A 72,089-nucleotide genomic window follows, 5' to 3' on the forward strand; every position below is an offset into this window, starting at 1 on the left:
CTCTCCTAAGTTATTTCAACTACACAAAACACTTTTCGGTAATGGTGCATCTTAGGTCGGTATAACGCGCATACAATGCACATACAAAGCACTAGCAACGCACAAACATTGCGAATACAACGCCCATACGCTAGCATCACAACGGAAAAAAACGCGCTAAAGAGCTCAGGGTTGCCATAAACAAAGGAGTTGTAATATTTTAGATCTGTTTTAAAACTTAAAAGATAATAAGGACAATACTTTGTGTAATGTTTTAGACCTGTTTTATTAACAGACTATAAATATAAATATTTTGTTGTTAATGCGTTGTTAATTACTTGTGTCGGTGTTGTATCCACGATGCATGTGCGTTGCTAGTGCCTTGTATGTGCGTTGCTAGTGCCTTGTATGCCCGTTATATGCGCGTTTTACCGACCTAAGATGCACTGTTACCCACTTTTCTTATGATATGTAGTTTAAATGTTAGAGTAGCAAATTTTGTTATATGTTAAATAAAAGTAAATTATACTTAATTATACTAAATTATAATTATATAAAAATAAAATAGACTTTTTATTACCTTATTTATTAAATAATTTTTCATTGTAACCATAGCTAAACAAATTATATTTAGCCATTACTTGCTAATGATTTCACATTTTCAATTAAACACATTTACAATTTTATTTTTCTTCCTAATTTATTTAAACAAAAAACTACTTTCATGATATGAAATTAAAAAGTTGTAGTTGTTTGAAAAAGCTTGAAAACCTTTACAGTGGTTTTATTTTTTCTTTTCATTCATTTGAACTGCTTAAAAATATTTTCTCGTGATATGAAATTTAAAAATTAGAATGGTAAATGTTGTATATGGTATGTTATATAAAAATAAATTTTCTGTCCAAAGACTTTTTTTATTACTCAGGCAACGCCGGGTAGTACATCTAGTACTATTATATATTGATGAATTGAATCCCAATACTTAGATTGGCACTGTTAACATGATATTTCTAAGTTAGTCATCTTTATACACAGAACTTGACAAGGTCAACTACTTCTGTATGACTAGTAACCTGTTAAAGACATTTTCTCACTGAATGACTTAGCTGGCTTTTCAGCAATTCAAACCAAATTTTTTCAACAATCTGAATTACCTTCTAATTTTACAAGATGTTTCTACTGCAATCAAAAAAGCAGTCTAATAGCAGAAGCAACCAGAAAGATTCTTATTTTAAATACTTTTAGAACTTGGAACAAAAAATAGTCATAAAGACTTTTTGGTGTTGCAAACACAAATACAAGGATCACACTGAGCTTAATCAGGAGACACCTATAGACATTTGGTTAATAGCATTTTTTTGTAAATCTTAAAATTATTGCAATCTTAAAACAGACAAGAATGCAAAATCCTTACAGGAATAAATGTAAAAGTCAAAAATGTATTAAATCCAGTTGAGCAAACAGCAAAATAATTTACTGATATATCAGAGAAAAGCATGAAAGCTGAAATAACACTAACCTCACTGGCATCTAATTGACTCAGGTGAATCTTATGAAAAATAGCAGACCGAGTTTAGACACAAACCTGACAACTCACTTGATCAACTATTGTACCTGTAGCCATGCATGTCATAACAAAACATACACATGATGATCAGTTTTTTACTCTTGCATAAATATCCTTTCATATGTTTAACCTAATTTCTGAGTTGGTAATGCGTGCCAAAATCTTTGATCAACAGCATAATATCTTTGTAGATAGTAATGAGCAGACATTAACAAATTGCAGTAATTTGTGCAAGTAGCTTGACTTTAGGTTTAATTCAAGGTCCACAATAACTGTACTAGTTATTGGTGAACAAATTGAGGGCAGTTTTATATTTTTTGTGTCAATGCGAAGTTATGTAAATATTCCCATTGACACCCTTCTTTTAATAAATCATTCCTGTAAATGTGACAGGTCATATTATTTTCAATACAAATGAGATTGAGTCACCAAATTTTTTTAGCCCAAAGTAATAACAAATTATCAGCTCTTCAAAACTGTTTTTGAAATTAAAACAAAAAAATGTTAACCTGAAATACAGCTTTTTATTGCAGGTGGTGTTGGTTGATATGGTCAACACAAAAAATTGAGAATTTTGCCTTCAAAGATGACGGATTGGATTTTAAACATTACTATTTGTTGACAGTTAGGAAAATCATAGCAGCCGCACACTGCAAACATTACATTTTCATGAATGTTGGAAAGACTTGGTTTCACAAAAGCCCAAGCCAGATAGACCATTTTGTCTTTGGAAGCTCATTTTGCATTATATAAAATGCTGCATTTGTATTGAAGATGATGCGACCCGTCACAAATATTATTGATATTAGAAATTGATAATCTAAAACATCTCGACAAGTTTCGGGTTACCCATCACTCAAAATGATTAAAAATAAACCAATTGAGGCAAGGTAAGTAATTACCAAATAACTAAATACAGTACATCTGATTGAAATGGACTGTGCTGAAATTTATGCTGACTAAGATTGAGTTTATCCATACTACAGTGAAGATAGCTCAAGCAGAATATTAGCAATGATCCAGTACTTTCCTAACTTATTATAGTATATTGTTTGCAAAGCTATTTGATTCAGATGTTTGTATCCTGAGATGCCTTGCAGTCAACCTCTTAAAAACTACTTTAGATTAATCAACATAATTGTACTTGAAATTGCTATTATATTACCTACAGATGATACGCATGAAGTGAATGCTACCTTTTTAGTTACGAGGTTTTTAGTTACATCTGAATTGAGCCTACTAATCTTATAAATACAATTACATTGAAAAAAACTTAGCTCTATCAAATCAATAAAAAATATTTATAAATATTTCAAGAGAAAAGCCCTAGACTTGAGTATGTTTTCTGGTTTACTTGGTGAGGTCTTAGACAGTAGGGATGTTGTTCTTTTTTGAAGTTATTTTAAAAATAGCTTGGCATGACCTGCTCTACAAAGGGCATACGCATTGCTTGTGAGTTACATGTATAAGACGCCAAATAGCTTTAGCTTTAGTAAAATGGTCGGAAAAGAGGTAAGTATTAATACAGCTTATTTTATACAATATAATCTATATTAAGAGCTATTATCAAAGACCATGTTCAAAAGACTAAATTTTGAACAATCATAAAATAGCCATAAAAAACACTTTCCATATATTTCCTAAAGTACACCCAAGATCAAAAAAAGTCTGTTGTAAAAAGGGAGTTAGTTTTATCAGTAGTCTCAATTTTCATACCCAATCCAGTTTAGCATTTGTTGCGCCGTGATTAAACAGACTCAGTGGTTAACTAGCAAAGGTGGTCAGATTGCACATACCAGCCTTTTGGAAACCATCCTCTCCTTCTACAACTCAAGTGCAGCTGTTTGAGAGTTATTTTAAAAACTAAAATATTCATTTTTGAGCCCAAATTTTTTATGCTTTTATTAATAGAGCATGTGAATCTTTGGCCATTTGAACCGCTAACATAAAGTTGGCCATGAATGAATTAATGATTACATAGAAAAATGCTGGCCACTTCGAGGGTATGTCCTAAACATTTAATGATAAAAATTGCAAAGGAAAGTCATACAGGGAATAGGGAGCATCGAAAGGACAAGGGAGTGGTAAAGATTAAGTGGTGGAGGTTCCTCCTGAGAATGAAAATTCCTTCACCGGTGGTATTTCTTGTCAAAATTGTGGTCTCAAGTAAATGTGGAATCCATAATTTAACAACCAGTTGTGTGCTGTGGCGTTGCTTAGGAGAAACATATTCCTGATCAGCATGATGGGACCGTCCAATTTTGGGCATGGAACATACAGGAAGCTCCAAAGGATCATGGGCATAGATAAAGGTTTAAACCAACTACTTTGTCACATAAACATGTGATAGCCAAGCTTAAAACTACAATTTTTGTTCTGAATTCAAAGTTCTGAATCTGGCTACCAAGCGTTCTGCATATGAACCTGTGGTGGTATGCTTAAAAAAGGTGATGAAAAAAACAAAAACGTTGCATAACAAATTAGATTAACTGTTGCTAAATAATATGCAAGCTGTAAGCAAGAGAGGGATAGTCAAAAAAATTAAGTTAGATTGAATTAGTACAAATTATAATACAAAGTATTATGTTTTACATGTATTATGTAAAACATTTATTACATTATTACATTTTATTATGTAACTTAGGCAAACAGGGTAAAGTGCAAAAATGGATTAGTTTTACCAATTCTAGACAGAAAATCTTCATTTCTAATGTTTGTCTGGTCTGGAGGGGAAAAACAAACAAATAGTTTTTAAATGGTATTTACTAAAGAAAATTTTAATTTCACAAAATTATCTGTATTTAGCGAATGCAAGGAGCCAAAGGATGGTTAGCAGGCTAGTTCTCAAAAGCCAGATGAAGTTTCCATACAAATAGTTTTGACGCAGACGTCACTGAACACTTCAGTGGGAAGTTTAACTAAAATTGGTAAAAATAATGCTTATGCAGACCAACACATGCATTCACACATACACACATGAAGTAAGCTCTTTTATTAAACAGAATTCTTTCACAGCGAAAGCGGAAGTCTTGAGTTTTTGAAAGTTTGTTGCAGTTATTTTTATGAAGTAGATTATTATTATCATTATGCATATCAAACTAAACAGTTTGATTAGCAAGAACTATGTTAATTATAAAACCAATCCTAATAGAACACGTTTTGGCAGATGAATGCAAAAGGTGGTAACCAGAGTATTCTGTATGTAGGTATTATTTATTGGGTGTCAAGCAGCAAGTGTCAGTTTCTGAATTTAAAAAATGTCTCAAGCTGAAAAAGTGCTCCCATGACATGTTAATATTCTATGAAGCATGTATGGAACATGAGAGTAAAATTGTGATAAATAACATGTCAAAAGAATGTAACTTAAAATTCCTTTTGCTATCAGTTTCATGTCTATAAATACTCCACTTTCCTGTAATTGTAGTTGTTTCCCAGCCACAAGCTACATTATCTGTTGTACAGACAGATACACATCACTCTACATTAACCTTGCTGTTGAACATGTAAATTCCTATTGAAACTTTAGGCAAAGTCACAAATTTTTAAGTTCCAAAAACTGCTTACAAACGTTTTGGAATAGTCATGTTTATGAAATACTTACACTCATGTTGCCAGCCTAGTTTTTACAGTAGATTAGAGACATCTTCAAAATATTAGAAGCCATGTCTGCTCTTAATAAGTGGAAAAGCTAGTATTTATTTTCACTGGTTATTCTGAATAGCCATCAGTCTTTTCTTGTCCTTACTGAGTGTGACGCTGTCTTAGACTGAATTGGTTTACAACCAAATGCTAGAGATTTGTGTTAGAATAAAATAGGCTTATGTGATCCTCATGTCAAACAGTGAAGTTAGGTAGTTAGGTGAACTGAGGTAGTTTAGACAATAAAATGTGTTGTTTATCTGTCTGTTTTAGGCAAAAAATGTAAGAAATTGGAGCACTGATAAACAAATAAACGATAGAAAAATGAATTGTAAACTGCAATCTTTCAAGTTTTGAGTTTTCCCCAGTTGCAATTTCATATCTTAAGAATGTTTTATAAATTACTATAATACCGTGCAGCCAGTTGCACAACTCGTGAAAAATTTGTTTGAAGAGAATCTGATACTGGCTGCTAAACGCCCAATAAATAATACCTAAATATAGGAAAATATGATTTACATTTTTTTATTTATTCATCAGAACATAGTTACTGATAATCAAACTGTTTAGCTTGTTATGCAGGATAATAATTTACTTCTTGATAAAAACTACAATGATTGTGCAATGAACCTAGAACTTTCTCTTTTGCTGCCAAGCAATGTATAATATTATGCATCAGTGATTTGATGCCCAACACTAAGACTGGCAAGTTTGACTTAGTATTTCTAAATTACTCATTATCAGGCATAAAACATGGCAAGGCCACCTAGTTTTGTAATGAAAACCTTTCAGATCAAAATTTTTGCGAAGTTGTTTTTCTACCGCTACATCAAATCAAAACAAACTTTGAGAACACTTTGAAATAACTTTAATTTTTGCATCAATCACTTTTATTGCAATTAAACCGGCCTCTCAATAAGGTAATCAAGGTATTTGCATTCTATGTACATATAAGACTTAAAATAATGAACCGCTCTGAGGTTTAATACGCTGCAGAAAATTTATACTACCTTGAGTTAGCCAAGAGATACCTACTCACATGCATTTAGTTAATAGCACTTCATTAAGCTCCTGCAATCATTGCAGCACTATTTTCTTGATTTCGAAGAAGCCAGCAAAAAAGTTCCTATAGTTAGTTAGGTAAGAATTGACAATGTAAAAAGTCTAGCTGAGCGTGTAAGCGTTAAAGTCTTTCGTATTGGTGGGTATCATTCAAATGATATACTCTCACTGTCTAAGGCAGTATGAGGGCTGAAAGATCATCAACCTTTTCATAACTGCTTCTTATAAAATACTTTTTTAAAGACCTTCCATATAAAACTTTTAAATTAGAGGTTAATTTTTTATAAAGCATCTGATGAACTCAAAACTCAAACTTGATAAATTCATTGGCTAACTGTTACTGTTGAAACAATTTAGACAAGAAAAATATATATCGCAAAACCTCTATATGATCGCCACCTTTAATTGAGCGTCCCCTCTATTTCAGCCCCACTCTGGACAAAAGGTTGGAAAATAGATCACCACCCTTTATTTGAATGTTTATTCTATTTAAATACCACTTCTATTTGACTGCCACTATTTGACATTCGTAATCTTTATGAGCCCATAATAGCAAGTGACCAGTAGAAAAATGTTCACAAAACTGTGCTAATAACGGCTCAATTACATCAATAACAATTAATTTGTTTGTTGTTTCTGTTTGTATCGAAGTCCGTTTTCCAACTCGAAGTCTTTAAGTTGTTTTGTTAAAAGCTTTTATTTCAACATCATAGGAATCCTTGTATTAGGCTAATAGTAGTTCTTTATTTAATGTAGTCTTTTTACTTCGACGTATTGGAAAAACATTTCAGCATTTCTGATGCCTTGGACGAATTTTGCTAAGCACACATCTGGTTAAAAGTTTATCATTAATTTTGGTAAGTTTTTTTCAGATAGCAACTCCTAAAAGTTTTGCTTTGCTAAAAAATGGTTTGGATACTATTGTTGATTAGTGCAGCAGTACATAAAAAGATTTCACGTTAGCAGACACTGTGGAAGTTATTGAACTGCTTGAACATGATGACATTGTTCTGTACAAAAGCAACAATCAGAAGACAATCTGCTGGGAAATTGTTGCAAATGTTTTTGCTTAAAAAATGTTAAATTTGGTTTTTGTGTGTATGATAATTATGGATCGTTTATACCAGTTGTTTTTGAACATATATTTGTAGTATTTGTTAGACAATTATATTTTAAAACTTATGAGTTGGCAGATTTAAATCACATTATTTGGTAGGATGGCTGGGGTAAGCTAAATTAGGCTGGCAATGGATAAGCGCTTGTAACTCCTGTTTTATTGCACATAAAAAGCCAGTTTTGGGTGTGAACTGTAGCAAGCATATAGATAGTTGCAATGTTTTATTATGCAACTGTGTTAAATAGCTATAGAAATGCTTTCAAATTTAAAATAAAATACAAAACCTTAAAGCTAAAACAAATTACAACACAGGCTATAAGATCATTGAAGGTTAATTGGAAACAATGGCAATCACCTGGTAGAAACATGTATCAGCTTCCTCATGTATATTTATTTAGAGTTTTACAACAAGTTAGAGGTAAGTTAGTAGATTTATTGCATCTAAAAGAATTAATGTCCCAGAGCTCGAAAGAGTGTGCAAAATATGGGAGGCATTCAATTTCAACCTTTTTGACGAAAAGGTTGAAAATTATCTTTTCAACATTCTGAGTACATGGCACACTTTTGAGTCCCTACCCTCGTCTTCCCTATCAACGTACAATTTAGTAGTATCAGATTCTGGGTAGAGTGCTCCATGCATCGTAGCAGTTTGTAAGTTGCTATATCTGTTTCCTTGACGACTTCCACAGTTCACTTTATTATGTCTGCTGGGTATGTTATTACTGGCAGTTTGTAGGTATTTATTGCCCTGACTTCTCCGTGCGTATCTATTTAGGGTTCTAGAACAAGTTAGAGGTAACTTAGCAAATTCTTTGCATCCAAAAAGGTTAATGTCGCACGGCCTAAACAATAGTGTGCAAATAATGGGTGGCATTCGATTTCAACTTTTTTGAAGAAGTTTGAAAATGATCTTTTGAACATTCTGACGAGGTGTTTGAAAAATACAAATCGGCTCTTTATTTGAACTTCGCCCATAATAAAGTGTCATTCTACAAGAAGAGTTAAAAAATAAAGTGATATGGCATTCAAATAAAGGTTTTAAGGCATATAAATGATAAAGAGCTCCAATGTTCCCAGAAATTGTATGTATTGCGTACAATTTGATTATTGAATCTCCAATACACACAGTGTACCACAATCTTTGGTCAACAGTACAAGACCTTGGTAGAGAGTAATGAGCAAACATCCACAATTTGCTCTAATTTTTGAAATCAACTTGGCCTCTCGTCTAAAATTTACAAAATTGCAAGAAATATACTAGCTATTAGTGAGAATATTGTAAACGGTTTAATAATTGTGTGTCAATGCAGAGGTATATAGGTATTCCCATTGATACCCGTCATTTGATAACTAATTCATGTAAATATTTACTGGTATAAGAAGTCAATATTTTGAAGGAGCTGAAAATGTTTTAACTGACTATCAGTAAAATCAGTTGAGAAGAAAGTATTTAAGTCAAGGGATGCAATTACTAAATCGGTGAATGCAAATGATGCAAATGGATCATATTGATACGTGTCAGCTGGGTGAGTTCTAGTTCATCTATAGTGCAGCAATGATTGCTCAAGCCAAACTGCTCTTCATGATCATTTAATTTTTATTCTATTATAGTTCATGATGGTATATTGTTTGTAAAAGGAGTTAATTCAGACGACTGTACACTGAAATACCATTAAATAAGTATGTCAAAAATTTCTTAAGTCTGTTCATCGACATTGGAGTTGACAATGCTATTCTGTCATCTACATATGACACACATAAGCCAAATAAACCTTTTACTTTTTAGCGGTTTCTAAAAACTGTAGCCTCAGGACATCGGTTTCTATAAAAACCTTATGGGGACCAATGCATTTTTTAAGTAGTTTTCTTGACTTGATCAACTGTTTATTTACACAAAGACCAAATCATGTCAAATTTTATAAAGAAAACAATTTCCCATTAATTTCTTAAAAAAGTGAAAACCTGAAGCTGTCTCATTGCACCTCAAAAGACTGGATTCATTGAACCTGTTAAAGGTTTCAGTGCATCACAAATGATAAAACTTTAAATGCTATAAGTAGTTCAGCTGTCAGATGACTATTATAAAACAAGTGAAAAGATGCAGCATTTTTTCTCTTTATGGATATGTAAAATATTTGCTTTTTTAATATAAATTTTGTCTTTTAGAAAAGACTACATGCAACTTTATATCCCTTTATATATTAACTTTATATCAGTTTTATATATATGATAGACATATCATATATATATATATATACATATAACATATATGTATATATAAATATATACATACATAGAAAGAAGTATGTATATATGTAACATACATACTTAAGTATGTTGCCTATGTATACAGTATATATAAATATATATAAATATAGATAAATATATATATATATATATATATATATATATATATATATATATATATATATATATATATATATATATATATATATATATATATATATATATATATATATATATAGGCAACTATAGGTATATACATGTATATAAATATATATATAAATATATATAATCTATATTTATATATATACATATATATATATAATATAAATAAATATATATATAAATAAATATATATTTATATATGTACATATATATATAATATATATAATATATATATATATATATTAGACATATAACTATAGTTGCCTATGCTATAGTTATATAAATATCACTATTATAGTTGCCTATACTCACAAAAAAGTAGCTAAGCACACTTTCATCAAGCCAACAAGAATTTAAAAATGAAACAACAATATCAAGACAAAGTGGCTATAACCATGAACTCCAATGCCCAACAGAAGCATTGATATATAATAATATGTTATAAATAATATTTTATATATGTGTATAAATATGTAAATATATATGCATATAAAATATATTATTATAAATCATATGTAATAAATATATATTATATATAATATCATCGAGCATTGCCTTAGCTTAGTAAAATATTTTTTATTTTGCTGGGTTTATTAGTCTGCATGAGAGTTTTTTCAAAATTAGGTTTGTAATCTTTGAGTTGTGAATGCTTGCTTATTCCTAGTTTTTCCATTTTGTTTTGAGTTCTAAGGTGTGTGTAATGAGTTAATATTTGACTGTTATGTTTTGTATAGTTTGTTGATGAGCCCTATAGTGTGTTTTTGTGATTTTGTTAATTAGTTCTGGCATTCTCTTTGTTACCCTTTACTCTCCCTCCATCTCCTTTTTCCCTTTTTTTCACTTTCTCCTTTTTTTCGCTTTCTCCTTTTTTTCTGTGGCCATCTTTTGACTCATTCATCTCTTTTTTTATAACAAACAAAAACCCAAAATATTCTCTGAGTAGGCCACAAAGTCTCTAATGCATGGGCAATGCGAGCCCAGCCTACTTTTCAACTCAGTTATGGTGGTATCATGATAAAACACAGGTCGTAATTAAACAAATGTAAGTTTCCAATTAGCAGATGAGAGCTCAAAGTTTTTTTTGCTTTCTGAAAAGGCCAGGTCGCCGAATACAAATGGTCACCAACAGCAAATGGTCGCCACCAGGCCGGCAACTGGTCACCAACAGAAGCTTTCAGTTGAGCTTTTAGCACATGATTTCTTTTTATAGAAAAAAATGCTTTTGCAACTGTTAAAAAGTGAGACTCATCTTTAACCCTTTTACTGACATATGCGCATTGTCAGATATCAGTTCTGGAAGAAAACAGGAGGACCTATTTTGCCAAGGAAACTAGAAACTACTATGACCACAACAATACACGCAGAAAGGGAGTTTAATGACCTATTCATCTTAGATACAACACACAGACCACCCAAAGGATGTCAGTGGCTATGCTAGCTGGACAGGAAAACCACAAATCACTGTCTCTCACCATAATATATACATTTATCTACACTATATGCTTATTCAGATTCAACACAGCGCATCAAAATAGTGCATAAACATTTGAAAGAGAGACTGAGAACGGAACAGCCATCCAATCCTATAAAGAGCCTGTACAGAGTAGAGGAGAGTTTCAATGCGTACATCCACGAGCTACAACGAAAATATTGAGAATGTTACATAAACAAAAATTGCATGAGTTTACATTGTAACCTTTGTATTTTATGCTTTTTACCTTATGTTAGTTTTAAATTTTATGTTTTATGTTAATTTTTGTGTTATTATACACTGGCAATGTCAAAGCAGTCCTCAGAAACTACCAAACTTATGAAAAACAGTCCTTTCAACTATGTCTCCATGGGATTCCATTTAATCATGGAATTTCTCAAGGAGCTGGCTTCTAGCAGTAAGCAGAGCCTTTGAAAAATAAGCTTTAATAAATTTTACAGCTAGAATATATTTTTGATGAGATGTACATTTGTTATACTACAAACTATTGAACAATTTTCTTCATTCGTTTTATGCCCAAGAGAGGCTTTGTAATGATAAACATACATTATATCGAAGCCTGAGATAGACCAATCTATTATAATTGATATGACGACGATATTTGAGTTTGCAACCAGCATTTGAAATTGACACCCGAGAGAGGCTATATACTGGTAATACAACGTCAGCAAACACTCATACTACAGAGGAACACCAAATTGGTGCACAAGTGAGGCAAGACAACTACCGAACTGGCAGATAAGTATAAAACACTCAAGAGGAGACAACTTGTGTCAGAATTGCAAATATGGTATAATTGTATAACAGATCATACACAAATTCGCAAAATTGATTTGACAGTTTATTGATATAGAAAACATTTCTTTGCCTGGCAGGAAGAGCCACTTTGCCAGTTCTAACAATTTATTTGTTGCATGAGAAAATCAGACAGAAGTGCTACCTTACACAACATTATATGGAACCACACATTACACGATTGCATTTATAAGTTACATTTTATTAAATTTTAAGCATTGATTTATAGTTTAAATAACTATTTATATATTTATAAAATATTATTGATTTTTTCTAGTGACAAAGCTTTAGCTTTGCCAAAAATATATTAAATATATATATAAATATAATATATATATTACATGATATTATATATTACATTATTTTAATAAATATTTTATTTATTTATTGTAATCATTTTTCTCACGTGACAGCATTTATGCGAAAACTATGGTCGACTGCCGTATGAGCATTTTTGCGACTATTCCAGCAATTGCGTAGTAACTTAATTTTATTATTCGTTGAAAACATAACCAACAATCTTTAGGACTTTAATGGTATTGAAAATGTTGTTCAAAAAATTTGCCTTACAATCAATCAGCCTAAAATCATGAAGCAATTTTAGATTTTTGCTTTGGATTTCCCAACTCAAAGACGTACATTTCTTTTGACGTTCAAACTATTTAGTGTTATTCTGTCTTTCGTAAGCACATCCAAGTTAGAAACAAAAAATTACTTATGTTGATAACATTATAGTCAATTCACATTCAAACTTTGGTCATAACACAGACAATTAAAGTAGCATCACGGAATATGACGGTTGTGAAAGTAATAGTTTTGTAAAAGTATGGAACACTACAGAGGATCGTTTTAGCTTCATAGCAATCATAGCTTCACATAGCTTCGCATATCTTCGCTTAGTTTTAGCAATGCACATAGTATAGTTGCATTGAATTTTTGCATAACACTGTTTTTAACATGTTGGCAAAATGAAAAGTTTATTAAAAATATGCTATATAATATTTGAAGTTGAGAAAAATTGTATACATTTTATAAAACAAAATCCGCAATTTTTGGTAAAATCGCTAGCGGTAGGCCGATAGCTAAACTTGTACATGGATTGCACTGAAAGGGTTAAATAAGTGTTTAATGGGATAAGCATGCAGAAAAATGAATTAATGTTTACATTTTGGTCTAAATTGCATAAAAATTCTGTTTTATACCTAGCCGCATGAATCGAAGCAGTGAGACAATTGGTTATGTTTGTGTTAATACGAGCATGACCCACCAACGCTAAGTGCTTGTTATTTTCAATATATACCAATATAAATGATCAATAGTAAACATATGAGTATTAGCAGGCTCACAAACAACTAAATTAAAGAAAGCAGGGATAAGTAGTATTTACATTAATAAGAGTTGTGCCCTTCTGTCTGAATGCTACTGTTGGAGGCTTCAATAAAAGATTGCATCGTACTCTATTCAACTGCATGACATTCAATCTAGACCATCATTGTGATATTTATACCAATCAATTGTTATACTACAATTAACATTAATTGTGCATGTAGTTATTACACCGGATGATCTACCATGGTGTACCAGATTGCCAAGGTACTAGTATTAGTAATTGTACAGAATGATACAAATGTTTCTTTTTTAATGAAGTGAGATTTACTGAGGAAAATAGGTGCTAGACGTTTATTAATTTTAGTCAAAATTTTGTTCTTTTTACAAGCATCTACTTTCAAAAGTATTGATTAAACACAAAAAAGAAAAAAGGTGGCAAAAATGTATTTATGTTCAAAAGTATAGATTGAAAAAATAATAAGGGAAAAGGTTATGAAGGCTCATTACATAATAATATGGCTGATTGGGTGGCAAACATTTTCAGGCAGTTGGTAACTCGAGGCAGTGTGGGCACTATGACATTAAATCTTGTAGATAGTTTTAAAGACGAATTTACCAGGTATTTTACGATAAGTTTGTAAATGTTGAGCTTCCTAAAGCCTTTCTTTGACAAGAACTTTTAGCTTTAGGTTTTAGAACAAGAATTTTAGTCGTGAATACATAGACTTTATGATGACCACTAACAGTGCACAACGACTGAACAAAAACAGCTGAAATTATTCGACGTCTTTTATTTCACAAGCAATGCCTATGCGCTTTGTAGAACAAGTTCTGCCAAACTAGTTTTCACAGGCCTTTGGAAAAAGACAACATCTCTAATGTCTCAGACCTTACCAAGTAGACCAGAAAACATACACTAGTTTAAGGCTTTTTCCTCAAAAAATGTTTCTAAATTTTTTCATTGATTTCATTGAGCCAAGACTTTTCCAACGTAGTTTTATTTATAAGATGAGCAGGCTCAATGTAGACATAACTAGAAACCTTGATAGGGTTCACTTCATGCGTTTCGTCTGTAGCTAGTAATAATAGCAATTTCAAGGAAAATTTAGTTGAATACTCTAGATTAGTTTTGGAAAATTCACTGAAAGGCATCTCAAGTTACAAACATCCAAATCAAATAGCTTTGCAAACTTTATATCTTCATGTGCTATAATAAGTTAAGAAAGTACATGATCAATACTAATATTTCTGCTTGAGCTATCTTCGCTGCAGTATGGACAAACTGAATCTTAGCATACATTTCAGCACAATTCATTTCCATCATATATATTCAGTTATTGGGTAATTACTTCCCAGCCTAAATTGCTTTATTTTTCAATCATTTTGAGTGATAGGTAACCTAAAACTTGTCGAGATGTTTTAGATTATTAACTTCTAATTTCAGTAATATTTGTGACAGGACGAATCATTTTCAATACAAATGTAGCATTTTATATAGTGCACAACGGGCTCCCAATGTTAAAAAATTGGCCATTTGGCTTAGAATTTTGTCAAGCCAAGTCATTCTCAACATTCCTGAACCTGTTTTTAGCATGCAGTTGCGATGATCTTTCTAAACATAAACAAAACATACTGTTTAAAATCCAATTCATCATTTTTGAAGGCGAATTTTCTGTTTTTTTGTGTTGACTATATTGACCAACACCACCCGCAAAAAAAAACTGTATTTCAGGTTAAATTTCTTCTATTTCAATTTCAAAAACAGTTTTGAAAAGCTGATACATTTTTTTTTATTACATATAGCTAAATAGATTTTTTTACTCAATCTCATTTGTATTAAAAGGATATGACCTGTCACATTTACATGAATGATTGATCAAAAGAAGGGTGTCAATGGGAATACTTACATAACTTCACATTGGCGCAAAAATATAAAACTACTTACCATATTATCACTAGTCACTGGTAGTACAGTTATTGTGGCTCCTTGCTTTTAGACATAAATCAAGCTATACTTGCACAGATTAACACAATTTGTCAATGTCTGCTCATTACTATCTACCAAGGTCTTTTGCTGTTGACTAAAGATCGTGGAACGTATTACCAACTCAGAAGTCAGGCTAAATGCTTGGAATGCTATTTACACCAGATTAAAAATTGGTCATCTTGTGTATACCTGTTTTGGTATGATCTAGATGGCTACAGATACAATAGTTGATCAAGTGAGTTGACAGGCTTGTGTCTAAACTCGGTCTGCTATTCAACATAAGATTCACTTGAGTCTATAAGACGCGCATGAGGTTAGTGTTTTCTCAGCTTTCATGCTTTTCTCTGCTGTATCAGTAAATTATCTTGCTGCTTGCTCAACTAGACTTGGAACATTTTTGACTTTTACCTTCATCCCTATAGGAATTTTGTATTCTTGTCTGTTTTTTTTTAGATTAAACAAAGTACTCTGTCATAATTGTAGGATTTACAAAGAAAATGCTATTAACCAAATACCCATAAGTAGGTGTTTACTGACTGAGTTCAGTGGGGTATACTTGCACATGTATCTGCAACACCAAAAAACCTCATAACTATTTTTGTTCCAAGTTCTATAAGCACTTGAAATAAAAATCGTTATGGGTACTTCTGTTATTGGACTGTTTCCCTGATTGCAGTAAATAATTCTTGCAAAAATTAGAAGGTATTTCAAAGTGTTGAAAATTTGGCTTGATTTGATGAATAACCAGCTAAGACATTCAAAGAGAATACGTCTCTAACATTTTTTCAGTCATACACAAATAGTTGACCTTGCCACGTTCTATGTACAAATATGACTAATTTATAAATATCAAGTTAAGAGTGTCAGTCTGAGTATTGGGATTCAATTCATCAATATATAATATTAGCAGTAAGGTTGGTATAGCCTGAGATTTTTTTTATTCTCATTCAGATAGTCGCAGCATGATGTGTAGCTTTTCAACTCGCATCGCTAGTTGGTTTCAGAATAACAATTCATAAATGCACTCAACAAAAGCAATTGCCCTTTAGGCATACACAGGTACATTTGTGAGTTTCTTATCAGATATATCATGGCACATTTACAGAGAAAAAGACAGCTCAAAGATTGTCAACTCAGCCAGACAATGCTTGGAGTAAACCTGATTTTCTATGGCTAATAAGCCGCAGGTAATGCATGGAGCTGTGGCAGTCTACTCTTAAAACATTTCCTATTATTTTCCCCAAAGCACATTCAAGATCAAAAGTGGTCTTTTGCAGAGAAGGGTTTTAGTTTTATTAATAGTTTCATTTTTTATACCCAACCCAGTCTAGCATTTGTTGAGCCATAAATAAATGGACTCATTAGTTCACTAGCAGAAGTTATCAGGTTGCACTAACCTGCCTTGTGAACCTTCTTTGGCTATTGCCATTTGAACAGCCAACATAAAGTCGGCCATGAGTGAAACAATAATTACTTACAGGAATGCGTGCAACTGTAAGGGTATGTTCTCAAAATTTGATGACAAAAACTGTGAAAGAAAGTCTGACAGAGCATTGCAGGAAGGTAGCATTGAAAGGAAAAGAGAGTGGTGAAAATGAAGTGGTGAAGGTTCATTCCGAGAATGGGAAGGTCTTCGTCTTTACTAATTCATGGCAAAATTGTAGCTTCAAACAGTTGCGGGAGCAATACTTCAATGACTAGTTGTGTGCTGTTGTACTATTTAAGAGAAACAAATTTTTGATCAGTATAATGGCAGCCCAGTTTTGGGCATAGAGCATATGGTCAGTTCCAAAGGCTCCATTGGGCATGAGTGAAAGTTTGAACTGATGAACTTGTCAAATACACATATGATATCAACCTTGACAGTTTGATTAGCAATAACTATTGCAATAATATAACAAATCCCAATAGAACATCTTTTGACAGATAAATGACAAAGGTGTGACCCAGGTTATCCTATATATAGGTATTATTTATTGGTTTTCTAGTAGCAAGTGTCAGTTTCTGCTCTTAAAAAATGTTTTGAGTTGCACGAGCGCTTGCATGGCTAGTTAACACTCTATGAAATTTGCTTGGAACATGAGGTTATATTTAATTTGATTATTTATTATTATTTATATTTAGCGATAACTGTGTTAGTGATACAGTGAATCCTAATAGAACCTGTTTTGACAGATAAATGAAAGAGGTGCAAACCAGGTCATCCTTTATGTAGGTATTATTTATTGGTCTTTTAGCAGCAAGCGTCAGATTCTGCCTTTTAAAAATGGCACTAGCCCTTGCATGGCATGTTAATACTATGTGAAACTTTCCATGAACATGAGAGTATAATTGTAATAAACAACATGTCAACAGAATGTAATATAGAATTTCTTTTGCAATTAGTTACATGTATACTTATAAGCTTTACACTTTCCTCTAATTGTACTTGCTTCACAGCTACAAGCTATTTGTTGTACAGACAGATGACATAACCCCGCATTAGCCAATCTGGTCAACAGGTAAAATTCTATTTAAATCTCAGACTAAATCACCATTTTCTGAATTCCAAACACCTTTCAAATGCTTTGGAATAGTCATGTTTATAAAATTCTTATGCTAATTTTGCTAACATAGTTTTTAGAGTAGATTATACACATCTTTAAAATGGCAGAAGTCACGTCTGCTCTTAGTAAATGGAACAGCTAGTATTTCCTTTTACTACTTGAGACGCCTAACAGTTTTGCTCAGCTGCTTAATGGTTTGGATGCTAATATTGATTAGCGCAGGAGAAAAAGAAGATTTTAGATTAGCAGACACTGTGAAAGAAATTGAACAGCTTGAACTGTCAAAATGGATCTATATAAAAGCACTATAACCTGCCGAGCAAGCAGTGCAAATATTTTTCTGCTTGTATAATAATTATGGTTTGTTTATGTCCCTTGTTTTTGAACATCTGTAATTAGCATTAGATAAAAAAATTATTATAAAGTTTATAAGTTTATAGATTTATAGCATATATATATGCTATAAATCTACAAACTTATAAACTTTATAATAATTTTTTTTTATAGTTTGATAGCATGACTGCGGTAATTTGAACTTGACTTACAAATGTTCTATTGCACATAAAAAGCCAGTTGTGGCTGCAAACTGTAACAAACATATCAATGAGTGCAATTTTTTTATGCAACTTAAAATTTTTATGCAATGTAAATATAGTTATAAAAGCAAAATATGCCTTCAAATTTAAAATGAAATAAAAAACTTCAAACTTGCAACGAATTGCAATGCAGGCTATAAGATTATCAAAGATTAATTGGAAGCGCTGAATATCAACCGGTAAAGACATGTATCAGCTTTCTCATGCATTTTTATTTAAAGTTCTACGACAAGTTGGGGGTAAGTTAACAGATTTCCGGCATTCAAAAGGGTTAATATCGCATCTCCCAAAGAAGTGTGCAAAATATGGGCAACAATCAGTTCACCCATGAAAAAGTTAAAATTATCTTTTCAACATTCTGACGAGGTGTTTAATAAAATACAACGCCACTCTTTAGTTGAACGTAGTTTTTAATAAAGCACCACTCAAAAGGAAGGTGTAAAAATAGGAATCTCGGTGCTCGAATTAAGTTTTCCTACATATACATGTTCCTGCATTACCAGTTCTTATGTTCACAGACGTTCTATGTATTGCATACAATCTGATTATAGAATCTCCAATAAATACAGCGTACCATAATCTTTGGTCAACAGCACAAAGCCTTGGCAGATAGTGATGAGCAAGCATCTACAGTTTGCAGTAATTTGTACAAGTACCTTAACCTTAGATGTAAAATTCAAAAGGTCACAAAAACTATGCTAGCTACAGGTAGAAATATTGTAAATATGGTAAAATTGTAAATTGAAAGAGAAACATTTGAGGCAAAGGATTCCATTACTAAATCAGTGCATACAACCAATGCAAATGGATCATAGTGACACGTGTCAGCTGACCGACTTTTAGTTCATCAATGCAGCAATGATATCTCAAGCCGAACTGCCTGTTATGATTGTGTGATTTTTAGTCAATTATAGTCCATGATGGTATATTGTTTGTAAAGTAATTTGATTCAAACGACTGTAAACTGAAATGCCGTTAAAGAAATATGTTGAAAATGACTCCAGCCTATTCATCAGAATCACGCTTGAAATTGCTATTATATTACGTACAAATGAGATGAATAAGCCAAATACCCTTGCGGCATTTAATATGTCTAGACTGAGCCATCTGATTTGATAAATATAATTGACTTTAACACGTCATGGTTCAATTAAATCTATCAAATTTATGAAGGAAAATGTTTCATGTAAAGAAAGACCTTAAATTTATGTAATTTTTTTGGTTGAACCGGTAGTGTTTGAGAAACTGTTAAGTCAAGTTTTTTTGACTTAAACAACTGTTTCTTTACACAAAGACCAAATTATTTCAAACATTGTAAAAAAAGCTTTCTCATTAAACTTTTTAAAAAAGTGAAAATCTCAAGCTGCCTTATTGCACTTTTGAAAACTAGATTTATTGAACCTCTTAAAAGTTTCATTGCACTAAAAATGATAAAACTTTAGATGCTACAAGTAGTTCAGCTGCCTGATGACTATTACAATGCAAGTGAAAAGATGCAGCATTTATTCTCATTGCAGATCTGTATAATGATTGTTTCTTTTTTTAAATTTGAACTTTTATAAAAGACTACATGCAACTTTATAGCCCTAAGTCATTAAATTGTGTGCAACATGACTAGTACACATTATTTATGTAGTAACAGCATATGCTCGCCTCATATGTGTTTAGGATGTCACGTCTGTTTAGAAGTGCAGCGTTCTGACTAACGCGTCTCAGAGTTTTGATACCATTATTTGATCATAGATTAGTATAATTTTCTTATTGCAGTATTGAACAAAAGACATTTTGATTTAAACAATTAAATAACATCAGAAAAATATATTATGAATTAATAAGCGCTAAAGAAGTCACACAAAAAACAACATACCAAACATGTTTTTAACATAAGAATGATTTTATGGATGTTTTGACTAGTCTTCTCTTTGCCATAAACCTAATATTTAAGTTACAGTTTGCTTGTATTTTATTACCCTTAATGCCTGCTTATGTTGTTGGTTATAATGAAAAACATGATAATCTTTAACAATAAATTACCTGAATGTTAAGCATGTTCACCTAAGATATGTTATAAAGTTACTTGTCATTCCCTAGCAGGTCTCTCAGTTTCCGGTTGAGCGGTTCAAAGAATGCATCCATCATAATTGTTGTGTCTGAGTAAATAGGCTTATAAATAATTGGACAAAAGAGAAACAAGTGGTGCAGGTGGTTCAAAGTAATCAAGGCCAACAAAGTTGTAGACATCTTGCAAGACTGTGCCTGAGCTTGCTGAGTATTTCTCTATTTTGACAAAGTACATCCGCAAGAACAGAACGGTATGTAGCATCATTGCTCAGGAAGCGGCTGTGAGATAGTTCAAAATATCAGACAGCTTTAAGCATTAATTTTATATGTCAATCAAATAGATTGTGTTGTATTTTTGGAAAACAGGCTATAAAACATTCATATCCGACTGCAATCTCCAAGAAGTAAGTTTTGCAAGCTGTCTTAACTCGTTAGTAAACTTTCCTATTATTAGTATCAAAATGAACTAATGAGCCATAATCTCTTTGCAGTCATCAGAAGTTGCAATGGTAATAAAAAATTTCTATAAATTTCTTTTCTTTAGAAATGATTTTTTTTAAAGCTTTACCAAAAACTCTCTTATAATATTTGATGCAAAACAAATAGAAGAAGAAACATTAGCTTAGCCCCTTAGTTTACACAGTTCAAAGAGTCTGTCATAACTCAACTCAGGTAAGGTTACCCTACTAATGTAGAAATGACATTTTTGAACACTTAATTTTAGTAATTTTCATAATTCAAATGTTTTAAATTTCTCAAAATGAGATCTATGATTTCAGCGGATAGCATTTGTAGTTGCTGGTAATAATAGATAAGCACTACCAGCTGATTGAGGTAAATATTATGAGATATTGAAACCTTTTCACCAAAATTATTTAGAATTATAATAAATGTGTGACATATTTTAGGTGCTCATTTATCATTCTTTATAATAAAACACAATTTTAAACTTTTTATTCTTTGTTTTAACTACATGAAAAAAATCTGGGGTCAATTATTGATAATGTTCAATAAAGTTTTTTAAAGCTTTATTGAGTTATAAGTATACGAGTTTAAACTAACACTGTAAAAACCGTCATGTTCAAACTTGTGGCAAACAAGTCACCAAATTCTATACACCCCATTTTAATAACAGTTGCTGATAGATAGCCTCCAACATTCAAGTCCAATAACTGTCAGATTATAAGTCAAATTATGTTTGCTTTTAGCTTGAGCACGTAGAATATAATGTATAAAAGCAGTAAAATGCTTTAGTCTGCCAACCTGGGAGATGCTAGTTTGTGTAAGAACTTGGGCTAGGTGAGTCGAGTAGCTGCCATTGTAAAGCATTTGTGCCTCAGCAAGAACTGGTGTGGTAAATAGAGTATTGTGGCTATAAACACATCCAGTAGGTCCATATTCAAGCATGCAACTGTTTGCTTGATCTGTCCCAGCACTAATAGCATCATGTAGAACCTGGTTGCCCACAGTATCCAAGTATGTTTCTGCCTGTTAAAATAATGAGTTGACTTAGCATTGCAACAATAACAGTGGCTTGAAGAAGTTGTCAATGTGTCTAGATTAGTAGAACCTCAACTGGTTCCCTAGTTTTACATGGCAAGTTTTACTAGGTGAAACATTTTAATTTTTATTTATATTTGGGTGCATTATTTAACTGAAATACAAAAGTTATAAAATAGATGTCAAAACTCAATTATGAAGGAGAAGACATCAACTCGCGTATGATACTGTTATTGCATAACTAAGTTGCAGAAAAAGTGAGCTGTTTTAAGATAGGATCGCTAGACAAAAAATTTATCTTACATTAGGTAGTATATATATTTACAAATATATATAAATAAATACATTGTATATAATAATATATAAATATATATTGCATATTAAACATATACTTATTATAGATAATAGATAATAGATAATATATATATATATATATGTATATACATTTATTATATTTACATATATGTGTATATTTATATGTATACATGCATACAAGTATATGGAGACATTTATATATATGTATATTTTATGTATATGCAGATATACATAAAATATATAAGATATGTATAAGATATTTATCCTACATATACAATATATATAAATATATATATAAGATGTATATGTATACACACATGTATGTACATATATATGTAGCTAGTAGCACTCTTGGTATGACTGAAGCGGTACACCAAAGAGCAGGATAACAAGAGAATGAACAAACTTTCACTAATAATCCATCTAGAGTGTATTTCCAGTTCAAAGGTGATTTTTTGAAGGCCAATGCCAAATCCTCACAAACCCAGCACCTCAAGATTCTGGAAAGACATCGGGGAACAAAAGGCTCCTCATAAAACCACTGCAAATCAGCTGAGGAGGCTAAAAGAGAGCCACCAACACACTGTGGCTCAGCAAGGACTCACCATTGAATTGGACATTGAGTTCAGCGTATGAAAAATTGGGCAGCACCTAGACCTAACATGATTCAAGCCTTCTGGTTGCAGAAACTGACATCACTACACACTAAAATGGTAAAGCAGATAAAATGCCTAATAGAAGAAGGTGGCCATCCAGAATGGCTGACCAGAAGACAAATGATACTTCTGAGGAAAGACCTCAAGCAAGGGCTGATTCCCAAGAGCTATCGTCCAATAACATTCTTGCCCACTAACTGGAAACTGCTCTCAGGAATAGTTGCAGACAAACTGCAAGAGCACACAAGTCACCATATGACCAGTGCTCAGAAAGGAGTTGTACGCCACACCCGAGGTGCCAAACATCAGCTGCTGGTGGATCGGACGGTCTATCAAGATAGCAAGGGAAGGCACACCAATCTTGCCAGTTTTGTGAACACTTCTCTAATAGATATTTTGCTATTATAGGTTTGCAAAGATTACAAATATCAAATAGTGGCGGTCAAGTAGAAGGTGTGCTTAAATAGAAGTAGCGTACAATTAAAGGGTGGTGCTCTATCTTTTAACCCTTTGCTTATAGTGGCACTAAAATAGAGGTGACGTTCAATTAAAGGTGGTGTTCACATACAGGTTTTACGATATATGTACATATTTTTTTTGTCTAAATTGTTTCAACAGTAACAGTTAGTCCAAATAATTATCAGGTCTGAGTCTTTGGTTTGTCAGGTTTTTCATATAATATAACCTTTTGTATAAAAGTTTTTATATGTGAGGTCTTATAAAAAGTCTTTTATGAGAGGCTATAATTGTGAAGAGGTTGATGATTTTTCAGTCCTCATACTGCCCTATACAGTGAAAGTATATCGTTTGAATGCTACCCACCCTTATAAAAGACTTCAATGCTTACATGCTCATACTTCTTACATTTTCAATTCTTACCTTACCAACTATAGCAACTTTTTTGCTGTTGCTTTTAAAACTATACAAATAGTGCTGCAATTATTACAGGAGCTAAATGAAATGCTATTAACCAAGTGCACGCGAGTAGGTATCTCTTGACTAACTCAAAGTGGTATACATTTATCTGCAGCATATTAAACCTCAGAGCGGTTCATTATTTTAAGTCTCTTATGTACATAGGAAGCAAATACCTTGATTACCTTATTGAGAGGCCAGTTTAATTGCAATAAAAGTGATTAATGCAAAAACTAAAAGTTGTTCAAAAAGGTTCCAAAAGTTTGTCTTGATTTGATGGAGGACTAGCAAAGTAACATTGCGAGAATTTTTAACTAAAAGGTTTTCCACTACAAAACTAGGTGGCCTTGCCATGTTTTATGTCTGAAAATGAATGATTTAGAAGTATCAAGCAAAACTTGCTAGTCTTAGTGCTGGGCATCAAATCACTGATGCATAATATTATAGTTTGCTTCACAGTGGAAGAGAAATTTCTTGGTTCATTACGCAATGACTGTAGTCCTTCTCAAGAAATAAATTATTATCATGCATAACAAGCTAAACAGTTTGATTATCAAAAACTATGTTCTGATGGATAAATAAAAATGTAAATCATATTTTCCTATATATAATTATTATTATTATTATAAATTTATTGGGTGTTTAGCAGCCAGTATTAGATTCAGGTCAAAGAATCTGTCCCGATTTGTGCAACTGATTGGATGGTATGATAGTAGTTTATGAAACATTCTTAGAATATGAAATTACCCTTGTGGAAAATTAGAAGCTTGAAAGATTTTAGTTTACAAATTTTTTGCTATTATTCACGTGTTTATCAGTGCTATAATTACCTACGTTTTTGTCCTTTCATAACTAAAACCTAAGCCCTAAACAGACAGATCAACAACCTTTCATTGTCTAAACCAGGGATTGCCAAATAATTTTGACCATGATCCGCTACAGCCAAATCTGGCAAATTAAAATTCACAACAAGCTGAAGATGCGCATTTTTCCTTTTCACCAAACATAAACATGCAATTATTTATGTACATCTTACAACAAAGCGTTAAATACCATTTAAGAAACCTTGTTTATGTACATAATTTGACTAAAAATCCCTGAATGAATGTGACGTAATGAATATGCCTTATATCAGTGAGAAAAATGATGAGTGGACTTTGACTTCACAATACTATCAAAAAGCAGTTTCCTGCTACTGACAGCACATCTTAAAATTCATGAAGAGGATTATTTGTAAGTCGTATTCAATGATTGTTCTTTTCATAAAATTCATTGCTGAAAACAATGGATTTACAAAAATTCTAAAAAAAATTAAAAAAAGAAATTTTTTTAAACCAAATTAAAAAAATTGCATCAAAAATATTTTTTAACAGCCATCTTGGAAGATTTACAAAAAACTACAGAGATCCACATCCGGTTCTAGATCTGCCATTTGGCCACAGCTGGTCTAAACTATCTCAATTCATATGGCCCTAAACCAAAGACACACATGAACTTTACAGTTTGACATGAGGTTTACATAAGCCTATTTTATTCTAACACAAATGTCTAGCATTTGATTGTAAACTCATTCAGTGCAAGACAGTGTCACACTCAGTAAGGACAGGAAAATACTGATGACTATTTAGAATAACCAGGGAAAATAAATACTAGCTTTTCCACTTATTAAGAGCAGACATGTCTTCTAATATTTTGAAGATGTCTCTAATCTGCTGTAAAAACTAGGCTGGCAACATGAGTGTAAGTATTTCATAAACATGACTATTCCAAAACGTTTGTAAGCAGTTTTTGGAACTTAGAAATTTGTGACTTTGCCTGAAGTTTCAATATAAATTTACATGTTCAATTAACAGCAAGGCTAAAGTAGAGTGATGTGTATCTGTCTGTACAACAGATAGCTTGTGGCTGGGAAACAACTACAATTACAAGAAAGTGGAGTGTTTATAGACATGAAACTAATAGCAAAAGGAATTTTAAGTTACATTCTTTTGACATGTTATTTATCACTTGATAGACTATTAACATGTCATGTGAGCACTTGTTCAGCTTGAGACATTTTTTAAATTCAGAAACTGACACTTGCTGCTTGACACCCAATAAATAATACCTACATACAGAATAATCTGGTTACCACCTTTTGCATTCATCTGCCAAAACATGTTCTATTAGGATTGGTTTTATAATTAACATAGTTCTTGCTAATCAAACTGTTTAGTTTGATATGCATAATGATAATAATAATCTACTTCATAAAAATAACTGCAACAAACTTTCAAAAACTCAAGACTTCCGCTTTCGCTGTGAAAGAATTCTGTTTAATAAAAGAGCTTACTTCATGTGTGTATGTGTGAATGCATGTGTTGGTCTACATAAGCATTATTTTTACCAATTTTAGTTAAACTTCACACTGAAGTGTTCAGTGACGTCTGCGTCAAAACTATTTGTATTGAAACTTCATCTGGCTTTTGAGAACTAGCCTGCTAACCATCCTTTGGCTCCTTGCATTCGCTAAATACAGATAATTCCGTGAAATTAAAATTTTCCTTAGTAAATAGCATTTAAAAACTTTTTGTTTGTTTTTCTCCTCCAAACCAGACAAACATTAGGTATAAATCTATCTGCAGCATATTAAACCTCAGAGCAGTTCATTATTTTAAGTCTTATATGTACATAGAATGCAAATACCTTGATTACCTTATTGAGAGGCCGGTTTAATTGCAATAAAAGTGATTGATGCAAATATTAAAGTTATTTCAAAGTGTTCTCAAAGTTTGTCTTGATTTGATGTAGCGGTAGAAAAACAACGTCGCAAAAATTTTGATCTGAAAGGTTTTCCATTACAAAACTAGGTGGCCTTGCCATGTTTTATGTCTGATAATGAGTAACTTAGAAATACTAAGTCAAACTTGCCAGTCTTAGTGTTGGGCATCAAATAACTGATGCATAATATTATACATTGCTTGGCAGCAAAAGAGAAAGTTCTAGGTTCATTGCTCAATCATTGTAGCTTTTATCCAGAAGTAAATTATTATCATGCATAACAAGCTAAACAGTTTGATTATCAGTAACTATGTTCTGACAGATAAATAAAAAAATCCTATTTTCTTATTTTCTTTTTATTTATTGGGCGTTTAGCAGCCAGTATCAGATTCTGCTCAAACAAATTTGTCACGAGTTGTGCAACTAGCTGCACGGTATTATAGTAATTTATAGAACATTCTTAAGATATGAAATTGCAATTGGGGAAAACTCAAAACTTGAAAGATTGCAGTTTACAATTCATTTTTCTATCGTTTACGTGTTTATCAGTGCTCCAATTTCTTACTTTTTTTGCCTAAAACAGACAGATAAACAACACATTTTATTGTCTAAACTACCTCAGTTCACCTAACTACCTAACTTTACAGTTTGACATGAGGTTTACATAAGCCTATTTTATTCTAACACAAATCTCTAGCATTTGATTGTAAACTCATTCAGTCTAAGACGGTGTCACACTCAGTAAGGACAGGAAAAGACTGATGGTTATTTAGAACAACCAGTGAAAATTAATACTAGCTTTTCCACTTATTAAGAGCAGAGATGGCTTTTGCTATTTTGAAGATGTCTCTAATCTACTGTAAAAACTACGCTGGCAACCTGAGTGTATTTCATAACCATGAATATTCCAAAGTGTTTGTATGGTTTTTAGAAGGAAGTTTTCTTTTTTGTGGTGGAAGTTTAATTAAAAATTTACATTTTCAACAGATTAGCTAATGTGAGGTGATGTTTTCTGTCTGTAAAACAGATAGCTTTTAACTGGAAAACAACTAGAAAAAGGTAAAATATTTATAGACATGAAACTGATAGCAAGAGGAATTCTAAGTTACATCCTTTTGACACATTGTTTATCACAATTATAATCTCATGTTCCAAACGAGTCTTGAAAAATATTAACATGTCATGCGAGCGTATGTGCAGCTTGAGACATTTTTTAAATGCAGAATCTGGCACTTGCTGCTTTGCACCTAATAAGTAATGCCTAAATATAAGATAATCTTGTTTACACTTTTTTAACTTTACCTGTCAAAACATGTTCTATTAGAATTCATTTTATCATTAACATAGTTATTGCTAATCAAACTGTCAAATTTGATATCATTTGTGTATTTCACAAGGTAATCAGTCTAAACATTCACTCATGCTCAATGGAGCCTTTGGAACTGCCTATATATATTCTATGCCTAAAATTGGTCATACTGTTTAGTTTGATATGCATAATGATAATAATTATGTTCTTCATGAAAATAACTACAACAAGTATTCAAATAGCTTAAAAATTCCTCTTTCGTTGGTAAACAAATTATTTTTAATAACAAAGCTTGTTTTGTGTGTGTATGTGTGCAAGCATGTATGCCGGCATTGGCATTATTTTTACAAATTTTTGTTAAACTTCACACACAAGTGTTCTGTGCCGTCTGTGCCAAAATATTTGTATTAAAACTTTATCGGGTTTCTGAGAATTAGCCTGCTACACACCCTCCTACTCCTTGCATGAAGCAAGGAGTGTGTAGCACTTTGCTCCTAATACAAATTATTTCATGAAATGAAAGTCTTCCCAGTAAATGACATTCTAAAACTCTTTGTTTGTTTCTACCTTTCAAACCATACAATATATTACAAATGAAAACTTTTTACATAGACATTATTAAAACTAATCCAATTTTGCACTACTTAGCCTAGTTCATTGAGTTACGTGTGTAAAATATAACACTTTGTTTTATTATTTGTACTTATTCGGACTAACTTGATTTTTAACCTTATCTTTCTGATGCTGACTTTATGTTATACGCCCAAAATTGGGCGGTCCCATCATACTGATCAAAAATATGTTTCTGATAGGCAGTGCCACAGTAAACAACTGGATGTTAAATTATGGTTTATAGCTTTGATTATAGATTATATTGTAGAAATTAAGCTATATCAATTTTTACTCTATTTCTGGCCTTTTTACTTTTTTCATTTTATACATTTTTTAGAGAAGTGGATACTGGCACTTGTCGAGTTCTAAATCAAATTGAAATATTAATAATTCCCAAGCTCACCTTTTTCAAAAGATACAAAATGATGATCTATTTTTATTAGAAGGTAACGCTTATTAACTCAACACTGCCTCATTGCTATCTGTACATAATCTTTCGCTGCATCAACACCATGTGATGCTGACCGAATTCCATGACCAAGAGACTGTGAATGGAGTGCACATTCCATTCACAGTCTACTGTCATAATGTTCTGGTGTGCATCAAAATCAGTGATGCTGACCGAATTCTATAACCAGTAGTCTGTAAATGGAATGCACATTCCATTCACAGTCTGATGTTTCCTTTATAACTTATCAAGCTGTTTAATCCTGTACTGCTAAATGAGTGCACTCAGTTAAACTAATGCTGGCAGTTCTACATATAAAGAGTAAGTGAGATACCTACCTGCATAAAGTGTTCCTAAGGTCGGAATTAAACACGGCTATATTATGCTATGCTGGCTGCCAAAAGTTACTAGCCGCACTATATTATGCTATATTATTTTATTATTATAGTTAATATGGTATGTTATACTAATTTTTACCCTAGTTCAGGCCATTTTACTTTTTTTCATTTCGTGTTCATTTTAGAGAAGTGATGCTAGCATGTGATAAATATAAATGTTTACCTACAATGTTCAAGTAACGTTTACGCACCAGATATGCCTATGAAGAAATTTATGTAAAAAGTTTAAATGCAAAAAAATACATATTTCAAGTTTGGTTAAGATTTACACATCACTCTTCTAAGAAGTGTGTATTAGCCAGATAAGACTTCGTTTTACAAGAATATAAATGAGTGCCAAATAGGTACTTAAAGGTTGACTTGCAAAAAAATTCACATTACAGTTATTTGATATGAAAAAGATTCACCATGTCTTACTCTGTTGTGTTGTAGGTGCAAAATATGTGGAAAGGTGATTACAAGCTCTTAAAAACTCAAAAACGAACAGGAAATCGCAGCCACACGAGACCGTCGTAGTTTGGATTCTCTTTCCAAAACGGCTCAAATGTGATGTAGCTGTGAGAGATGGTTTTTGTTTACACTTTCTTGCAACCTTATTCGTCGAAATATTTTTACAAATATACTTCACGCATTTAATAAAACTATGTCTATTGTTCTTACGCGTCTGTTTTATCGTCATTGTAATGCTGTCACTTTTAGCTCTGATATCTGATAACTTACCGTAAAAACTTGTTTTGTTTTTTAACCTTAGCTCGAAGGAGTACATATCATTGTCTGATAATCATGACGAGCCTGTTGGTCACCTGTGATAATCGAAAAGTGCTGCAAAAATTATTAGCGAAGTATTGGGTCACACGATCAGATTACGACTTGATTGAATAATGTCGAAACAAAACTGTAAAGTAGCGAGCATCTATATTTAATACGGGGTCTTCGGTAAAACCCAAAGTGTTTGTCATAAACTAGTACTACGATAAGTTTTATATTGAGCTTTGTATTGGCCTTTCAATTCACGTGAGAACGTACGTGACAAGACGATAACCAAATTTCGTGGTTACGGCATCGAAATGAAGAGATTCCAATCTATGGCGGCTTTTCATTTTTGAGCTTTTAAGAGCTTGTAGTCACATTTCCACATATTTGGCACTTACAACACAACAGAGTAAAACATGGTAAATCTTTTGATACCAAATAACTGTAATGTGAATTTTGTTGCAAGTCAACCTTTAACAATCGATAACTTGCCTTGGCGTAAAGATACAGACGCAAACTTCTGTTAATAAGCGCATTGGGTTTACAAATTTTTGAGGTATGCCCTAGGCAACAAAATTAGTTGTTTACAAACTATATACATGTAAAAGGTACAATGGCTAGAAAAAAACTCAACGTTTTTTACTTGACAGAATATAACTATTTCGGAGAACAACCGCAGTTCAGTGGTAAGTACCCTGTCATAAAAGCAGAGGATCAGTAGTTTAAACCTTAGAAGGACTACTGGTGTTAGAAAGGGCATCCAGCTACAATTTCTCCTGTGCTAGCCCTCGGGAGCAAATAGTCCCAATGCATTCTGTACCAAATTACATAGTTTGCCAAAAATACACCATGTAACACACCTAAATTAGAAAGGCTGGAAAAAAACAGGATAACTAAATAACATATACATATAGGCCTACAATGTTTTTCAACAAAACATCAAGTAATAATAAGCAAACAAATAAACATATAAACATACTAACATAAACATAAACATATAAATATACTGTCTTATTGTAAATATAATATTTGTATAAGGCCTACCGGTCTACCACATAAGCCTCTGTACTGCTACATGGCTTACAAACAAAACGTCATATTCACTGTTGATGGTGGAAGGTTGACTCGACTACCTTATGACACCTCAAACGAGAAGTTATTTTTGAGTCATTTGTGCCTTTGAACTACAAGGTATGCTTTCTGAAAATCAATTTTAAATATAAATATGTTGTTAACATTATGAATATTTCTACTATAGATAGAATGGTAGTATGTTTATTTCTGCTAGGGTATCTGACAGTGATATGAGTATTATTACTATAGATGCAATAAAAGCACAAAACTGTTTATAATCATTACAATTTATCTTCAATTCCTAGCATAGAATATAATTGCATAGCTTTGTGAGAATCATTCTATTCCAACTTGGATTCTCTAAGAGGAAGTTATGACAGCTGTAATGACCCTAAAAATTGTATAGTTGAGTCTGTTCAGATTTTGTTTAGAGTAACAATAAATCTGCTTTTATAAAACTGCTTCTTTTATAGTTTCCGCTATTATGTTTAACAATGTATGGACTGCCAGTATAAGTTTGGTACTCTAACCACGTATGTAAACTACTCTGCGTTTATCTATTCAGACTGCTAATCTTAGATAAACTTACGTGCTTACATTTCAATTCTTATTTAAAGTTTATCATTTATTTTATTTTATGCTACCAATCATCACACCTCAAAAATATGCAGATATACATCAATTTGCATACATGTATAGTTACTTATCAAGATATACATAGCTCTGCATAATGATAAATACTTTCGGGCATCATGAATACATGCAATTGAAACATCATTGTTGTTAATCACTTTTTAATAAAACTAAAGGTATTTGACAAGGGGCTACACCAGATATTGATCATCTCAATCTTCTGAACTTTCTCTATTCTTTGGTCAAATCAAACTTATAGGTAATCCCGACTTTGACAGTGTAGTCATGCTTTCTTAGTTGAACTTCAGCATGTATTTTGTACCACAAGTGGTAGGATATTGTAGCTGTTAGAGATTAAATATTGGTGAAGACTTCTGGATTTTGTTTAATTAAGTGTCATAGAGATATACTTTTATGATCAATAAGTAACAATCATGTACCCAAACAATCTAACAAACCACCATTAATATTTAAATTTTCGCAAACAAGATATTATAATCTAAACATGATATACATATTTCACACTCATACCACTAGTTGATTATGTAAATATTGCTTATCAGTGACTAAATGCTAGTTTTTGGAAGCATGACTATAGCAAAGGATTCATAATTGTAGTATGCATTCTATAACTGTAGTATCTAATCTATATGTAGTATCTAATATACCACTGTAGTGTCTAATCTGTAACTGCAGATTTCAATTGACAATGGTAGTTTACAATTTATAGCTGTAGCATCTGATACATAACTTGAGTATCTAATCTACAACTAGAGTATATAACCTATGCAGTCATACTTCGACTTACGAGCTTAATGCGTCATATGTCAATTGGCTGAGCTCATATGTCAATTGACTGAGCTCATATGTCAATTGACTGAGCTCATATGTCAATTGACTGAGCTCATATGTCAATTGACTGAGCTCATATGTCAATTTACTCACATTTTTGTGCAATTTATTTATATATAAAACAATTAAATATATATTGATTGGCTTTCATACTATAAGAACAAGAAATTGTAACGGAAAGAAATGTTGGTCGTTGTCCTAACTTACCACATGCTTTCAAAAAGCAACAAATAAAAAATAATGCAAAGAAATATGATTAATTAAAATGTAAAATAAAATACATACATTTGCAGCTAACGTTAGCATTTGCCAGAAAGGGAGAGATTAGATATCTTTCATTACAACATTTGACTTTGATAAAATTGGATTCTGATGCACCAACTTTTATTTTAAACTTAGTGTAATTAAAATTTCTTAGGCATTCATAGTTTTAAATTTCTTCTCACGGCTTAGCTAATCTTACCTTTTTTTTGCCCTCACGATCAGCCGGTCGTTTTAAGAAAAACCTATCCAAAGAAGTTTGCCTTTGTTGTCCTTTCAACATGTTGCGATAAGGACGAACACAGATGTCGTCACAAAGGGCTAATGCACGAGCACTACCCAACTTGTCTGAATGTATATTTTTTATAGCCTTGATAGATAGCACTGACCTTTTCCCATAGCATCATTTCAATTATGCTGTCGCTGGCCAATCGTTTGTCTTCTATCCAAAACATGATCAGTCTCTTCATCAGAAAGCATGCAAATCGCTGCGCCGCTTAGAAACTATGGTTAGTTTGCAAACTAAATGCCCTGAATATAATCCTTTTGTTTGATAATTGTGGATGTATTTCTGTCATACTGCTGAGCTGGCTCAATCATGCATACAAATTTCATAGATTTTTCAATAATTTCACATTTTTTATCAGTTGTAATCATTCGTTTTTTCTTTGAATTATCCTTCATTGTCCCTTTCATGGTTAACTTTCAGTCTATGTACTGTACTTTTATTCACATATTTCTGCACTGAAAAGGGCGCACAAAAAACACGGTGCAAAAGAATAATCTGAGCAGTTGAAAAATACAGAGTGATGCTGTTCTCATAAAACACCTCTGAAATAATTGGCCGTTGACTCGCGTGTTTGTATTTCAAACATGGCTCGTATGTTAATGCTAAAATTTGCTTAAAAGCTTGATTGTACCTCAAGTTTCTTGTATGTTGGGGCACTCCTAAGTTGAAGTATTACTGTAGTTGTAGGTTAGCTAGTATTTATAATTGTAGTACCTACATGTGATATAAAGTTGTGGTGTTGAATCAGTAACTACATGATCTATTCTATAACTGCAGTATTTAATCTTTAAACCATTGTCTAATTTATATAATCTCTAGTTTATACACAATAAAATAAAATACAATGCCGTGCCATGCCATGTTTGCAACACATTATTCATAGCATTGATGTTAAGCTGCATTGTAGCAGTTCTACCCTTTTGCTTAAGTGTCTAACAACTTCTTAGCACCATGAAGAAACAAAGCAGCAGATAAGCTAGCTTGGTGGTTCTATTTAGGAAGTTCCTTCACTTATCTCTGGTTGGACACATTCAATTTCTCTGTTTACTTTGTTGAGCTGTTATTATTATAAAGTAGTCTAAAGAAATATGCACACGTGGATGGTCTCATCTATACAACAGCTATGCCTGACTTCATCTTAACATTGCCTATTTTTGCTCTGCAGTGTCTGTTTTAATCTCAAAGAAAAATATTAGCCATATAGCACACTGTGCAGTATATGTACTAATGTTAATATTGTTATTTATAATGACAGAATAAATTTTGTAAGAAAGAAGTTAAAATGCAGCAGTAGTTTATCATATTATTCTCTCTTAATATACTGATTGCTATATGATCATCTCTGTTGCTCCTAGCTAACGGTCAGCTTGAACAGCAACTTTATAAAAGCATTCAATCACCCTTCTGCTCAGTTTCGTTCAGCCTGGTTTGATCTCAACAATGAGAATTACATGATTGGGTGTTTGCTTTATTCGTGAACCAATCTTTTGCTCACATATGAATAAAAAATTGCAAAAGTATTTTAGACTGTTGACTAGATTGATTAGTCCACTTCTCCTCTTGAAGGCGACCTGGTAGGAGTAAAAAAGTTTCTGAAAATAGTTGACACTATTTAGCAACCCTATATCCATTTAAATTCTAGTTCACATTATTATTGGAGATTTGTTTATTTGTCGCACACACAACTGGATTCAAAAAGATCACTCGAACCTCTTCATTCAATCAATCCCGTAGTGCTAGCTAGAGCATTAGCTCAGCTTTGCAAATTTGCTTGTTGTTTTCTCATCTGCCAGGATCTTCAATAATGGGCAAGTGTACTTACTATTTTGTACTATTTTTGTTTTCATAGAGACCAATATGGAGCTGGTTGATTCAATAAACCATAGAAATGCATTTAGTTCCAGCTTGTATAAGTTGGTTAAATGATATTCTAGTAGTACTCTATACATATAAAAACTAAATCGTTATTATATTCTGCAATTCTCAGTTCGTAAATATAGTGCACGGTTTTGCTCTTGAAATTTGTTTTGTGACGAGTTCAAATTTTGTATTACACTTTAAATTGCAATTACATAGTCCTTGACTATCAGATGTTTTATCTTCCAGGCTTGAAGAGATGGTTTCTGCGTGTGAGAGCTGTTGATCTTTTGCTTTCTGTTCTTACACTGCTTTTCATCACTGGAATCCTAGTAATGAATACACGACTTTCTGCTAAAAACTCTCACAGGCAGCTGTCACCAGTTCTTCAAATGGCTAATGTCGAAGGTGTAAATGTTGCCCCGCTAGCAGGAAAAAGGGTCAGACGCAATGTTGATGATGGAACTTGGGTATATATAAAACGACTTTTATGAATTGTGCAGGCATATTTACTAAGATATATACAATTATTTGCTCGTTTATCTTTACTTTGGTGAAAAAACCATTTTCAAGGACTTATAAGTTAATCAGAGTTCAAGTTTTTTGTTGGACTCAGTGCTCAGGTCATTAAATCTTTTTGGTGTAATAAAACTTTTAAAAGTATATAACGCATATTTTTAAATCTTAAAATAAGTGCAGCAGTATTTTAATATTGGTTTCACCAAAATAGTACTACACAGTTTTAACTTGCCCTAAATTTAAAAATAGTATGATAGATTATATTGACATTACTATCATTAAAATTGTGGCAATTTAAAGTTATTATTCGCTTCAGAGAATCGGCCTGTGCTAAATAAATATTAATGTAATAACAAAAACATCAGCTGACACATGCCACAATTTGACATTTCAGCTGACACATGCCACAATTTGACATTTCAGCTGACACATGCCACAATTTGACACTTCAGCTGACACATGCCACAAGTTGACATTTCAGCTGACACATACTACAATTTGTTAAAAGACATTTAGATTCTGTAGCATATGCCAACAGATTGTAAAGATGAGTGATAAAACACGAATATAATGTTACCTTAAATGATTAATCAATATTATTAATGACACAATTGTGTAGAAAAATTTAAAAACTATGATAAAAGAATGAGCCTTAAACAACTATTAGAATAGATTTTAAAACAATGATGAGCCTTTGTGTGAAAAAAAAAACTAATTTTTAGGAGGTGCCAGCTGAGGCATATCCAATCGCGCTCAGTGTCACAGGTATATGCGAGGAAGCCATCGTTCTGTCTGAGTTTCCAAATGGCACTTGTTTCAGCTACTGCACAGCTTCATCATGTGGCAGTGATGCATTGGCCAGCATAGAAAGTGGAGAGTAAGTGCAATAAGTATAAATAAGGGTAACAATATATTTTTCCCTAGTTTTCATCATAGAGGCAGTTAAATATTCAGTCCTGGTTTTTGGCTATACTTGCTGCTACAGCATGTGGCAAATGGTTGACCTGTTATGACTTTCTACAGAGTAAATGTCTGTGCATCTTTTCAAAACTTTGGGCCCATTTCCTTAGCAAAGATTATTTCAGTTGTAAAATTGGCCCTTTCTGAAAGTCGTTAGAATTCTATTTTAAATTAAATATATCAACCAAGACCTGTGTCTTTAAGTTAGCATTCAAAATGGCAACCTAAAGGCTGCTTGTAAATAATTTGACAGTACTTAATTTATAAGTAATTATTATTTCTATGAATTGCTGTTTTATATTTATGCAGTTCGGAGCTGGTGTGCACAGCACGAATCATGCAGTTGGGATTTCAGCGAAGTGGTACAGGTGAAATCTCTCGATGGATCAAACAGCATCCTGATGTTACAGCCAGATATGCTGATATGTTTTTAAACGACGCTGGACAGCCGGAATTTGGTTAGTGGAACCTAGCTATCAGCCATACTTTAATTATTAGATTCACTTAAGATTTGGGTAAAGGTAGACATGAGCACACACTTTTTATTAATAAAAAAAGTAATAGTAATAACAGTAAAAATTGCCGGAACATTAATAGTCATAGTAACAATAATAAAGTAATAACAATAACAAGAGCAATATTAACAGAAATAACCATAATAGTAGTAGAAGTAGCAATAGTAATAATTGCTAAATATAGTAGGAGTTGCAGAAGTAGAGTGAAATATCAGAAAACATTTGGAGAACTTACACATGATTTACACTTACACTTGATTTTACATTTACACTCATTTGGTTACTTACCCATATAGAGTTGTGCACTGTTTTCCTCATTCTTCTGTACCTCAGACATATAATTTCCTCTTTCCAGCTTTTTCACTACATCCAAGACTCTAACCACACATTTCGTTCACAACTATTCCCTATAATTTGCCCATTTTCTACTATCAAGCATTGAGAGCTCTGTTTTAAATACTGATTCAAGTTTCTCATCTTCTGCTCTTGACTTCTTAACCTCTTGACTTTCTAACAAATGATTTTAGCATTTTTGCTCTTGCCTTATGACAACTACATGGTAACCACTGATTGCAGTCTTTTACAGTCAAGTGATGATAGGTAAAGACTATTGACCGACCTTTTTCTTCCCCTTTCCATTTTTGACAGTTATAATATAACTGGTGATTTTAATCTTTTACCCTCAGGTCTAATCCTTGACCCTCAGGCCTTAGCTGATGTGAAAGTCTTACAAAATATGCTCTATTTATTGTCTATTTATTGTTTATTGGTCTTATTTTACTCTCATCATCTCTGCTTCCTTTGTTTTCAGTCCAAACTATCCTGAAATCCAAAAAACTGTAATTGTCAATTTTTCATTTTTTTTTATTAAAAAAAAAAGAAAAATGCTGCTGAAAATAGTTACTTTATACCTTTTTGATTTGAGCAACTATTTTATATTTCCATAATTTTTCTTAACAATTTTGCTTTCCTCCTCTTACCGTTATTGTTTAGCACCAATTCTAGTAAGCCAATTTTTATTTTGGGAGATAAGTAAACTAATTATTTCAGCGCAATCTATTTTATGTAGTTTCAACCAATCAAAGTTGAGCAAGTCGTTCACCTTACCCGTTTTAGTCTCACCATCAAGGAAACCAAACATGGTGAACAGTAGTATTGTTAGTTAGCTTACAAATTGCTACTACAGTTTTGATGTGCAGTTGCTTGTTTTAAGCTACTCTTGGAATATCTTTATTTTCATTGATCACTTTTATCTGACTCTTGTTCTTAAAGAATTAATAAAATTCTTTTCAATTTTCTTTCTTTGGTCACTCGTGCAAGGTTGAGTCTATCATTGAGCAATTATGACTCATTTCTTCATAGTCCCTTTCAACATAGTCCCTTTCTTCATAGTCCCTTTCAACATAGTCCCTTTCTTCATAGTCCCTTTCAACATATTCATAGTTGTATGTAAAATACCTGCTCACCATTTTCCAGTGAACTAGAATTTGAATTTTGAGTATTGATGTCCATACCATAGCTGTAGCCTACGCTGGAATAGATTCAAGCTTGAAAATTTTAATCCGGTCATTGCAATGAATTCATGCGTTAACGGTTTTCAAATGCATATTTGCTAAATAGTTTTGTACTCGTTTATTGCTTATAAAATGTTTAAGTTACCAGAATATTTGACTATTGCAACAGGAAAATTAACTAAGTCTAGGATGCAGTAGAGTAACCGTGCTATTATTGACTATTAGAAATAAAAGCTAGCAATTTGTATAACGTTCTCCTCAATCTGGCGATATTGATTTACACTAATATTGTATCCACTTACATCAGCGCCACTTCTTTAGTAAGCATGGTTAAAGTGGTTTTCATGTTCCCTCATAACGAATCTATGATATCTGTAGTCTATTACACAAAAATTCTACGATGTGTACTGTCTAATTATGAATACTGTTTACAGTATGTATAGTCTATGGTAATTAGAGTCCATAATTTATGTAGCCTATGTTATGTTTGGTCTACAGTATGTATAGCCTATGATAATTAGAGTCTATAATTTATGTAGTCTATATTATGTTTAGTCTATAGTATGTATAGTTTATGATAATTAGAGTCTATAATTTATGTAGCCCATGTTATGTTTAGTCTACAGTATGTATAGCCTATGATAATTAGAGTCTATAATTTATGTAGTCTATATTATGTTTAGTCTATAGTATGTATAGTTTATGATAATTAGAGTCTATAATTTATGTAGTCTATATTATGTTTAGTCTATAGTATGTATAGTTTATGATAATTAGAGTCTATAATTTATGTAGCCCATGTTATGTTTAGTCTACAGTATGTATAGCCTATGATAATTAGAGTCTATAATTTATGTAGTCTATGTTATGTTTAGTCTATAGTATGTATAGTTTATGATAATTAGAGTCTATAATTTATGTAGCCCATGTTATGTTTAGTCTACAGTATGTATAGCTTATGATAATTAGAGTCTATAATTTATGTAGTCTATATTATGTTTAGTCTATAGTATGTATAGTTTATGATAATTAGAGTCTATAATTTATGTAGTCTATATTATGTTTGGTCTACAGCATGTATAGCCTATGATAATTAGAGTCTATAATTTATGTAGTCTATGTTATGTTTAGTCTATAGTATGTATAGCCAATGATAACTAGAGTCTATAATTTATGTAGTCTATATTATGTTTGGTCTACAGCATGTATAGCCTATGATAAATAGAGTCTATAATTTATGTAGTCTATGTTATGTTTAGTCTATAGTATGTATAGTTTATGATAACTAGAGTCTATAATTTATGTAGTCTATGTTATGTTTGGTCTACAGCATGTATAGCCTATGATAATTAGAGTCTATAATTTAGGTAGTCTATGTTATGTTTAGTCTATAGTATCTATAGTTTAGGATAGATATAGTTTATAATCTGCTTAATGTGCATTGTGTGAGATGTTCAAATATTACTAATTGTGAAATTTATTATTTTTCATTAATCTAAACATTATGTTTTGCTGTCTGTTGCAGATTTTTGTCCAATTGAACAAATACGTGACACAACATCTCCTGGATACTTTGAGTCTTACCCTTTGAGCTCTGTTGGAACTGTGGGAAGTCAAAAGAATTATTATGTGCACTGTGAGCATTGTCTCACAACTGGTTTGGTAAGCTTCAAGTATTTTGATCATGATAACATATAAACAGACCAGTGAGTTATTCATAGTATTTGATCTGCAGTACTTTACATAATTTTATGAAAATAACATAATTCTTATTCTTATTCTTCTAAGAAGTGTGTATTAGCCAGATAAGACTTCTTTTTACAAGAATATAAATGAGTGCCAAATAGGTACTTAAAGGTTGACTTGCAAAAAAATTCACATTACAGTTATTTGATATGAAAAAGATTCACCATGTCTTACTCTGTTGTGTTGTAGGTGCAAAATATGTGGAAAGGTGATTACAAGCTCTTAAAAACACAAAAACGAACAGGAAATCGCAGCCACACGAGACCGTCGTAGTTTGGATTCTCTTTCCAAAACGGCTCAAATGTGATGTAGCTGTGAGAGATGGTTTTTGTTTACACTTTCTTGCAACCTTATTCGTCGAAATATTTTTACAAATATACTTCACGCATTTAATAAAACTATGTCTATTGTTCTTACGCGTCTGTTTTATCGTCATTGTAATGCTGTCACTTTTAGCTCTGATATCTGATAACTTACCGTAAAAACTCGTTTTGTTTTTTAACCTTAGCTCGAAGGAGTACATATCATTGTCTGATAATCATGACGAGCCTGTTGGTCACCTGTGATAATCGAAAAGTGCTGCAAAAATTATTAGCGAAGTATTGGGTCACACGATCAGATTACGACTTGATTGAATAATGTCGAAACAAAACTGTAAAGTAGCGAGCATCTATATTTAATACGGGGTCTTCGGTAAAACCCAAAGTGTTTGTCATAAACTAGTACTACGATAAGTTTTATATTGAGCTTTGTATTGGCCTTTCAATTCACGTGAGAACGTACGTGACAAGACGATAACCAAATTTCGTGGTTACGGCATCGAAATGAAGAGATTCCAATCTACGGCGGCTTTTCATTTTTGAGCTTTTAAGAGCTTGTAGTCACATTTCCACATATTTGGCACTTACAACACAACAGAGTAAGACATGGTAAATCTTTTGACACCAAATAACTGTAATGTGAATTTTGTTGCAAGTCAACCTTTAACAATCGATAACTTGCCTTGGCGTAAAGATACAGACGCAAACTTCTGTTAATAAGCGCATTGGGTTTACAAATTTTTGAGGTATGCCCTAGGCAACAAAATTAGTTGTTTACAAACTATATACATGTAAAAGGTACAATGGCTAGAAAAAAACTCAACGTTTTTTACTTGACAGAATATAACTATTTCGGAGAACAACCGCAGTTCAGTGGTAAGTACCCTGTCATAAAAGCAGAGGATCAGTAGTTTAAACCTTAGAAGGACTACTGGTGTTAGAAAGGGCATCCAGCTACAATTTCTCCTGTGCTAGCCCTCGGGAGCAAATAGTCCCAATGCATTCTGTACCAAATTACATAGTTTGCCAAAAATACACCATGTAACACACCTAAATTAGAAAGGCTGGAAAAAAACAGGATAACTAAATAACATATACATATAGGCCTACAATGTTTTTCAACAAAACATCAAGTAATAATAAGCAAACAAATAAACATATAAACATACTAACATAAACATAAACATATAAATATACTGTCTTATTGTAAATATAATATTTGTATAAGGCCTACCGGTCTACCACATAAGCCTCTGTACTGCTACATGGCTTACAAACAAAACGTCATATTCACTGTTGATGGTGGAAGGTTGACTCGACTACCTTATGACACCTCAAACGAGAAGTTATTTTTGAGTCATTTGTGCCTTTGAACTACAAGGTATGCTTTCTGAAAATCAATTTTAAATATAAATATGTTGTTAACATTATGAATATTTCTACTATAGATAGAATGGTAGTATGTTTATTTCTGCTAGGGTATCTGACAGTGATATGAGTATTATTACTATAGATGCAATAAAAGCACAAAACTGTTTATAATCATTACAATTTATCTTCAATTCCTAGCATAGAATATAATTGCATAGCTTTGTGAGAATCATTCTATTCCAACTTGGATTCTCTAAGAGGAAGTTATGACAGCTGTAATGACCCTAAAAATTGTATAGTTGAGTCTGTTCAGATTTTGTTTAGAGTAACAATAAATCTGCTTTTATAAAACTGCTTCTTTTATAGTTTCCGCTATTATGTTTAACAATGTATGGACTGCCAGTATAAGTTTGGTACTCTAACCACGTATGTAAACTACTCTGCGTTTATCTATTCAGACTGCTAATCTTAGATAAACTTACGTGCTTACATTTCAATTCTTATTTAAAGTTTATCATTTATTTTATTTTATGCTACCAATCATCACACCTCAAAAATATGCAGATATACATCAATTTGCATACATGTATAGTTACTTATCAAGATATACATAGCTCTGCATAATGATAAATACTTTCGGGCATCATGAATACATGCAATTGAAACATCATTGTTGTTAATCACTTTTTAATAAAACTAAAGGTATTTGACAAGGGGCTACACCAGATATTGATCATCTCAATCTTCTGAACTTTCTCTATTCTTTGGTCAAATCAAACTTATAGGTAATCCCGACTTTGACAGTGTAGTCATGCTTTCTTAGTTGAACTTCAGCATGTATTTTGTACCACAAGTGGTAGGATATTGTAGCTGTTAGAGATTAAATATTGGTGAAGACTTCTGGATTTTGTTTAATTAAGTGTCATAGAGATATACTTTTATGATCAATAAGTAACAATCATGTACCCAAACAATCTAACAAACCACCATTAATATTTAAATTTTCGCAAACAAGATATTATAATCTAAACATGATATACATATTTCACACTCATACCACTAGTTGATTATGTAAATATTGCTTATCAGTGACTAAATGCTAGTTTTTGGAAGCATGACTATAGCAAAGGATTCATAATTGTAGTATGCATTCTATAACTGTAGTATCTAATCTATATGTAGTATCTAATATACCACTGTAGTGTCTAATCTGTAACTGCAGATTTCAATTGACAATGGTAGTTTACAATTTATAGCTGTAGCATCTGATACATAACTTGAGTATCTAATCTACAACTAGAGTATATAACCTATGCAGTCATACTTCGACTTACGAGCTTAATGCGTCATATGTCAATTGGCTGAGCTCATATGTCAATTGACTGAGCTCATATGTCAATTGACTGAGCTCATATGTCAATTGACTGAGCTCATATGTCAATTGACTGAGCTCATATGTCAATTTACTCACATTTTTGTGCAATTTATTTATATATAAAACAATTAAATATATATTGATTGGCTTTCATACTATAAGAACAAGAAATTGTAACGGAAAGAAATGTTGGTCGTTGTCCTAACTTACCACATGCTTTCAAAAAGCAACAAATAAAAAATAATGCAAAGAAATATGATTAATTAAAATGTAAAATAAAATACATACATTTGCAGCTAACGTTAGCATTTGCCAGAAAGGGAGAGATTAGATATCTTTCATTACAACATTTGACTTTGATAAAATTGGATTCTGATGCACCAACTTTTATTTTAAACTTAGTGTAATTAAAATTTCTTAGGCATTCATAGTTTTAAATTTCTTCTCACGGCTTAGCTAATCTTACCTTTTTTTTGCCCTCACGATCAGCCGGTCGTTTTAAGAAAAACCTATCCAAAGAAGTTTGCCTTTGTTGTCCTTTCAACATGTTGCGATAAGGACGAACACAGATGTCGTCACAAAGGGCTAATGCACGAGCACTACCCAACTTGTCTGAATGTATATTTTTTATAGCCTTGATAGATAGCACTGACCTTTTCCCATAGCATCATTTCAATTATGCTGTCGCTGGCCAATCGTTTGTCTTCTATCCAAAACATGATCAGTCTCTTCATCAGAAAGCATGCAAATCGCTGCGCCGCTTAGAAACTATGGTTAGTTTGCAAACTAAATGCCCTGAATATAATCCTTTTGTTTGATAATTGTGGATGTATTTCTGTCATACTGCTGAGCTGGCTCAATCATGCATACAAATTTCATAGATTTTTCAATAATTTCACATTTTTTATCAGTTGTAATCATTCGTTTTTTCTTTGAATTATCCTTCATTGTCCCTTTCATGGTTAACTTTCAGTCTATGTACTGTACTTTTATTCACATATTTCTGCACTGAAAAGGGCGCACAAAAAACACGGTGCAAAAGAATAATCTGAGCAGTTGAAAAATACAGAGTGATGCTGTTCTCATAAAACACCTCTGAAATAATTGGCCGTTGACTCGCGTGTTTGTATTTCAAACATGGCTCGTATGTTAATGCTAAAATTTGCTTAAAAGCTTGATTGTACCTCAAGTTTCTTGTATGTTGGGGCACTCCTAAGTTGAAGTATTACTGTAGTTGTAGGTTAGCTAGTATTTATAATTGTAGTACCTACATGTGATATAAAGTTGTGGTGTTGAATCAGTAACTACATGATCTATTCTATAACTGCAGTATTTAATCTTTAAACCATTGTCTAATTTATATAATCTCTAGTTTATACACAATAAAATAAAATACAATGCCGTGCCATGCCATGTTTGCAACACATTATTCATAGCATTGATGTTAAGCTGCATTGTAGCAGTTCTACCCTTTTGCTTAAGTGTCTAACAACTTCTTAGCACCATGAAGAAACAAAGCAGCAGATAAGCTAGCTTGGTGGTTCTATTTAGGAAGTTCCTTCACTTATCTCTGGTTGGACACATTCAATTTCTCTGTTTACTTTGTTGAGCTGTTATTATTATAAAGTAGTCTAAAGAAATATGCACACGTGGATGGTCTCATCTATACAACAGCTATGCCTGACTTCATCTTAACATTGCCTATTTTTGCTCTGCAGTGTCTGTTTTAATCTCAAAGAAAAATATTAGCCATATAGCACACTGTGCAGTATATGTACTAATGTTAATATTGTTATTTATAATGACAGAATAAATTTTGTAAGAAAGAAGTTAAAATGCAGCAGTAGTTTATCATATTATTCTCTCTTAATATACTGATTGCTATATGATCATCTCTGTTGCTCCTAGCTAACGGTCAGCTTGAACAGCAACTTTATAAAAGCATTCAATCACCCTTCTGCTCAGTTTCGTTCAGCCTGGTTTGATCTCAACAATGAGAATTACATGATTGGGTGTTTGCTTTATTCGTGAACCAATCTTTTGCTCACATATGAATAAAAAATTGCAAAAGTATTTTAGACTGTTGACTAGATTGATTAGTCCACTTCTCCTCTTGAAGGCGACCTGGTAGGAGTAAAAAAGTTTCTGAAAATAGTTGACACTATTTAGCAACCCTATATCCATTTAAATTCTAGTTCACATTATTATTGGAGATTTGTTTATTTGTCGCACACACAACTGGATTCAAAAAGATCACTCGAACCTCTTCATTCAATCAATCCCGTAGTGCTAGCTAGAGCATTAGCTCAGCTTTGCAAATTTGCTTGTTGTTTTCTCATCTGCCAGGATCTTCAATAATGGGCAAGTGTACTTACTATTTTGTACTATTTTTGTTTTCATAGAGACCAATATGGAGCTGGTTGATTCAATAAACCATAGAAATGCATTTAGTTCCAGCTTGTATAAGTTGGTTAAATGATATTCTAGTAGTACTCTATACATATAAAAACTAAATCGTTATTATATTCTGCAATTCTCAGTTCGTAAATATAGTGCACGGTTTTGCTCTTGAAATTTGTTTTGTGACGAGTTCAAATTTTGTATTACACTTTAAATTGCAATTACATAGTCCTTGACTATCAGATGTTTTATCTTCCAGGCTTGAAGAGATGGTTTCTGCGTGTGAGAGCTGTTGATCTTTTGCTTTCTGTTCTTACACTGCTTTTCATCACTGGAATCCTAGTAATGAATACACGACTTTCTGCTAAAAACTCTCACAGGCAGCTGTCACCAGTTCTTCAAATGGCTAATGTCGAAGGTGTAAATGTTGCCCCGCTAGCAGGAAAAAGGGTCAGACGCAATGTTGATGATGGAACTTGGGTATATATAAAACGACTTTTATGAATTGTGCAGGCATATTTACTAAGATATATACAATTATTTGCTCGTTTATCTTTACTTTGGTGAAAAAACCATTTTCAAGGACTTATAAGTTAATCAGAGTTCAAGTTTTTTGTTGGACTCAGTGCTCAGGTCATTAAATCTTTTTGGTGTAATAAAACTTTTAAAAGTATATAACGCATATTTTTAAATCTTAAAATAAGTGCAGCAGTATTTTAATATTGGTTTCACCAAAATAGTACTACACAGTTTTAACTTGCCCTAAATTTAAAAATAGTATGATAGATTATATTGACATTACTATCATTAAAATTGTGGCAATTTAAAGTTATTATTCGCTTCAGAGAATCGGCCTGTGCTAAATAAATATTAATGTAATAACAAAAACATCAGCTGACACATGCCACAATTTGACATTTCAGCTGACACATGCCACAATTTGACATTTCAGCTGACACATGCCACAATTTGACACTTCAGCTGACACATGCCACAAGTTGACATTTCAGCTGACACATACTACAATTTGTTAAAAGACATTTAGATTCTGTAGCATATGCCAACAGATTGTAAAGATGAGTGATAAAACACGAATATAATGTTACCTTAAATGATTAATCAATATTATTAATGACACAATTGTGTAGAAAAATTTAAAAACTATGATAAAAGAATGAGCCTTAAACAACTATTAGAATAGATTTTAAAACAATGATGAGCCTTTGTGTGAAAAAAAAAACTAATTTTTAGGAGGTGCCAGCTGAGGCATATCCAATCGCGCTCAGTGTCACAGGTATATGCGAGGAAGCCATCGTTCTGTCTGAGTTTCCAAATGGCACTTGTTTCAGCTACTGCACAGCTTCATCATGTGGCAGTGATGCATTGGCCAGCATAGAAAGTGGAGAGTAAGTGCAATAAGTATAAATAAGGGTAACAATATATTTTTCCCTAGTTTTCATCATAGAGGCAGTTAAATATTCAGTCCTGGTTTTTGGCTATACTTGCTGCTACAGCATGTGGCAAATGGTTGACCTGTTATGACTTTCTACAGAGTAAATGTCTGTGCATCTTTTCAAAACTTTGGGCCCATTTCCTTAGCAAAGATTATTTCAGTTGTAAAATTGGCCCTTTCTGAAAGTCGTTAGAATTCTATTTTAAATTAAATATATCAACCAAGACCTGTGTCTTTAAGTTAGCATTCAAAATGGCAACCTAAAGGCTGCTTGTAAATAATTTGACAGTACTTAATTTATAAGTAATTATTATTTCTATGAATTGCTGTTTTATATTTATGCAGTTCGGAGCTGGTGTGCACAGCACGAATCATGCAGTTGGGATTTCAGCGAAGTGGTACAGGTGAAATCTCTCGATGGATCAAACAGCATCCTGATGTTACAGCCAGATATGCTGATATGTTTTTAAACGACGCTGGACAGCCGGAATTTGGTTAGTGGAACCTAGCTATCAGCCATACTTTAATTATTAGATTCACTTAAGATTTGGGTAAAGGTAGACATGAGCACACACTTTTTATTAATAAAAAAAGTAATAGTAATAACAGTAAAAATTGCCGGAACATTAATAGTCATAGTAACAATAATAAAGTAATAACAATAACAAGAGCAATATTAACAGAAATAACCATAATAGTAGTAGAAGTAGCAATAGTAATAATTGCTAGATATAGTAGGAGTTGCGGAAGTAGAGTGAAATATCAGAAAACATTTGGAGAACTTACACACGATTTACACTTACACTTGAATTTACATTTACACTCATTTGGTTACTTACCCATATAGAGTTGTGCACTGTTTTCCTCATTCTTCTGTACCTCAGACATATAATTTCCTCTTTCCAGCTTTTTCACTACATCCAAGACTTTAACCACACATTTCGTTCACAACTATTCCCTATAATTTGCCCATTTTCTACTATCAAGCATTGAGAGCTCTGTTTTAAATACTGATTCAAGTTTCTCATCTTCTGCTCTTGACTTCTTAACCTCTTGACTTTCTAACAAATGATTTTAGCATTTTTGCTCTTGCCTTATGACAACTACATGGTAACCACTGATTGCAGTCTTTTACAGTCAAGTGATGATAGGTAAAGACTATTGACCGACCTTTTTCTTCCCCTTTCCATTTTTGACAGTTATAATATAACTGGTGATTTTAATCTTTTACCCTCAGGTCTAATCCTTGACCCTCAGGCCTTAGCTGATGTGAAAGTCTTACAAAATATGCTCTATTTATTGTCTATTTATTGTTTATTGGTCTTATTTCACTCTCATCATCTCTGCTTCCTTTGTTTTCAGTCAAAACTATCCTGAAATCCAAAAAACTATAATTGTCAATTTTTCATGTTTTTTATTAAAAAAAAAAGAAAAATGCTGCTGAAAATAGTTACTTTATACCTTTTTGATTTGAGCAACTATTTTATATTTCCATAATTTTTCTTAACAATTTTGCTTTCCTCCTCTTACCGTTATTGTTTAGCACCAATTCTAGTAAGCCAATTTTTATTTTGGGAGATAAGTGAACTAATTATTTCAGCGCAATCTATTTTATGTAGTTTCAACCAATCAAAGTTGAGCAAGTCGTTCACCTTACCCGTTTTAGTCTCACCATCAAGGAAACCAAACATGGTGAACAGTAGTATTGTTAGTTAGCTTACAAATTGCTACTACAGTTTTGATGTGCAGTTGCTTGTTTTAAGCTACTCTTGGAATATCTTTATTTTCATTGATCACTTTTATCTGACTCTTGTTCTTAAAGAATTAATAAAATTCTTTTCAATTTTCTTTCTTTGGTCACTCGTGCAAGGTTGAGTCTATCATTGAGCAATTATGACTCATTTCTTCATAGTCCCTTTCAACATAGTCCCTTTCTTCATAGTCCCTTTCAACATAGTCCCTTTCTTCATAGTCCCTTTCAACATATTCATAGTTGTATGTAAAATACCTGCTCACCATTTTCCAGTGAACTAGAATTTGAATTTTGAGTATTGATGTCCATACCATAGCTGTAGCCTACGCTGGAATAGATTCAAGCTTGAAAATTTTAATCCGGTCATTGCAATGAATTCATGCGTTAACGGTTTTCAAATGCATATTTGCTAAATAGTTTTGTACTCGTTTATTGCTTATAAAATGTTTAAGTTACCAGAATATTTGACTAATGCAACAGGAAAATTAACTAAGTCTAGGATGCAGTAGAGTAACCGTGCTATTATTGACTATTAGAAATAAAAGCTAGCAATTTGTATAACGTTCTCCTCAATCTGGCGATATTGATTTACACTAATATTGTATCCACTTACATCAGCGCCACTTCTTTAGTAAGCATGGTTAAAGTGGTTTTCATGTTCCCTCATAACGAATCTATGATATCTGTAGTCTATTACACAAAAATTCTACGATGTGTACTGTCTAATTATGAATACTGTTTACAGTATGTATAGTCTATGGTAATTAGAGTCTATAATTTATGTAGTCTATATTATGTTTAGTCTATAGTATGTATAGTTTATGATAATTAGAGTCTATAATTTATGTAGCCCATGTTATGTTTAGTCTACAGTATGTATAGCCTATGATAATTAGAGTCTATAATTTATGTAGTCTATGTTATGTTTAGTCTATAGTATGTATAGTTTATGATAATTAGAGTCTATAATTTATGTAGCCCATGTTATGTTTAGTCTACAGTATGTATAGCCTATGATAATTAGAGTCTATAATTTATGTAGTCTATATTATGTTTAGTCTATAGTATGTATAGTTTATGATAATTAGAGTCTATAATTTATGTAGTCTATATTATGTTTGGTCTACAGCATGTATAGCCTATGATAATTAGAGTCTATAATTTATGTAGTCTATGTTATGTTTAGTCTATAGTATGTATAGTTTATGATAACTAGAGTCTATAATTTATGTAGTCTATGTTATGTTTGGTCTACAGCATGTATAGCCTATGATAATTAGAGTCTATAATTTAGGTAGTCTATGTTATGTTTAGTCTATAGTATCTATATTTATGATAGATATAGTTTATAATCTGCTTAATGTGCATTGTGTGAGATGTTCAAATATTACTAATTGTGAAATTTATTATTTTTCATTAATCTAAACATTATGTTTTGCTGTCTGTTGCAGATTTTTGTCCAATTGAACAAATACGTGACACAACATCTCCTGGATACTTTGAGTCTTACCCTTTGAGCTCTGTTGGAACTGTGGGAAGTCAAAAGAATTATTATGTGCACTGTGAGCATTGTCTCACAACTGGTTTGGTAAGCTTTAAGTATTTTGATCATGATAACATATAAACAGACCAGTGAGTTATTCATAGTATTTGATCTGCAGTACTTTACATAATTTTATGAAAATAACATAATTCTCATCATATGAATCGTGTGTTTGGTAGGTATATCATTCCTCGGGCTCTTTCTTTGTGGACCTGCCAACAGCCATGCTTCCCTTCACAAACCAAAAGTTCATAATCACGATTAAAAATCCAACTGACAGAGCTATTGCAGAATACTTCTACCCATACATCGTGGTAAGACAACTACAGCCATACACAATAAATATTTTGTATTTTTATACAGGGTAAAGCAACTTCAAATATTTTAAGCTTGGCTGCGTGCTTTGAAAGTTTATCTTTCTAAATAAAGGCATAAATTTATCATATGCTGTTAAATGCTATCTAATAATAGATGGAGGTGTATCAGTATTTATTAACACATTAATGATAAAACTACTTTCTAGGTTTATCTTTCGTGATATTATTTGAAAAAAGCGTGAAGGTTTCATAAAAACAATTGCTACTAATAACAAGATGAATTTTTGGCCAACAATCATGTTTTTAAATAGCTCCCCATCTTTGCAAGCTGGTTGTGCAATTACAGTGCCATCCAAAATTATGAGAGCACTCCACATTTTAAGAGAGATTTACTGATAGCATTGATTCACTGTCTTAATTTGCTAAAAACCACCACAAACAAATAGCGTTAGGTACACAAATTTTTAATAATTAATCTAGAGTAAGTCTTTAATTGAACAGAAATTGGCCCTTAAGTTTTTCACTGAAAGTCCGTATGTCACCAATAAAAAAACAAGACATAGTTTAGTTATTTGATTATTGTAGATTATCACATACGAACTGATGACTTTACTTTTGCATCTGTGCTTTCATGTATATTTTATGAATTGTATATTTCAACAAAATAATTTAATTGCAATTCGGATAAGAATTAAGTCCCTTCACCATTATTTTTTTGTTTATAGGATTATTCTTTTGGAGTATTTTAAACCAGCTCAAACTTGCTTCAAACAATCCCTGTTTTTTTGCTAATTAATCGTGAATGATCAATTAATCGTGAATGATCAATTAATCGTGAACGATCAATTAATCGTGAATGATCAATCAAAAATATGAGATAGTACAGCTTTTCCTACTCTGATCATAGTGGCAGTGTACTCAGCCCTTTCATAGTGTTGCAGTGATAGATGAGCCCAATATTTACATAGGAAGAAACAGACTTGGATACTGTGGGTAATCAGGTTCTACATGATGCTATGAGTGCTGCAATAGATGAAGCAAAGAACTGCATGACAAATCTTGGACCTACCGGATGTGTCTACAGTCACAATCGTCTCCTTGGCACAACAGCTCTAGCTGAGACACAGATGCTTTACGATGGCTGCTACTCAACCCATCTAGCCCATGTTCTCACACAAATAAGCAACTCCCAGGTTGGTGAACTAACATATGTTACTGTTTTATATTTATTTTTCACTGTATTATAAGTATGTTCTACTTGCTCAAGCTAAAAACAAACATAATTTGACTTGTACTCTGACTATTATTGAGTTTGAATGTTGAACAGCTGCTAATATATCTATCAACAGCTGTTATTAGAATGTGGAATATAGAATTTGGTGACTTGTTCTCCACAAGTTTGAAATTAACCAGTTTTACAGTGTTGATTTAAACAAGACAAGTGGTTATCCTTATAGCCTATGCAAATTTTATCATGCAAGTTAATTTTACAACGAGTTGACTTCAGCTTTCTCCCATTTGCTTACAATAGTTCAAAATTTAAACTATTTCAAATGAATAAATGCTTAAAATATGTTCTATATTCACAAAAAATTCTAAAAAAATACGGTTAGCAGATTGTAAAACTCCATATTTCTCGCAATAAGCAGGTACTGGGTATTTACTAGCGCTAACTAAAAGTGCTACTTCCTAAAATTATGGATTACATTATAATAACTTTGAAATTTCTGAGGCTAAAAAATAACATAAAATAATTATTTGAAGATGTCTTTTTTTACATAAGCAGCGTAAGCTTACCCTAAATAGAATAGAAACAGCCTTACTGAACTGTATTAACCAAGTAGCTAGCCTAATTTTTCTTGTTCTATTCACTTTTGCATCAAATACTATGAGAGAGTTTCAATCAAGCTTTGATTTAAATCATTTCTGAACAAATATTTATTATATTTATTTTATTATTATTTATATTTATTACCAACAACTAAAAATGCTATTCAGTAAAATTATAGATGTCATTTTAAAAAGTTTTACAACATCTGAATTATAGAAATAACTAAAATCAAATATTCCAAAAAGTCTTTTCCACATAAGCAGCGTAACATTATCTGAGTCGAGTTATGACAGACTCTTTGAACTTTTATTCATTCTTCTATCAAATACTACGAAACCGTTTTTAGTCAAGCTTAAATTGAAGTAAAACCATTTGAGTAAAACTTAAATTTAGTGAAAACTTTATAATATCATTACAGTTTCTGATGACTGTAATATTTTCAATTTTATTAATTATCTGAGTTACCAAAGACTTGATTTTTAAAAATCTTTTTTCAAATATCAATGTGTTTAACTTAATTTTTATGAGCAATAATTGTTTATCAGGTTGCAATATAAAAACTAAAAGCTTGAAAGCTGCCTCATAACCTTAGCAAAAACAATTATATCACTTAAAGTTCTTTACTTGTAGACGTACTTTGTCAAAATAGAGGAATACTCAGCTAGCTCAGGCACAGTCATGCAAGAAGTCTACAACTTTGTTGGTCTTAAGTATTTTGAACCACCTGCACCACTTGTTTCTCATTCAACTGTTAAGCCTATTTACTCAGACACAATAATTATGATGGATGCATTCTTTGAACCATTCAACCGAGAGCTCAGAGACCTGCTCGGGGATGACAAGTGGCTATACACAAGATAATAGCATAAAAGGCTATACTTGACTCTCTGTTATTTTAGTGTGAACAATTATTGTACTTTTCTATTAAACCTAGTAATATGAAAAGACAGCAACACCAATAAAGTGTAAACAAACTGTTACTGAAGTATTACGCTTATGACAAAGAGAACACTACTCCAAACATTAATGAAAATGGCGGAGTATTCAAAATACGCTTTTCATGTTTTCTTTCTGTACACTATTTGGTAGACTAAATTACTCATGAGTTGCTTTCCTAATATTTTTTAACCGTTGAAATCAAAAATGTGTGTTTTCCGTTTTGTGATAATAAAAATTATTATATTACGGCAGAAGTCTACTATCTGGGACACATATTTTGCAATGACCTTCTCTAGCTATTATTAGAACATAGTTTTTCTAAGCCCGTAATTTTGAAAAATGAAAAAAATCAATATTTTACATTTCATCGAATGCTAAAAGTGCTGCACCTTCTTTCTTTGCATCGTAGTCATTGTCTGGGAGCTTAATGACTTGTAACATTTAACAGTGTATCATTTGTACTTTTTTGAAACTAATAGCAAGTTTATTGAGCCCAGTCTTTAGAGTTTAATTTGATGTCTTCAAGTTTTCACTTTTTGAAGAAGAAAAATTGGAAACTTTTTTTTAAAGTTGTAAATTAGTTGGCCTGTGTAAATAAACAGTCAATCGAGTTGAGATTATATTTTACTCCTATGGAGACCAATGTCCGCAGTGTAGAGTTTGTAGAAACTTCTCTAAACAGTGAACAGAAAAAAACAAAAAGTTTTGAATTTACAAGTTTTTCAAAGTTTGTTTTCTGTCAGTCTGTCATTCCGTCAAATCGTCATTCCGTCTATTCGTCATTCTGTCAATTCATCATTCCGTCAGTCCGTCAGTCCATCAATCCGTCAGTCAGTCAGTCTGTCAGTCAGTCTGTCAGTCAGTCAATCCGTCAGTCAGTCCGTCAGTCCGTCAGTCCGTCAGTCCGTCAGTCCGTCAGTCCGTCAGTCCGTCAGTCCGTCAGTCCGTCCTTCAGTCAGTCAGTCCGTCAGTCCGTCCATCAGTCAGTCCATCAGTCAGTCCATCAGTCAGTCAGTCCGTCAGTCAGTCAGTCCGTCTGTCCATCTGTAAACTTTTGGAATTAAATTTTTGCAATCAGCTGGATTTGAACTAACAAAGATCATAATCGCAAGTTGGTATTCCACAAGTCTATGATGACTCTTATGATGCGCAGCTCTTACTATATACTGTATACACTCTTTTTTCGATAGCACGCGTTAAATAGCGTATTAATTAAAACTTTATAATTTCTATTAACTCTATGCAACACAATTTTTTTGCGTTTTAGCAAACTTCTATTTGCAGCTTTTTGTAACGTTCAACTGCTGAACCGCGATCAAGGTCAATTTTTTTATGTGGACAACTGTATCATCTTGAGTAGATATAGCCTCTACATTTTCTTTCTGTTCTGTCAAACAAAGACAGTCCGATATCCAAGTTTTACATTTGTACCAGTGTTGAGAGGTACAGTATTGTCGTATTCAAAGTTTTGATGGATAACTTCTGCTGGAACAGCAACCTTTTTTATACACACACATTTTTATGTACAAGCTGTTATTATTAAGGCAGCAAACTCAGAACTTTTATTTTGTTTTCTCAGTTCGTATTATTTATTTCATTACCAAATCAGCTTCTATTGGGGTCGTAGCAAAACAGACTTAATTTAGATATTACTTGCTAATTGTTTCACATTTGAATTTAAACACCTTTATATTTGTTTATTTTGTTTCTTAATTTGATTGACCTGCACAAAAAGTTTTTTCGTTATATGAACTTTGAAAGTTACAGTTGTTTGACAAAGTTTGAAAACCTATACGGTTGTTTTATTTTTTTCTTAATTTATTTAAACTGCGCAGAACACTTTTTTATGCTATGAAGTTAGAAAGTTAGAATGCTCCAGTTGTCACTGCTTATCCTGATTTAGCTACTGGCAGCACATACATTGTGAGACAAAATAACATCTGAGCTTGACACTACATGAGCAAGAATCTTGCTCTGGAATCACCTAAAGCTTAGCTGGTTGGAATACAACTTTGGGTCTCATGGTCTTCATGTACATGTCCTACTGTGTTATCCATTTTATAAAACTTGTGATAACTAAAGTTTTGCGCAAGAAAGTTATCAGACTGAGTGAAAAAATACAATACATTTGGAGCATCAATATACAGAAACTACAAAGAAAAATTCTTAAAGTTTGCCAAGCAGCAGCTAAAACCACTTTCAGTATGACTGAGATGGTACACCAAAAAACATGGTAATAACAGATTGAACCAACTGTTCACTCAAAATCCATTTGGAGTGTATTTTAGGCTCAAAGGGGAACTGTACAAGCTAATGCCATATCCTCCCAATTTCAGCCCTTCCATTTTTGGAAAAGACATATAACAGATAGAGGTTACTCACAAAACCACTGCAGATTAGTTGACGAGGCTCATAGAAAGCCACCTTCAATAACTCACTATCCGCAAAACAAAGACTACATTTAAATGCAGAAAATGTTCTTATGGGAAAATATGTCCCTGCAAAAATACAGCTTATAGAGAACTGAGCTCCGCCTAGACCTGACATGATCTAAGCCAGGGTTAGGCAAAGTTTTTTTTCAAAGAGCCAAATTTCAAAGTTGCAAGATTTTTTGAAGCTGCATCATATGCGTATTGCAGTATAATACAATTTTGGTAGTTGTATTGTAACTAAATTTATTTCTTAGAATAATTTTACAATAACATTGAATAATGTTGAAGTAAGCCCTAAAGAGCTTTGCATAACTTCAAGTTTAGTGAGATACATGAAATTGTTTATAGCAGCTCATTTTCTCTTAGTAATTTGGCTCTCTACTGCAGCATGCTATTCTTAGAAGCTGACACAAGTGATCTTGGGTCAAACTGGATCTCAACTTGCTCTTGATATTATTCATGTATAAAAATTCTGAATCACATATATGTGGCAGCAAACATTGTGTGCAACCATCTTCCTAGTTGAGCAAGCTGTGGATATTCAGCCTTTGTTGAAGCTTTCAAGTAGAAGCCCTCCTCAATTTCATCTAGATCTGTAACTTAGAGGTTACGCAACTCCAGTTGCAGAGATGAGACATTAACACTTTTCAATGACAACTGAGTAATTTACTTTCCATTAGGCTATGCCTTCTGAGGTGCTTTTATGAGTTGTATGATGTGTTTCAAAGATTGAAACTGACTAAATCGATTGTTAATTAAACTCTTGTTCCAGCTTTTCTATGAAGTGAGTGTAAACAGCTGTACAAGAGGTCATTTCTTCATCCTCATCTAAAAATGCTTTCAGAGTAGGAAGGTGAAGCATATCACCTTGTTCATCCACCAAAAACAACTCCAACTTATGGGAGAAAGCTTGAACAGCTAGTAGTGTATCAATGACAGTCTTGTTCTTTCCTTGAAGCTTGAGGTTCAGATCATTCAAATGGCCACAGATGTCAACAAAGAAGGCGCGGTCACTCATATCCTTAAAAGAGCTCATCATCTTTTGAAACTGTCTCACATTCAGGCTTGTGCATGTATTTAAAAATAAGGTTAGCTCTTGACGGATACTTCACAACCTCGCCAGAGCATATCCCTTACTTAGCCATCTAATGTTATTGTATGTTAGTAAATCTTCACAAGTAGCATTGCTTTCTTTGAGAAACTTCCTTAAGTTTCTGTGTCTGAAAACTGAATGACTGGTGTGGAAGTTGATCATCTTCATAGCCTTACACATTAGTTGTTGGAAGTGATCATTTAGTTTTTCACATTAAACAGTGTGGTGGATGATGCAATGAAATGCTAGCACAGATGGAATATTCTTCTTCAATCTAGCTATGACACCTTGCCTTCTTTCAACCATGGCTGGTGCGCCATCTGTTGTTACAGATATGCATTTGTAGAGAAGTTTCTTCATATTCTCAAGTCATTTAACGAGAGCATCATAGATAGCTTTGCCAGTGGTTTCTCCTTTTAATCCAACCATATTAAGAAGCTCCCACTTCATTTTTTCACCATCAAAGAATTGCCAACACAGGGTATAGGACTAAAGCATAATACTATGATTTATAAAGAAACATGCTGATGCTTTATAAAGAACCATGTAGTATAAATTTTTTGTTTAGTCACTTTGAAACAAATATCATAAAATAAGTGCATCATTTTCCACTTGAAGTTGCGTTCTCTCTTTACTGTCTCTTAAAATGCACTTGTATGACTTCAGCTTGCAACTGCATAGTAAAAATGACATTACCAGTTGTTACTGTACACACAGTAGCCTACATACCTTACAAAGACCGCTAATTGAGCTACATACATTATATCAGTAAATTCATCAATAGCGATTGAAAAGTTATCTGCCTGGTCTACATGCGTTAGCAAAGTCATACTGAAATAATCATTAATGCTTTCAACTTTACCAGTGGCAGTTTTCTGAGAAAGTGGTATTGCCTTGACTTTACCAATCACATCACGCTTATCTGGAAAAGGTGTTTGCATAGCCTCAACCATGCATTGGTTAACAATCTCAGGATGAGAATAGGGAAGCATTGCTTTTGCTAGAATCTTTGACACTCGTAGAGAAGTTTCTGTAGCACATTTATCAGCAGCTGTAAAGAAGCTAGCATATTTTCTAAAAAAGTTAGTGATTTTTGAAGTTTATTTAGCTTTTGATGTCTGGCTACAGATTCCAGTAGAAATGTAGTAGCAAACTCTCTGTGCTTCATCTCATAATGTTGTTTGATGTTCATCTTCTTGTTAGCGAAGATCGTTTCCTGGCACAATAGACATTGCGGTTTGCCATACCTAAAGATGAACGCATATTCCGGGGCCCACCCATCTTGGAATTCTCTTGTAGATTCGTTTCTTTTTTGTTTTACTTTGTGAGGCTCCCATTTAACTCTGAAAGTGGTTCGTTTTGCTGAAAATGCCATTGCGATCCCCATTGCATTAATTGGCTTAGTTCCAAATGACATGTTCAACTAAGGCACATCATCTTATATAAGCCAGCATTATGAAATCATGATGAAATGACTTCTTGATGAACCATTCTAGAGTATTCTAATTTTGTCATCACTAGGTCAGCAAGAGACGTTATTACATCGAAAAAGCTATATGTGCATGATGTCATGAATTATGACTCATGATGCATGCGTAGGTTAAATGTAATGCGGTAATAGTGCACTTTTAAATAAGCCTAATATGTCACAATGCATGTAGTTTTGTACATTATAGTATAAGGATATTTTATATTTCGTCAAAGGAATTTGAATTTTTACAAAGTTGAAAGAGTCGCAACAAAATTTGCAAAGAACGCATGCAGCTCTGAAGCCGCACTTTGCCCAGCTCTCATCTAAGCCTTTTTGTTTGGATTGCCTACATAATCACTGATTCAATTTTCTATAGTTTGATCGTTGCGTACTTAGAATTACACAATGTCCATCTTCTCTCTGCAGGATTCATCAAGACGTTGATGACCCACTAAGACAGAACTAGATGCTAACGGTAAAATGATGGCGAATTTCAGATTCAAGCTTGGCATCTATCAAGGTGACATCTTATCACCGCTGCTTTTTTGCATATGCCTAAACCCGTTCAACAAAATGCTGGAGGAGGCTCAATAAGGATACGAGTTTAAAGTGGCACCGAGACAAACCAATTCTTCTGAATAGATGACATGAATCTGTATGCAAAAAAGGAAAGGAGCATTGATTCGCTAAAGCACCCTTTTCAAGCCTTAACCAAATATATCGGAATGAAATTTGTCATTGAAAAACTTAAAAAACTAACCCTCTAAAAAGACTTTACTGTGCTCACAAAAGGACTAGACATGCCAACTTGTAACACTGAGAATTCCGATGACTTTGTGGGCATACAAATAACAACACGTAGAGAGACTGCAGCTACTTATACTTTTCCTTTTTCATCCAGCTTGCTATATAGCCAGCACATGCAGTAGGCTCCGCCCTTTTCTGCAGTCTAGCCTTGCCGGTCCTTTATTAGCCAGATTGGTGTCTCCAGCTGGTACAACTACCCTATGAATGCGTCTCCTGCTGTGATAATAAGACTCCGTTCAGTCGTTTCATCGGTTGTGAGATCGGCTGGACAGCTGGCCCTGATCTTGGTACTCTGCAGTTACATTCTTCCTTGTCTGGTTGCCTACAACAATTCTGTGGGTTATCTATTGGGGTGAATTCTAGTGAGTTTTTGACATACACTCATTTTATTAAACCTAGAATGAAGTGAGAATGCTCATCATCTGTATAGTTATATGGCTTTTTATAGGGCAGCTGTGCTTACATGATACATTCTAAAAGATATTGACATTCATGAGCGTCACTGTAGCACAGGCTGGCTTCCAACTGGCTTCTTTTGATATATTGCATTTGCTTACTGGCTACTTTTTACACATTACTTTAAATTCTGATGAACAATTCAACCCAGTATAAGTCAAGTCTAAAGTTTAGTTTAAGATTTTTGGTTTTGACATGTACATATCATATAAGACTCCCTTATCTAGCTCAAATCGTTTAATTGCTAATAGTTTAACCGGCATCAGAGGCAGGCAATTTGTTGCTGAAGAACTGGCATTCAAAAATGCCATCAGCACAACCGCCCATGTGTTTTTGTGTTGTCGGCAATGAATACAACAATTAGCAAAATAACTATCAGACATCAAAGATAATACTTCATAATTGTATTTGCTCACCTCGCCAATAAAATGAGTTAACTGTCAGTTTGGCTCATTAAAAGAATTGGACACAGATGCATTTCGTGTAAATACAACTTGTTGTTCATGTTCGGCTGCGCAGAAAAGACGTACCTACCTCAGCTTGCCCTAAATAGGCTCAAGGGTATGTCCAGTGATGATTTTATAAACAGAGGCAAATATTTTTTGTAGAAAAGCCCTGATTGCCTCACACTTCGCCAAATCTATGATGGCTGTCTCATGATTGGTTTTCTGGCTTAGCCATATCTTCCTCAAACCTCTTTCATACTTCCTTGTGACTTCTTTTTCTCTCAATCTCATCTACCTCTCTTTCAATATCAGCTATCTCTCTTTCATTACTATTTCTGTCCAATATTCTAGCACAGCTAGTCAGTTTAGGAGCTTAATTTTACCATGAACCATTGCCATGTTTGCTAAAAACAGTGTTAGGATAATCAACTCCATCTCCGCTAATTACTCCTACTAACTTGATGTCACAAAACAATTTATTCTTCACCTTCAATTTTCCTTTAATTAATTTTCATCTTTTAACTCTCAATGAATAATGAATATATTGAAATATTTTACTTGACCAGTTATTTTTACACACACGCACGCACGCACACACACACGCGCGCACACGCGCGCACACGCGCGCACACGCGCGCACACGCGCGCACACACGCACACACGCACACACACGCACACACACGTTCACACCCACCCACACGCCTACACATGCACCCACACGCCCACACATGCACACACACGCACACGCGCACACGCGCACACACACACACGCACGCACACAGCTACTCTACCTGACCTCTTTTGCTGCTCATGCCATCTCACTTGAATGCTTGTTACTGGAAACAAGCACCATTTTTAAGCAAGCATCAATAGATACACTGTAGTTTACGATTACAAAAAATTTAAGTTTCATCAATTGTGCCATCATCCATGAATAGAAATGTATGAAGAGAAGCTACCTAAAAACTCTCAAAGAGAAGATGGCATCTCCTTTTCCTTCACTTACCAACTGTTTTGCTTATTAATCCACTACATTCATTAATTTCTTACCACAGCTGTGGCTAATCATAGCTGCCAAGACTTCAGACATCAATGTAGCCTTTGCCTAGCAACCCTGATTATACAACAATAAAATATGCATGGTAACGCTCAATAAGCAAAAAATTACAAAATAGGCAAAGATCAATTTTATGATGTCATGTGTCAAATTAAAACTAATGACAAGCAAAGTATATAAACAATTTATTAATTTTTAGTAATTTATTGTAGATTTTTATACTTTCATGCAGACAAAAATAGTGATAAATAAGCAAATATTTTTAGAATTAAACACGTAAAATTCAAAATTTTAGGTGATATGACAACAATTAGTTTGTTGTTGGCACCTACATTTATTTTATATGCAATTTTGTTTAGATAATGTTGAATATGCATAGTTATAGTTAAATGAGACCAGAAAGTAGTATTAGAGTTAAAATATTTAGCATTTTCTTCAGAAATAAGGAAGCACTTAGCATATAAATTTATTCTTGAATTTAGGTTGAAAGGATTTGAGAAAATGATTTTTTTACTAAGTCAATCAAAAAATATTTGATTTTTTTCTCAGACTGTAGCTATAAATAGTGACTTCCTTATATAATGGTAGTAATATTTTATTAGTAAATATATATTAGTAAGTATTTCAATATAAATACATAATATATATAATATTATAATATATCAATACATAAATATAAATATATAAATACTAATATTATTAAGTATGTAAAATACAAAGTAAAATGTAAAAAAAAATGCTAAAAAAACTTGTGTAAGCAGCGTACTTACCAACACAGCACTTTTAGTTATAGTTATTTGGTATTTTTGGTTGCCTTAAATTGGGACACCTGACTTCGTGTTTTCAAAGTAAGTTTAGGTTATGAATTATTTTCTGCAAGAAAATGACAATGATCCCATTCTATCGATGCTTTTTAAAAACTTTTTTAAATGTCCATAGACTAGAACTTGCTCAAGTGTTTATACTCAAAAACTGTAAATCTGGCAACCTCTACTCAATTTCTAGTACAAAAAAAACTAAAAAAATGTCTCACCAATTAATTAATATATGGAATGCAAAAGAATAAGTAAAATAATAGTTTGTCAGTGAAAAAATAATTGCATAGAATTACAAAACTAGTGACTAAACTAGAGCATAAGATTTATAAAAGAGTTTCAGCATCAAATTTCTACCAAAAATAATGCTAGTTTTCCTTTTAATTAAATAAATGTTTTTAGAGCTCAATAATCTTATCAAACTTAAGCGAGCCATACCCTACAGGATGAAAATATTCGTTGGTCATAAAAATTCGCGATTTCGCGAACAGTCAATCTCGCGAATTATTAAATTCAGTGAATAATTAGTTCTATTTTTAATCACAAGAGAGAATAACTACTGCATTAGTTGGAAAACTAGTCGCTAGCCTAGTTTTTAATGTAAATACTAAACGTAATTGAGTTCCAAAACATTTTTAAAATCATTGCTTGAGCTTTGAGCTAACACCATTGGCAATGCATCACATTTATTTACAAAATTATTCAAGGTTGTCAAAAGATATGCAGAATGGCGTCATCGCGAAAATAGCCGCGAGGCAGAAGTATTAAACGTAGCCGAGTTCCAAAACTTCTTTAAAATCATCGCCAGGCTTCGAGCTTTATTGCCATTGCGTCAAACTTTACAAAATTATTCAAGGTTATCACAAGTTATTCGGCATGGCTTCAGCATTGCAAAAAGCTCTCCTAGTCTTTTTACATTAGAATCAACTCCATCAATCTCTAATACCGAAGTCAAGGACGATCATGATTCTGATCTGGACATTATGGTATGTATTTGATTTGCAGTGCAGATACGTTTTTCCATAATCAACTGCATTAGTTAATTCTTTTGTTTAAAAACTGATCGCTTTCATCAAATACTTCAGCTATTGTTTTTGTACTTCCTCAACACTCGTTATTATTTTTTCTTTTTGTGTTTACGGCAGATTGAGAATAAAACAACGTACTCCGATTACGAAAACTAGAGACAAGTAGTAATATTCATCAAGGCAGGAATATTGGCAGAGAGGCAACCAGTCAACCTAGACCCCTTCATTGACAACAACTCCTTGATATCGCTGTAGCAAACATAATCAAATTATATATTTTATTTCATGTATAGATGTATTATAATTTATTACAAACTTTTGTGTACAAGTAAAATAGTCCATATGGCGAAAACAGTTCAGTCCATATGGCGGTTGTCTAGCAATAAAGTTAAACTGGTACTCTTGATATGTGAATACTAGCGTGTAGTGGTGCTTTCTGACTAGTTATTTTGGTAATAGCAGCTCTGTCGCTGTCACCGTCTTGGGTAGGTGTTGAAGGCAATCCTCTCGCTACTACATGGCTGGTAAGGAAGTTATCATCAGAACTCTCCTCGTGGCTTACTATTGCAAAGTTCTGCCGGTTGGCCAAAGATTTGTGCTCGTAAAGGTGTTTTTGCTCCTTTTTTAAAAACAGATATATTCTTCTCGTAAGTAGCTGCGGTCACTTCAACCTTATTTTCCAGACCCCCTGAATGATTGGTGATCTTCTAAGAATGACATCTACCACCCTTGCAATCATTGTTCTTCGGTGTATGATGAAAAATCTCTCTCACACTAAAACAAATAATGAAGCAGTAGGGATGGAAAAAATTAGTATTGCGTTTTACCGAAGAACCAAAGTAAAATTCAACTAATTTAGTAAATGTAAAAAACTCATTACTTACCACAAGTTGTTGGCTTATCAAAGGCCTCCAAAGCAATGAATATTCGTGAAAACCTCTGGACGCAGCAAAAATTGTTTACCGTAGAATAGCATGATCGCCTCGCAGTTGTAAGCTAAATATAAACCAGAACACGCGGTGTGCGCATACGTAGGAATATCTATTACTAGCCGCAATAGAGTTAACTTTTCCTAGAGAGTGGCAGTTTTCAGCCGCGAATAAATTCATCCGCGAATATGCATGAAAAGACAATTTTCGCGAAATATAACTCCGCGAATAAATTCATCCTGTAGGGTATTAAGGAGACATTGCGTTGCTCATTCAACTCATTGTCTAACTTCATGTTACTGTTTAGTTGACAAGCTGAGCATAGAATTTATTAAAATGAGTTAACGAGTGATATATTAATAAATTACAACAATTAATTAATAATTAAATTTAATAATTAATCTTTATTAACGTTTACCATAGATGATTATTCTGATCTTCTAAAACACACCATCATTAAATGCAACTAGCTTTAGAAACAACATGTTGGTTTAGATTGTGCAAACAATTGATAATTTTGAATGCTGCCAAAGAGTGCATGCTTTCTTAGCAAATAAAACTTTTGTTAAAATACTTTGGAGTTCATTAGTGATAATAGATATAGTGAATTGATTTATATGCAAGAGAATAAAAACATCTTTAAAACATTTTATGAATAATAAAAGTACTATTAATAACAATATAAAAAAATTATTAAATTAGAAAATGAAACAAAAAATTAAATAAAAAATATAAATAGCCTAAAATTAAAAGTACAAAATTTTTAATGGCAGTTGACCAGATGCCGTACAGTTGGAGAAGCATTTAAGGTAGTCACAACACAAATAGTTCTGCCTGCAAAAAGATTTCTCAGCTCACAGTTTAATGAAACTGGCCATTAGTTTATTTTGTAAAAAATTAATTATGATTTAGTATGCGTAATTTTTAATAAAAGATTTCACTATTTGGAAAATAATACATAGATTAATTGGTCTGAAAAACTATCATCAACAGTAGCGTCACCTTCAAAAATGATGATCAGCTCAATTGATTTATGGTTTTACTGCAAAAGTAAATTTTTTAAAAATGAAAACTTTTAATGCTCAATCTGAGTTGTTTTGCTTATTTTATATTATAAGCTTTTGTTGTGCAAAAAGAACATTAAAAAATTATATCTTTGACTCGACCTTCACAACAACATTAAACTTTGAGCAAAAATAAATATGTCTAAAAGTTGAAGGACACAAACCGGTAGGGCACAATATAAGCGTGTCAATGTAAGTGGGTTGGTATCGATTCTGTCAAATTTATGGTGGCTAAAACCTAATAGATTCAACTAATACAATAATCTTTCCTCGTCAACCTGAATGGTACTTCATTCGTAGTAGCGTCATCATTATTAGAAATTATTGATGAGTTGATGATCATTGCAGTTCCACCACCAATAAAATGGTCAAACAGTTGAAAGTCAAAGGACAAAAACGCTGAAAGCTGCTATTTGCTTATATCTTGAAATTCAAATTGAAATTGGTATAATCTGATTTTCACAACTGTTATATATGGCATACTAAAATGTGTGGTTGATAAAATGGCAAAAAGTAATCTGTCCTGGTTTTTATCACGTTTCTCAATACAACCATTTATAAAATGATTAAAAGCTTTTCATAATTTATAACAGGCTGGTTCTGCATCTAGTGTATGGCAGACATTTAACTCATCTCGCTTGGTTGTCACTTTCTGAAATCTTTGCTCATACTGATTTAGCAAGTTTGAATATTGTGTCATGTGTACTTATTAAGAGTTTCAGGTTGCAAACTTGCAAAATGTGTAATCTTATTTTTTTTTCTAATTGCGCTTTCTCCAGCTTTATTCCAGCTTCAGAACCTTAAACTTTACAACAAGGCACTGAGATGTTGGTTGGGGCTTCAGAACTTCTAGTGAAACTCAAACAAGTGGGTTGTAATGTCAACAATAAAGGCAAGATAACACAACTACCTGCTGTCACTTAGTTACATAATATAAGCCTGCCTTTCTTTTTTGAAATTTTCTGAGTTTTTACAACTTACCCACTTTACTTCACAACAATAAACAGCCTCACTGTACCATGAGCCAATAATATGAAAAAATCAGCAAACTGGCAGTTATTATAGCCTTTACTTACAGTATGTCAGAATTTACAAAAGGTACTTGCTCCAACATACTTACATACTGAGCTTGCTGATTATTTTAATTTATAATGCATTGGCACAATGCTACCTGAACCTTTTTGTTTTAGCTTGAAATGGTCTAGTCCTTTTTTTACATAAGTAGTTAATAATGTTTTAATCTATTTTGTTGCAATGATGGTTCTCTATCTGTGGTAATTCTACATACATAATTTTTCAAATTGGAGTTCAAATTTGTTCAACAGGTTTTTAAACAAGGGCTCATTTTTCCTAGGGCCATGCAATCCCTAAAATGAGAACAACTCTTCTGTTATTTTAAATTCATCAGAAATGCCATAAACTAAAATAGCTAATTGACCAGTATTTGTTATGCCTGTTGTCTCATTACAAACCAGAAAATAAAATTGAAGTTTTTTATCAGCTTGTCAAATGTCCTTTCAAAATTTTCTGCCATTTTAGTAATTTAATTTAAGTCTGCTATTCTGGAAATTTTTAAATGAATATATTTTGTCTGGTGTCATGCCAGCACTTTGGTAGCAGTGAAAATTAATTTTTTAGAAATTCTCTATTACTGCAAGGTCTCAGCTTCTTTGTAGCTAGTTTGGAGGCATCTTTTATTCTTAACAGTAAATCTGTTAAATTCAGCTTTTTGTGACTCTAACCCTGTAGAAGATCTCAATACAGTGTACCGTCAAATTACAATGACCTTGTTAAACAATTTTTTGCCTTTCAAAGTGGAACACAATGATTTTTGTCCTCGTCATGCAAATCCTGTTTCGCCATATAAATTCAACAAAAAAAAATTGTTTGGTGTTTAAATTTGGCTGCTGGTGTGCCTTACTACGTCAAAATAACAAAAATGCCAATATTCTGTTTGCCGAAAAACTTATCACAACGCCCAAAATAGATACGATGACCGAATTCTTTCAGTTTGACATTCTTCGTGTGAAGACAATTAGTACAAAATATTTTCCTTCAAAAGTAGTAGCAAAGTTGGAGTTGCAACCCCTTCAAACTGATGGTCAAGGATCAAGCACCCTCCTTTAATCTTCTGAAAAAAAATCCATTTCATTACGAAAACAGCATCGTTTGGGCTTTTTTGTCGAATTAGTTTGAAAAAGGTTTTAATGAAGTTGGCTAAAGGTTATAGCGAAAAGAAGCTGGAAACAAATAGGTGATAGAATATTAGCTATGAAAAGGTTGAAGCTCAGTGAGATAGCTTACCTTCAAGTGTGTGTTTAGTAAGCTAACTGCATTTAAGTAACTAATTTTTGATACCTATAGTACTTATACGTACAAAGTTTTGATGACTTTTGCCAGGGAACGTTTACATTATATACATGTAACTATTATGGGTTCCTATACCCCTCTATACGACATTTTCAATATACGAAGCCAACTCTAGAATGGATTAAAGTTGTATGGCGAGGGCGCACTGTATGTGCAAACTACATCATTCAGTTTTTAGTTACCCTGAACGAACTGTTTATCGTCAAGCGAAACAATCCAGTTACACCAGAGTGTCTGCATACATGTGTCTAGCACTATCAACTGTCTAAATGTGTTCATAGTTAGACCTAGACTTGCTATAGAATTGTCAGTTTCTTACAAACATCTAATTGCATTCAGAGATGCCAGCTGGCTTCCTAAACACTATAGTTTGGTTAGAGAATATATGGAAATACTCTGTTACTACAATTATAGTTGTCTGCTCTTGTGGGACAAATATTGCTGGTTGAAAGGTAACAGAATTTTGGGTTTTCTAATCATCAAATGTGTGCTCTAGAATATGTCACATTTTCTTTCTATTGCTTAGTATCTTTCTAAAATGTTTGGCAAGACCTCACCAAGCTCACAGCTGAATTTAAATAAGGCCATTGCCGGTGTATTGCTAGTCACCAAAACAAATAAAAATGAGTGTTGATAACAATGAAAGTTGATAATAATGTTTACTCAAGCTTGAATTTCCCACCAGCAACCCTGAAATTTCCCACCAGCAACCCTGAAATTTCCCACCAGCAACCCTGGAATTTCCCACCAGCAACCCTTGAATTTTCCACCAGCAACCCTTGAATTTCCCACCAGCAACCCTGAAATTTCCCACCAGCAACCCTGGAATTTCCCACCAGCAACCCTTGAATTTCCCACCAGCAACCCTGGAATTTCCCACCAGCAACCCTTGAATTTCCCACCAGCAACCCTCGAATTTCCCACCAGCAACCCTGAAATTTCCCACCAGCAACCCTGGAATTTCCTACCAGCAACCCTTGAATTTCCCACCAGCAACTCTAGAGTTTGAGCACACGGCTTGAGAGTATCTCAAACTCTACCAGTTTAACCAAAACATTAACAAAGTTTTAAGGTCTTTCTTTACACGAGACATTTTCCTTGATAATTTTGGTAGACTTGATTGAGCCATGACACATTAAAATCAATTATATTTATCAAATCAGATGACTCAGTCTAAGCATAATTAGCACATCTTGATAATATTTGGCTTATTCATGTCATCTGTTACAGTAGGTAACACAATAGCAATTTCAAGTCCAGTTTCTATGAATAGACTGGAGTCATTTTGGACATACTTCTTTGCCGACATCTCAGTTTACAATCGTCTGAATTAAATCTCTTTACAAACAATATACTAACATGGACTATAATAGGTAAAGAATTAATTGAACACTTAAAAAAATTGAACACAATTAAAACTCACCCAGCCAACACGTGTCAATATTATCCATTGGCAACATCTCTATTCAAAGATTCAGTAATTGAATCCTCTGCCTTCAATACTTTAATTTTAGTGATAGTCAACCAAAAACCTATTTAGCTCTTTTAGAGTATCAACTTCTAATCTTAGTGAATACTTACATGTACATGAATTAGTTATCAAATGAACGGTGCCAATAAAAAAACCTACATGCCTTTGCATTGACACACAATTATTAAACCATTTACAATATTTCTACTCGTAGCTAGAATAGGTATTGAGACCTTTTGAATTTTAGACCAAAGGCCAAGCTACTTGTAAAAATTAAAGCAAATTGTAGGTGTTTGCTCATCACTATTAACTAAGGTTTTGTGCTGTTGATCAAAAATTGTGGTATGCTGTAGCCTATGTATTGGAGATTCAATAGTCAGATGGTACGCAATACATACAATGTCTGCAAACATAGGAACTGGTAATCATGTATATACCGTAATACTTTATCTGAGCACCAAATCCCTCTATTTTCAACCCTTCTCATAAGTAGTCTTTTATTACTAGCGACATTCAACTAATGGATTGTATTTCTTCAAACACTTAATCGTAAACATGAGAAAATATTGTCAACATTTTGATTGGTAAATCGTTTGTTGCCCATACTTTGCACACTCCTTCAGGCGGTGCGAAATTAACCTTTATGGATGCAAGAAATCTGCTAATTTACCTCAACTTGTCAAAGAAGTCTAAAAAAACATGCACAAGGAAGTTGATACATGTATTTACTAGTTGATATTCATAGCCTTATCAGCCATGCTTATAGCCTGTGTTGCAACTTGTTTGGGCTTAAAAGTTTTTTATTATGTTTTGAATTTGAATATTTTCCTTTTGTAATTATGTTTAACAAAGTTGCATAAAAATTGCACTCATTGATATCTTTGCTAAGGTTTGCAGCCAAAACTGGCTTTTTATGTGCAGTAGAACATTGGTTAGCCGAGTTCAGATTACCGCAGTCAAGCTATCAAATGTTATTCTATAAATCTGTGAACTTACAAATTTTAAATTAATAATTTTTATTAAATGGTCAAAACATATTTTCAAGAACAAATGATATAAACAAATTATAATTATCATACACGCAGAAACAAAATTTAACATTTTGGAAACAAAAATATTTGTATCCTTTGCTTGGCAGGTTATGTTATATTTGTTGCTCTTGTATTTCATTTTCTTTAACCTGTTCAATACCTTCCACAGTGTCTGTTAACCTGAACTCTTCTTTTGCACTGCTGCACTAATAAATGTTAGCATCCAAACCATTTTTCAGGAGAGCAAAACTTTTAGGCGTTTTAATTAGTAAAAAGAAATACTAGCTGTTTTATTTACTAAGATAGCACGTATATGACTTGTGCTATTTTGAAGATGTCTCTAATCTACTGTAAAAACTAGGCTGGCAAAATAAGTGTGCTTTATAAACATGACCATGCCAAAGTAATTGTAAGGATTTTTGAACTCAAAAATTGTGATTTAGTCTGAGGTTTCAATAGAAATTTACATGTTCACCAGATTGGCTAATGTAGGGTTATGTAGGTCTGTCTGTACAACGGATAGCTTGTAGCTGGGAACCAAATACAATGAGAGGAAAGTGGAGTACTTATATACATGTAACTGATAGCAAAGGCAATTCTAAATTACATTCTCTTGACACATTATTCACCACAATTATTGTCTAATGTTCCAAGCAAGTTTAATAAAATATTAACATGCCAAGCAAGCGCTCATGCAACTCGCAACATTTTTAAAAGCAGAATCTGACACTTGCTGCTACAAAACCAATAAATAATACCTACGTATAGAATAACCTGGTTTACACCTTTTTCATTCATCTGTCAGAACAACCTCTGTTAAGATTCAGTTTATAATTAGCATAGTTATTGCTAATCAAACTTTCAAGTTTGATATCATGTCTGTTTAACAAGGCAATCAGTCTAAACATTCACTCATGCTCAATAGAGCCTTTGGAACTGCCTATATTTTCTATCTCAGAATGTTATCCTGAAAGCAGCTAGCAATGCGGGTTCAAAAGCTTATGTCTGCTGCGGACTATTTGGATACAGATAAAAGGAATCTCAGGCAATGCCGAAATTACTGTTAATAATAATAAAATATATTGGGAATTCGAATGCCAATACTTAGACTGGCACTACTAACTTGATATCTCTTAGTTAATCATCTTTAGACATACTGTAGAACGTGACAAGGTCAACTGCTTCTGTATTACTGGGAACCTGTTAAAGCTCTTTTCTCCTTAAATGACTAAGCAGGTTTTTAATCAAATCAAGCCACACTTTTTCAACCCTTTAAAGTAACTTCTAATATTCATGAAAATCCTTCACTGCAATTAGGAAAACAGTCTAATAGTGAAGACAATCATAAATATTCTTATTTCAACTGCTTATAAAACTTGGAATAAAAAACAGTTATAAAAGTTTTTGGTGTTGCAGACACAGGAATATCACACTGAGCTTAGTCAGGAGACATCTTGCTTATGGGTATTTGGTTTATAGAATTTTATTTGTAAATCCTACAATTATTGCAGACTCATTTGTTAAGTCTCAAAACAAGATAAGAACGCAAAATTATTATAGCTATGAAGGTGAGTCAAAAAATGTACTAAGTCTAGTTGAGAAAACTGCAAAATAAAGTGCGCCCTGGGAAAAGTTGACCTTGTTATACCATCTACTAGCCTTACAAATTGAAGTATGATGATTTTTTGCTTTGCCTCACAAATCTTGTTTTGCTAAACGAATTCAACAAAATCTTCGACCGAAGTTCAAATTTGACAGCCGGTGTGCTTATTATGTAAGTTGAAAAAAAAGATGCTGATATGCTGTTTGCTGAAAACCTTATCACAATGTCTGAAAGAAATAAGGTAGGACT

General features: G+C 32.8%; 2 protein-coding genes across 2 annotated transcripts; both read left to right on the plus strand.

The window, feature by feature from the left end:
* The first annotated feature begins 30,858 nt into the window (after positions 1–30,858).
* Positions 30,859–53,777, plus strand: LOC137400805 (uncharacterized). Its single transcript, XM_068087144.1, has 14 exons — positions 30,859–30,931; positions 35,461–35,681; positions 36,453–36,607; positions 37,000–37,148; positions 40,245–40,381; positions 44,197–44,304; positions 45,440–45,545; positions 46,191–46,411; positions 47,183–47,337; positions 47,730–47,878; positions 50,589–50,725; positions 50,860–50,994; positions 51,966–52,190; positions 53,459–53,777. Exons 1-14 carry the CDS (start codon positions 30,859–30,861, stop codon positions 53,687–53,689), a joined length of 2,202 nt encoding a protein of 733 aa, XP_067943245.1. The 3' UTR covers positions 53,690–53,777.
* Positions 53,778–54,399: 622 nt separating this feature from the next.
* LOC137400807 (fap1 adhesin-like) lies at positions 54,400–54,831 on the plus strand. Its single transcript, XM_068087145.1, has one exon. The coding sequence runs from the start codon at positions 54,400–54,402 to the stop codon at positions 54,829–54,831; it is 432 nt and encodes a 143-aa protein (XP_067943246.1).
* Positions 54,832–72,089: the final 17,258 nt, after the last annotated feature.

Source organism: Watersipora subatra, chromosome 7 (assembly GCF_963576615.1).
Source record: "Watersipora subatra chromosome 7, tzWatSuba1.1, whole genome shotgun sequence".
In the NCBI taxonomy this organism is placed as follows: Eukaryota; Metazoa; Bryozoa; class Gymnolaemata; order Cheilostomatida; family Watersiporidae; genus Watersipora; species Watersipora subatra.

What these genes read in the sequence shown, in the direction of transcription:
- LOC137400805 (XM_068087144.1), top strand. Translation starts at nt 30,859, where the DNA reads ATGGCTAGAAAAAAACTCAACGTTTTTTACTTGACAGAATATAACTAT. An exon ending in AGAACAACCGCAGTTCAGTG is followed by an intron (nt 30,932 to 35,460) that starts GTAAGTACCCTG and finishes TTTATCTTCCAG; the next exon opens with GCTTGAAGAGATGGTTTCTG. An exon ending in TGAGAATTACATGATTGGGT is followed by an intron (nt 45,546 to 46,190) that starts GTTTGCTTTATT and finishes TTTATCTTCCAG; the next exon opens with GCTTGAAGAGATGGTTTCTG.
- LOC137400807 (XM_068087145.1), top strand. Translation starts at nt 54,400, where the DNA reads ATGGAGACCAATGTCCGCAGTGTAGAGTTTGTAGAAACTTCTCTAAAC.